The 70,384-nt window shown below is 37.7% G+C and overlaps 7 protein-coding genes across 18 annotated transcripts; 3 read left to right on the forward strand and 4 right to left on the reverse strand.

Annotated features, from left to right (window-relative positions):
• Window positions 1-2,556: 2,556 nt before the first annotated feature.
• Window positions 2,557-4,121, reverse strand: LOC130995803 (uncharacterized). The gene is made up of 2 exons (XM_057921232.1): window positions 2,715-4,121; window positions 2,557-2,628 (listed from the first exon to the last, which is right to left on the reverse strand). Exon 1 carries the CDS (start codon window positions 4,065-4,067, stop codon window positions 2,784-2,786), a length of 1,284 nt encoding a protein of 427 aa, XP_057777215.1. The 5' UTR covers window positions 4,068-4,121; the 3' UTR covers window positions 2,557-2,628; window positions 2,715-2,783.
• Window positions 4,122-4,536: 415 nt separating this feature from the next.
• On the reverse strand, window positions 4,537-6,149 carry LOC130995804 (F-box protein At5g49610-like). The gene has a single exon (XM_057921233.1). The coding sequence runs from the start codon at window positions 6,103-6,105 to the stop codon at window positions 4,717-4,719; it is 1,389 nt and encodes a 462-aa protein (XP_057777216.1). The 5' UTR covers window positions 6,106-6,149; the 3' UTR covers window positions 4,537-4,716.
• Window positions 6,150-11,785: 5,636 nt separating this feature from the next.
• On the forward strand, window positions 11,786-15,024 carry LOC130995831 (uncharacterized). Of its 2 annotated transcripts, none has more exons than XM_057921285.1 (3): window positions 11,786-12,176; window positions 13,376-13,449; window positions 14,651-15,024. In XM_057921285.1, the coding sequence occupies exons 1-3, from the start codon at window positions 11,943-11,945 to the stop codon at window positions 14,727-14,729; spliced, it is 387 nt and encodes a 128-aa protein (XP_057777268.1). In that variant the 5' UTR covers window positions 11,786-11,942; the 3' UTR covers window positions 14,730-15,024. The 2 variants fall into 2 exon arrangements, with proteins under 2 accessions (XP_057777268.1, XP_057777267.1); XM_057921284.1 differs by having other exon boundaries at window positions 11,787-12,176; window positions 14,372-15,024.
• Window positions 15,025-38,158: 23,134 nt separating this feature from the next.
• LOC130995787 (phosphate transporter PHO1 homolog 10-like) lies at window positions 38,159-44,051 on the forward strand. Of its 11 annotated transcripts, none has more exons than XM_057921199.1 (15): window positions 38,159-38,529; window positions 39,455-40,025; window positions 40,427-40,492; window positions 40,599-40,902; window positions 40,992-41,040; window positions 41,186-41,257; window positions 41,400-41,529; window positions 41,681-41,801; window positions 41,942-42,200; window positions 42,281-42,385; window positions 42,473-42,517; window positions 42,605-42,754; window positions 42,923-43,201; window positions 43,276-43,412; window positions 43,795-44,051. In XM_057921199.1, the coding sequence occupies exons 2-15, from the start codon at window positions 39,467-39,469 to the stop codon at window positions 43,919-43,921; spliced, it is 2,403 nt and encodes an 800-aa protein (XP_057777182.1). In that variant the 5' UTR covers window positions 38,159-38,529; window positions 39,455-39,466; the 3' UTR covers window positions 43,922-44,051. The 11 variants fall into 11 exon arrangements, with proteins under 11 accessions (XP_057777182.1, XP_057777185.1, XP_057777184.1 ...); XM_057921202.1 differs by lacking the exon at window positions 40,992-41,040 and adding an exon at window positions 41,105-41,120; XM_057921201.1 differs by having other exon boundaries at window positions 39,459-40,025.
• Window positions 44,052-46,602: 2,551 nt separating this feature from the next.
• Window positions 46,603-53,596, forward strand: LOC130994031 (uncharacterized). The gene is made up of 3 exons (XM_057919069.1): window positions 46,603-46,737; window positions 48,795-50,285; window positions 53,501-53,596. The coding sequence occupies exons 1-2, from the start codon at window positions 46,603-46,605 to the stop codon at window positions 49,383-49,385; spliced, it is 726 nt and encodes a 241-aa protein (XP_057775052.1). The 3' UTR covers window positions 49,386-50,285; window positions 53,501-53,596.
• On the reverse strand, window positions 53,272-56,835 carry LOC130995790 (phosphate transporter PHO1 homolog 3-like). The gene is made up of 12 exons (XM_057921212.1): window positions 56,227-56,835; window positions 55,797-56,145; window positions 55,583-55,703; window positions 55,374-55,503; window positions 55,153-55,273; window positions 54,812-55,070; window positions 54,613-54,717; window positions 54,468-54,512; window positions 54,233-54,382; window positions 53,885-54,163; window positions 53,665-53,801; window positions 53,272-53,569 (listed from the first exon to the last, which is right to left on the reverse strand). The coding sequence occupies exons 1-12, from the start codon at window positions 56,807-56,809 to the stop codon at window positions 53,470-53,472; spliced, it is 2,379 nt and encodes a 792-aa protein (XP_057777195.1). The 5' UTR covers window positions 56,810-56,835; the 3' UTR covers window positions 53,272-53,469.
• Window positions 56,836-62,927: 6,092 nt separating this feature from the next.
• Window positions 62,928-67,473, reverse strand: LOC130995789 (phosphate transporter PHO1 homolog 3-like). Its single transcript, XM_057921211.1, has 12 exons — window positions 67,334-67,473; window positions 65,802-66,422; window positions 65,357-65,720; window positions 65,143-65,263; window positions 64,933-65,062; window positions 64,712-64,832; window positions 64,368-64,626; window positions 64,169-64,273; window positions 63,887-64,081; window positions 63,546-63,824; window positions 63,328-63,464; window positions 62,928-63,249 (listed from the first exon to the last, which is right to left on the reverse strand). The coding sequence occupies exons 2-12, from the start codon at window positions 66,382-66,384 to the stop codon at window positions 63,150-63,152; spliced, it is 2,394 nt and encodes a 797-aa protein (XP_057777194.1). The 5' UTR covers window positions 66,385-66,422; window positions 67,334-67,473; the 3' UTR covers window positions 62,928-63,149.
• Between the last annotated feature and the right edge of the window lie 2,911 nt (window positions 67,474-70,384).

Consider the following 70,384-nt stretch of genomic DNA (forward strand, 5'->3'; position numbering starts at 1 on the left):
ATTATGCATTATTATGCATTCCTCTTTCAATTTAATCTCACGATTTGGCAATCCTGAACACTTGATCGTGTCGAGATATTCAACCAAGAATACATGTTCATCGAGCTCAATTTGTCAATCTTCTTTGCAAATGTTGTTTGAACTTAGATAAACCATTTCTTTGATAGACATTAGAGACATGATGTAATCATTTATCGTATCAATAATCTCATTAATTAGTGGGAGCCAAGATAGCTCTATTCTTAAACATTTTTGTATCAAATGCATTATAAATTACGTTATGGATATAAATAAATTTTTCTTGATTTTTGGAATATTAATATAATGATTTTTAGGTATTTCATAGTTTTGAGATGTTTTTTTTATATATGGAAACTGATTAAAATTTAGAAAAAGAAAAATAATGAATGAGAATTGAGGAAAATTAGAATGAAGTGATTATACGACGTTATATAGGATAGAATTTATTTTGTTATCAAAGTCATACTCCCTCCGTCCACGAAATGAGTACCCATTTGTGGATGGCACGGGTTTTAAGAAATGTATGGAGTGTAGTGTGAATAGTTTAAGGGTCCCACTTTTTGAGTGTATTAATTAAAGAGATGTGTGGGGTACATTTGCCAAAAAGGGAAATGGGTACTCATTTCGTGGACGGAGGGAGTATATATTAAAGTAAATCATGTACGTTTTAAATTGAAATTGCAAAGTTGGATATCATAAAGTATAATATTACAATAATCATTACAACCTCAAAATTACAAGCACTTATGTATTTTCTATTTTTCGTGTAAGGATATAAATAAAATTTTATTGATCAGTGGAATATTAGTATAATGTTTTTTAGATATATAATGATATTTAGATATTTAATAGTTTTTGGATATGAAAATTGATTAAAAATTAAAAAAAATTAGAATGAATGAAAATTGAGGAAAATTAGAATGGAGTGATTATACGACACCATGTAGGATAGAATTTTTTTGTTGAAATATTTATATAATGATTTTTTAGATATTTAGTTTTTAAATATATCACGACTTTTGATTTTTAATGGTTTTTATATATAGAAATTGATTAAAATTTAGAAAGAAACAAGAATGAACGAGAATTGAGGAAAATTAGAATGGAGTGATTATACGATGCCACGTAAAATAAGATTTATTTTGCTTTAATATATATATATATATATATATATATATATATATATATATATATAGGGGAGGGCTATTCAGAAAACTCCTCTTAGACTATAAACTATAAACTAATTAAAATGTATGAATTATATGTAGAACACTTATGAATCCGTTGTGTAAATGTATGAATTACGAAAATTAAATTTTTTGCTACCTATGAGATTCGAACTCAGGACCATGAATTATTCCAACAAGGTGATGAATTAACCGTAGATCTTGATGATCCAAGGGCTGAAAATAGTTTCTATTTTATAGTCTAACTTTGATTTTTATTTTAGCATTCCCCTATATATATATATATATATATATATATATATATATATATATATAGGGTAGGGCTAGAATAAAAACACTCTTAAGTGTATAAAATATAAATGATTTTCAGCCCTTAGATCATCAAGATCTACGGTTGATTCGTAACCCTGTTGGATGAATTCGTGGTCCTGGGTTCGAATCCCAAAGGTAGCAAAAAATTATTTTTCACAATTCGTAACCATGTTTGATGAATTCGTAACTCTGTTGGATAAAATTCGTACATTAAAAAATGTTTATATTTATATTTTAAGAAGTGTTTTTACCGTAGCCCTCCCCTATATATATATATATATATATATATATATATATATATATATAGAGAGAGAGAGAGAGAGAGAGAGAGAGAGAGAGAGATTAAAAATTTAAAAAATAAGAATGAATGAGAATTGAGAAAAATTAGAATGGAGTGATTATACGATACCATGTAGGATAAAATTTATTTTGTTGAAATATTTATATAATGATTTTTTAGATATTTAGTTTTTAAATATATCACGACTTTTAGATTTTTAATAGTTTTTAGTTATACAAATTGATTAAAATTTAGAAAAAAATAAGAATGAATGAGAATTGAGGAAAATTAGAATGAAGTGATTATACGATGCCACGTAGAATAGGATTTATTTTGCTTATATATATATATATATATATATATATATGTATATATATGTGTGTGTGTGTGTGTGTATTAAAAATTAAAAAAAATAAGAATGAATGAGAATTGAGGAAAATTAGAATGGAGTGATTATTCGACGCCACGTAGGATATAATTTATTTTTTTGAAATATTTATATAACGATTTTTTAGATATTTAGTTTTTAAATATATCACAATTTTTAGATTTTTAATGTTTTTAGATATAGAAATTGATTAAAATTTAGAAAAAAACAACAATGAATGAGAATTGAGAAAAATTAGAATGAAGTGATTATACGATGCCACGTAGGATAAGATTTGTTTTGGTTTAATATATATAATAATAATATAGATTTTCTACAAATCCCCCCGAAACTTCAAAACATTGAATGACATAAAAAAAAGTAGAAGCTTTCACCAAAGCATATTTGTCCGATTTACTATATAAAATAAAGCCTTCATAGGGATTTGAAGGCATAACAACCTGAAAAATGAATGATGACAAAAAACCAATAAGAAATAGGCATCATCTCTCCGAATCACACGAAATTGAAATTCCATCAAGGGCACCTGATTTTCTTAGCTTTGCCAGTACACATTCCCTCATGATTGAAGAGAAAAAGAAACATCAAACATGAATCACAAAATGAATCCAGTCCATCTCTGAAACTTGTCGAGTTGAGTCCCTTGAGACACGGCCAATCCAATCCCAGTCTTCCCACCTCTGCCAACCCCTGTGTAATACAGTCTCCATTGCTCTGCCTCTCCATCCATCTGAACCAAGCATGGTGATCCAACACCCTCACTGTCCCACCCACCACCACCGCACTCCTCCTCGATTACAGGGCCCTCTCCCACCCTCCTCCACTCTTTCAATCCATCCAAAGACTCTGCCACCCCAATGCTCCGCCTCTCCCCACCAACGCCTTCATACACCATCACGTACTTGCCGTCTCTCCTGTCCCTCAAGACGTGGGGATTGAGCACCCCGCCCTCGTCAAACGCCCCATTGGGGCCCGCACTCAGTATCCTCCCCAGCTTCATCCACCTCATCCCATCCCTTGATCGCGCAATGCCTACTGCATAGCGCCCTGTCTCCACATCAAAGGAGTGGTAGTACATTCTGAGATCTCCGCTGCCATGGAACACCACTTGTGGTGAGGCGATGAAGGTGGAATCCCACTCGCCTTTGGCCCCCACGTCGAGCAATGCTCCACTGTGATGCTCCCCCTCGATCCGAGCCCAGTGCCTCCCATCCTGGCTCATGGCCAAACCGGGCAACGACTTGGGCGAATCGGTGGAGCAGAATCCGGTGTAGTAGAGCCAGTAAACGGCGCTGTTAGTTCTGACTTTAGCGCTGGACATCACCACCACCTCACAAGGCCTAACGCCGTGCGTGTCAAACGCCCACCAATCTTTACTGTTACTCATGACCAACCCCACATCGGCATTTGATCGAACACCTTCTGCGCCTCTCTCCCAGTGGATCCCGTTGCTCGACGCCGCTAATCCCACCGAATCCAGCTCGCTGCACCGGCCGTGATACCACATGTACCACCGCTCCTCTTCGTCGCCGAGGTATCTTTTCACCACGGGCGAGCCGATCTCGAGATTGTCCCACGAGTTCTTGACGCCCAAATCGAAGATCAAACCCCTCGAAAACGATGAACTTGAAGAAAGTTGCAGGCTAGGAATGGGAGCGGATTTTGATTGGATGGTTGAGTTCGGGTGCGAATCGGAAGTCGGGTTGGTTTCGTCTGTGGCTTCTTGATTGTTGGTGTTTGGTTTTGTGGAGCAGAAGAGGGTAATCTTTTTGGGGCTGCAAGAAGTGAAATTGAGGAATTGGGTTTTTTTGGGGGGCAATTTTGCGGTTAAGGTGGTTAAGTTAGTTGGTATGTGATGAGATGCTGCTGTGGCTTCCATGGCTGCAGCAAAGAGTTAGGTGCGTGAAGAGATAGATTGGTGGAAAATGCAGGATCAGTTTGTACTCTTCTAGTTTCCAACACCAATGGCATATTGACACGTGTAAAACCATTCTACTTTTGTTGACAATACGCTTAGTACTACTCTTGAACTATCTCCATTTGTATTATAAAGGGTAATTGATGTATGAACTTTACTCATTTTTTAATTTTTAACATGAACTTTAAATCCTAATTATAAATATATACCATAGTAGTTTGCTTTGTGGTACCCAGCGGCCTAGCTATCGCCTATCAGTGAATATACAGATTATAAATTCTGCAACATCGCCTCATTTTTTATTGATTGTATGAAGCAAAGAATCCCGCAGTTACCCTTCTTTAGCAGATAAAGCAGAATAAAATTGTGTAAAGATAAAGCAAATTAAAGAAGATGGTACACAGAATCTTTATCACAAAAACTCAAGTAATGAAGTAATTAAAAGAATGAATGTTGCTTATTAGAGAAGAATAAACATCTTCCAAGAAGGAAAAACAAAATAAATTATTATAAATTGAAAAACAAAAAATACCCAGGCTTCCATGAAAACTTTGCCACAGTTTTCTTTTTGATGGGCAGTTCCATTTCTGGCAGGTCATTTTATTAATGTTTATTTGAGTGGGGCAGGAATGCGATTGTAGCACAAGGGCAGGAAGAGGGGATGGATCTCCCAGGAGGAAATGATAGTAGCAGGCTTAAAGATGGCAAAGTTATCGTCAAACCAGCCTTTGTTGGTATCAAAGGTGAAGATAGAGCCGAGATGCCAGAAATAGATGACGACGTGTTGAGTATGTGGATGCATTGCTATAGGATGCACAGCGCTAGTGGTGGAAAGCAAATCCCCGACAACCCCCTCCATCTCCCTCTCTCCTCCGCTTGCATGCAACCTCCACTTCCCCTCGCCATACTCCCACAGCTTCCAACTCGGGAGGCTCTTATCCACCTCCAGACAGATCCCGTGGCTCTCGAAGTAGTAGAGCTTCCCACACGACGTCCCCACCACCGAGTTCATCCCCCTCACGTGGTACACCTCGCAGGGCGTCTGGATGAGGCGGCACCGATGCGCCACGGGATCGTACACGAAGATGTTGGACATCCGGTTGCACACCCAGTGAAGAGCTCCTTCGTAAAGCACGCCTACCCTCGAGCAATCGAACCTCACCGCGTCCAGCTCGAACTCGCACTCCGGCGGCTCCAACCACCTGCAGCGCCCCTCGTCGGATGAGAATATCTGGATGCGCGTGTGCCTGTTGTCGTAATCCCTCATTACTATTCTCACCACGATGTAGCTCCGCACTGCGCCCTTCTCGTCCGTGTACGCGATCAGCCCTGCTTTCGGGCTGGCCGCCGCTCCTTTCCCCTTTCCCATCGGGAGGCGCACGCGCTGCCCGGTGAAAGGATTCGCCACCTCGTGACCGTGCTCGGATTCGTAGAGGATGAGGTCGTTGGCGGTGGACGCCACCTTCATGCCTGTAGATGGAGGCCGGGGGAATGCGGAGCTCAGTTTTTCCAGGTTTCTGTCCGCGCACACGAAAGATGTGGCTGACTCGAAGTTCTGGAGTTGGAAGATGAACATCAACGGCGGCGCGCGCGGAATCAAATGGGATTTGAACGACGCGTCGGAGGTCAACCACAGCCACTTCTTTGAAACGCATTTGAACTTGTACACTGATTTCACCGGGAGTTTCATCAGGATCTCCGTCACTATGTCGTCGGGAAGTTCGATATTCGTCTCCATGGTTTTTTTTTTTTTCTGAGATGGTGATGAAGGAAGATGATCGTTTTCAGACAAACTATTCAGAAACACTGCTGCAATCGACGTGATCTTGTGTTTGTGGTTTGCTGTGGTATTTGTAATAATATTGAGAGAGAGGCTAGGATTCCTGCACAGAATTCGGATTTTCAGTTTTGAGATCTGATTGTGTATGCTTTGTAAAAGTATTCTAGATTTTAGAGAAAAAGAAGCAGGTCTAACCGGATGCAGCGGTTGACGGAGCATTTATCTGTGATTAAAATAGGGGAATTCAAACGTTTTAATTGAGGCGGCCGTTTGGATGAATACTTTTTTTTTTTTTTTATAAATTAATAATTACATTAATAAATTTAAAGATTTTTGACTAGGCATTAACCACTTTTATCATTTGACCAATATGAGCACATAATTTAGGGAATTCTATTCATATTTAAGTTGTGAAAGATAGATTTCAAGGTTATAATATTTTAGAAATTTTATTAGTTCCAACTCAATCTTTAAAATTTATCAATCTTCTCGTAATATCTGAAATTAATAAATTGTTGTCCAAACTTTTTAACTTGTAGTAATTGATTTCATCATTGAAGCTTTCTCTAAACTTGTTTAGCGCCCGTACGATGCACGAGAGATATTATTTTTAAAAAATAAAAATCACAATAAAGCAATTTTTATATTTAAAATTTTATTATTTATTAATGATATAAGTATTGATTTTTTTTAATTGTATACAATATATGGGTTGAAACAACTATTGCTCATTCTTTGAAATAAGAAATATCGTGGATGTTGTTCTAGTATGGCGGGTAAGTGCTTGAAACGATATTTCTTGTTGAATCTATAGATCAAATGTAATTGGTATAAATATTTCAAAAAAAAAAAAGAATTTTAATGGAGTAACGGAGATTATGTGAGAAATGATCATATTTCATGTTGTAATGTAATTCATTATTCTTACATATATATAATTAATGGACAAAGAATATATTTGGAGGAATAATTTACTATACTACAATATTTGTATTTGTAAACTAATTACCATAAACAAAATATATACATAAATCATAAATCTACATTTTCTATACATACACTACATAGTACAATATAATTATAAACTATCTATATTAATATATTAAATGTAATAAATCATAAAAAATAAGTTCATTTATATGTACATACATATGTTATGTATTACATTATATACATATACATATATATAATCGACTATTAATATGTGAATAAATTAGTCAATATTGACATATTTGTGATATCAACTAATTATCATATTTAATGCTTTGATTTGTTAATTTCCGTTGCTGGTGTTATTAGTCTAACTGATCAATCTTAGGATAGTCAGTAAGATTCATAACACTTACCTGATTTAAAAGTCTAGACTGAAGCCTAACGTAGATTATCAGTTAAAGCTTTGTGCCTAACTGAAATCAAAATCCTGAAGTCATTTCAGTATCAGTCTACATCCCTGTTTTAACTGAAACATACTTTGACTGTTGAACTCAGTCTAAATCTTTCAGTATTAGTTGATACTTCTTCAGTTATATAAAAGATTTTCAAAAAATAGTCTACTGGTGTATTCCCTCCCCCCCCTCCCATACACCAGTTTAGTGACCCTCCGGGACCCAACAACAACAGAACCTACCAATTGTACTCAATATATAATACTCCATCCGTCCACGAAATAAACTCCTACTTGCCCTTAAATATTTGTCTATGAAATAAACTACTACTCTGCTTTTTGGACAATTATACCCTCCCTTACTTTTAAAATTACTACACTTTTACCTATTGGCCCACTTTATTCGACCATTACTTATGTAATTAGTCTCCCCTAAACTAATTATTATTATTATTATTATTATTGCTATTGTTGTTGTTGTTGTTATTATTATTATTATTATTAATTATTATTATTATTATTATTGTTGTTGTTGTTGTTATCAAATAGCTAGTGAAAGGTTAGTAAAAGACTAAAAGTAATCACAATACATAAACACTACCCTTTTAATCTTTTACACCATATTTACAATACCTTTTTCAGCTTTCTTAGTCTTCGTGTCGAACCCCAACTGAGAGTTTATTTCATGGACGGAGAGAGTAATCCATATGTCCACGATATCGTTTTCACTTTGCGAACGACACAAATTTTAAGAAAATGTTGAATAGTAGTTTACAGTAATGAGTATTATTGTGAGTGGAGTTTGGGTTCCACTATTATTGTGAGTGAAGGTTGGTGGACCCTACTACTATAAATGGAAGTGAAATGTTATTGTGAACATACCAAAATGACAAAAGTGAAAACGATATCGTGGACATAGAGAGTAGTATTGGTGTGTAACCTTTTGAAATTAAATCAAAAATTATTTTAAATTACGATTTAAATTATTTTACTTCTTTTGTCCATAATGTCATTACCATTTTGTGGATAGTACAAATTTTAAGAAAGTTGTGGAAGTAGTTGATAATAATGAGTATTATGGTGAGTAGAGTTTGGTTCCACTATAAAGTTAAGAAAAAAAAAAGGTTAAGAAAATAAAGTGTTATGTGGACCCTATTGTTATAAATAGAAGTGACAAGGATATTATGAAGACCAAAATGACAAAAGTGGTAATAATTTTATGGACGGAGGGAGTATTATTGTTGTACAATGTAATTATCTTTATATAAATTATACTTCCACCATCTCACTTCAAGTGTCCTATTTTTCCCGGCACGGTTATTTAAGAAAAAGGTTAATTATATTATTAAGTAGTGTGGTGTAGACTTGAAAATGTGACGTGGGTCCCAGAGATTCTCACTATTTGAAACTAATTTTTTTTCATAAAAGGAAACATGATATTTGAAGTGGAATAGCCCAAAAGAAAAATAAGACACTTGAAGTGAGACGGAGGGAATAGCGTGGTGTCGGTGGGCATGGTACGTGATCACACCGAAGCCCTCTTTACTGCTTTCTGTACCACCTGTGCTGCCACTTCCAATTTTGAATCTGAGTTATTTGCTTTGCTCGAGGGTATTAGGCTAGTTATTACCTTTTCAGCTTATATTTAGATTGAGATAGATGTTGCGGCGATTGTTTTGCTCATGTTTAATGGGCATCACGGTCATGCTAGTGTCCGACATACTGTTGCCTGAATTCGACAACTTATCCAACATCAGAGGTTCCATTTCACACACATTCACAGCAAGGAAAACCGACCTGCTGGCTTTATGGCGCTGAGAGGGCATCAGGCCCAGGTGTTGTCTATTTTTGATTGTTTTTCTGGTCCACGATATTTTCTAGCTTTGGTCAGGATGGACCAACTTGATTATCATAACTTTAGATTTAGGTTTCATGATGATAGTTAGTTTGTTTTGATTTATTTCTTGTTTGATGATTTTTCCTGTGTTTTCTGGATGTAGTCACTTTTGGGCTACATCTATGTATGTTTCCAGTTCGTTTGATTTTCGTTTTTCCTTGTTAATTCCTCTAGACATTGTCACTTTTGGGCAACATCGTGTATGAGATACTAACTGATGTTTTATTTATAAGTTGGGGTCTGCCTAACCCTTCAACTTCTGTATGTTTTTTTTTTAAAGTGAGACAGGGGGAGTAATTGGTTTAACTTGATGTGATAGAGTTCAAATTATATTAATCCCAACCATATTCGTCAATTAAATGTTAACTTTTTGCTAGAATAATAGAAGTACTATTTTTATTTAAGATTTTGTTTGATGACTTTTTTTAAAAAGGTCGATGTGGATTGAAGATTTTAGAAAAATCAAAAGAAAAAATATGTAAATTTGACTGAGAATATGATGGAGGGATTGATGTGTCATATTTATTGTCAATTAAATATAGACAATATTTATTAATTTTGTATAATTTTTTCCTAGCTAGTCTTCCATAGGATCGGTCTCTATACTATATGAGACCCCGGTTAGATCAATGGGTAGGGGCAGGGTACGGGTCGGGGGGCTTGGCTACAAAAATAAATAAATAAATTAGGGTATAAATTAAGAATTGAATCATGATCTTTGACTTAATATTTTTATTGCATTTTATTAAAGACTTTATTTATAAATTCGTTAATTTTCAAATAAAGTTAATATTTTTAATAATAAAAGTTTTATTTATGAAAAAAAAAATTAATCTTAAGAAAGTATTTGATTTTATGAAAAGTTAATTCAGATTTAAACAAAAATCATCATTTACGGAAAAATGTTTTTATTTACTCAGAAAAATTTTATTTGATTTCATGAAAAGTGTGATTCGGATTTAAAAAGTATTTGCTTTTAAAAAGTCTGTTCATATATTATTTTGATTTATTCATAGAAAGAGGTGGTCTTGGGTACACTCGGGTCTACCGTACAATCGAGTTATATCTTCAATTAAACTTTGACCCGCACTTTGATTTGAACTCATATCCTGATCCAATCCATATAAATAATAGGGTTAATAGCCAGAAAATACACGAACTTTCATCGGAATTGCATATTGCACACGACCTTAAAAAATAGCCCCATAATACACCACCTTTTAATTTAGTCGCAAATTGCACCCGGCGAAATTTCCGACCACAACTATGTTTGACCGGCAATGACGTGGTAATTTTTTTTAAAGACGTGGCATTACGCGTGGCTTTTTTAAACACGGTGGCAAGCCACGCGTATAATACGACGTCGTGGAAAGCCACGCGTATAACACGGTGGTAATTTTTTGGCTATTAACAATTTCATAAAAACAACAAATAAAAATAAAAAATTGAAGAACTCCTCCACCACACTAAAAGGAAACCAACCGCCGCCTGGGCTTCTCCGGCACAACCCAACCACCGCCTGTATCACCGGCACAAACCAACCGCCGCCTGTATCTCAAGCGGTGGCGCCGCCTCCCCATTTTCCCAAACCCTAGATCTGCCGCTCTTCCCTTTTTTGCTCTCTCTCTCTCTCTCTACACAGATGGCCGCTGGGAGGCGCCACCTCCTTCTTCCTCACCGGCGTTTCCACCGTCCTTATTCTTCTTCCTCGACCCTTCCTCGATTTCTTCTTCTTGGTCCACACGTCCTTATTCTTCTTCCTCGATTTCTTACCCGATTTGCGGCGGCAGCGAGGGTGTCTCCGTCCTTTCAAAGTGGCGGCAGCGGGTTTCGGCAAGTCGGATAGCTGCTTCTGCTTTTTGGGAGAGGGCTCGTCGTCTTTCTCATCCAATTCGGCATCATCGTCACCTTCGAGGGTTTGCACATTTGCAGATCTAGGATTTTTTTTTTGTGGTTGAGGATTTGGGGATTTTCATTTTAGTTGGCAAATCTGTGGTGGTGTTGCGGCGGTGATGTTATTTCAGTCGGCGGCGGGGGCGACGAAAATAAACCCTAAACCTCTAGATTTGGAGGTTTTGCAGAGGCGGCGTTGATTGTGGGGGATGAAAGACCGACGGCGTCGATTGCAGAGTCGACGGCAGGAAAACGTGGAAGGAGGAGAGGTGGTGACTTGAATTGGGGCTTTAGGGCTTGGATCCGCTTCGGCCCTTCTTCCGGTGACCTCTGCTTCCGGCGACCTCTGCTTCGGCCCTTCTTCCGGCCCATATGACCTCTTTTTTTTCTTTTTTTTTTAATTTAAAAACGATGTCGTATTACTACCCTCGCCGGTCGTCCACGTCAACAAAATCCGACAGCCACGTCAACACCGATCAAGCTGGTGGTCAACGCATGTGCAATTTGCGACTAAATTAAAAGGTGGTGTATTATGGGGCTATTTTTGAAGGTCGTGTGCAATATACAATTCCGGTGAAAGTTCGTGTATTTTCCGGCTATTAACCCTAAATAATACGGGTCAACTCGATACTCATGTGTACCCAAAATTTTGTGTTCATTAGAAATTATTAATTTGTTCACAAGCATTTTCCATTTATTTACGTTTTATTTTCTTCCCTTTCGATAGTTAGAAGAGAATACGACACCGTTTACATCGTTCCTATCTCACTCTATTCCTCCCACATACCATTCGCTCAAAGCCCTATTTCGGTATTTCCTAAACCCTCCTAATATCTCATCTCCTTTCTATTTCACAAAGCAAACCATTTACAGTCCGTCTCGATGTTAAGATGCGCCGGCAGAAAAGCGGACTCAGCCGTCGGAGGCTTCCGGCTGCTGGTGCACTCATTGGCCCAAGCTGCGCCGTTGGCGACCGCTATCAACCACCATTTCAGTACCACATTGCCGCCGTTTGTTTTGCCGGAAAATCATGACGACAATAATATGGGCTCTCGTTTTCTCGATTCTCCTTTCTTCGGCGGGGCTATGGAATTGATGGCAGTCCCCAAGAGGAAGGTGAATTTGTCTCTAGTATTTTAGAGTTTAGCGTTTAAAGATATACCTGCTTGATTGATTTGATTTTCTTCGTTGAACGTTTTCCATGGATGTTGAGAAAATGAAGATGTTGGCTTTTTCATCATCAATGTTACCATCTCCTTGTGATTTTTCTAACAGATAATTTTCTTCTTGGTGCCTTGATTAGTGATAAATGGTACTAACCTTTTGGAATTATGCTAGCTTTCTTTTGTTTCTCTTGCCCAGTCTAGTTTAGAATGCGATTTAGAACACAAAATGTGAAGTTTTCTGAGCTGTAATGTCAATTTGAGTTGTTGTGCTTTTGTCCTGAATCCTGATTAAGAGGGGTATCAGCTGTATGTGTGCAGATTTATTCTTTGCTTTAGTGAGATAATGACATGATTTGGTTTCTGACTATACATTTCTTTAGGGGGAGTTTACTTTGCATGATTGATAAGATGCATGATTGAGTATTTTTATCCTCAAGAGTAGGATTTCTCCCCTCTCACCCTTTTAATGGGATACGAATCAAGTAAAACTGGCTCAAATAATAGAAATAATCAAGGGCCTTGGATATCCCAAAGTTTCAATCCATTAAAGCAAACAAGGGATTAACATTACTATTTTTATCTATCAAAACTAATCCTCCAAAGTAAACTCCCCCTTAATGTAAATAATATTGCATATGTGCCTCAAATTCAGGCTATAACTAGTGTACTAAAAGTTTGTTGCATTGGAACTTTTGAATGCGTTTTTGAACATTTGGTATGCAGTTGTATTGCAAGTGGTATTAAAACTAGTGTTCCTATTTTTGCTTCTTCTTTCCTTATGTTCTGTGACTTCTGTCCCTTTAACGTGTAAAATAGACTGTGGGACTATCTTGCTCCACAGCTTTGTTGTTTGGATTTCAGCTTCTCTTTTGTTGGTGGGAAGTTCTTATATTTTCAAAATCATTTACAGTTCATGTTCCTCTTGTTTGTTTTTGTTTGTCATCCTATTACATAATGAGATCCGTGGCTTCATCTTTTGTTGCCTTTTTTTGCCTCATTGATCTCAATTTCTGGTCTTCCTTTTTTGTCTTTTTCTTTTTCTTTTTCTTTTTCTTTTTGGCCTTTATGATTGACTGTTGTGCTGTTTGTAACCCTTAACAATGATTTGCTTTACATGCTAAGTACTCAAAAGTGAAATTCTTCTTTCAGATTTCTCCACACAGGAGGGGTATTAGAAACGGACCAAAGGCTTTGAAACCTGTCCCAGTAATAATCAAGTGCAAGTAAGCTGTTTCTTTCCATCATTGCGGTCGTCTATGTTTTCGTGGACTTTTCTTCTTACTGAACTGAAATTCCGTATTCCCAAGGTCAATTATGAATAGTTGAATTCACTTAGTGGCTAGTAGGTTCAAACTAGATACCAATTGCTCTATATTCATATAGTAAGACGATATATTTATTTCTGAATTTGTGAAGTGTCTATTTATGGCTTTATATTTGAGAGGCTATTGAAGGTCTTCGAGTTGCTTACTTGATTATCATTTGTTTTTGTAAGTTTTGATTATTGTTAATTTGGGGTGTTGTGCGATTTTGAATTTGTGGAATTTCGAGCTGAGTTGACTTACTTTAGGTTTTTGGTGAGGTTTATTGAGCTGATCACTACTTCTCTCTCAATCTGCCACTTTTATGTTGCTTTTGTTTTCCACTGTTTTTTGCTTTGTGTTTGATTATATTTGTAAGGTGCAGCATCACAGTACAATTCAGTAAAGCTTACCCCATTATCATTATCATTATCATTAAAGCATCCACAACCCTTGTGTCTTATGTTGGAGCTTAAATGGTGGTCCCCACCTAAGCACCAACCCTCTACAGCCCTTGTTGCTTAGGTTGGTGCTTAAATCTTCATTTCCACAAAATCCCCGATTCTCCACTTCTATTTTAAAATTCCAAATTTTCATTAAAATTAAAATTCAACATTACAATAATTAAAATAAAATATAAGATTTTAAATTATAAATATTACAATAATTAAAAATCAGGTAAAAAAACTAAAAGAATTAAAAAAATAGAATTTTAAAAACTAAAAAAAATCAAATAGACAAACCCAACTCCTGGCCCTTCCAATCCCCCTGCCTTCTTCTTCCCCAAATTTTCATCGCCATTTCTGCGACTCCCAATTTTTTATTTTTTTAATTGCACGTGTAGCGCACGATTCGCCCAAAACTCGCCCTTTGACCTGTTGCTCCAGTCGCATCAAGGCGGTGCTCCAGCGCGAGGGGGATCACAACTGTGCTTAGAGCACCAGCTGTGGATGCTCTTAAGATGAAACAGCTGTTGTTTAGACCAATAATAGAGCTTGCGGAGCATTCTCTCACAACCCTAATTTCCATTCCAGTGTCATTTGTCAGATGATTCGGGTGTGTACCACCATTTATCCTCTATATATTGCTTCCTCGTTGCTATTGAACATTAAAATCTTGGCAGGGTATGCGGCCGTGTTAAGCTACCTCACTTCTTTTGTTGCGGTGGGATCAAGCCAAATCCTGAACAAAATAACAATTAGAACTGCCTTATGTGTTCTTGATCTGTTGATTACTTACTGGCTGCATGAATCAAAGTTTATGCAAGAGGAAATCTGATCTACTGAGCAGGTTATCGCTTAGATTTGGCTGTCATCATTTTTATCAATTGGGAGAGATTATGTCTTCTTGCCTGTGATTTCTACTGCTGTTGGTAGACAACTCTGCAGTTGTTGATTAGGATGAGGCTCTGTGCTCAGTGCTGAATAATAATGCTTATGTTAAATTTTGGGCTCTGTGTTCTGATTTATAAAGCGATATTTTCTTGCTGCTGATAAATTTTGGAGGATTATTGTATTTTAATTTTGGTTTTAATTGTTGTATCATGTCGTGTGTGCTATAAACTTATTTACCGAATCAAACGTTATTTGATAGGATGAAATTATATTTGTCTTGTATCGAAAGTATCATAATTAAACGTACGCAAAACTAACCATTTCAAAAAATGGGTAAAATCGTCTAATAATAGTTTTCAAAGAATGATATTTTGGACATGTTATAATTTCACCATTCAAATTAAAAAGCTGTTGGACTACCTAAATATTGGGCGCAGTGTTCTGTAGTCAAACGAATTTTTAAGTTTACATGCAAAATCATAAATTTTTAAAGGGGTTATTTGTGTGTAAATATATAAAATTTTCAGCATTTCTTTAGTTTTTTTATGAATATTATTTTTTGAATTTAAGTATACAAATTTTGTGTTGGTCTGATTTTTTCATAAAACTTACTTTTTACTTAATTGATGTTGACGTATCTGCGGGAGCTGCTAATGTGGAGTAACCGATCAACAGATTTAATTATTTTTTGAGTTATTTGCGTGTAATGTGCGAACTTTTAGTATTTTCTATTTTTTCTCGTAAACTTCATTTTTTTTCATGGAATTCGTTTTCCCTATTTTTTTTACACGATTATAAAAATTGAATTAACAAGTTAACCACAACCATTTACATCACAAACTCGTTAAAAAATATGTCATGATAGAATTTTTCGATAACTAAGATTATAACCCTTATTATATACTATGACAACTTTTCAATTTCTTCACAACATATAAAATTGAATTAATATTTTAATTATAACTTATTACAACACAAACTAATTGAGAAATATGAGGAAAATGAATTTTATTGGAAAAAGTGAATTTTATGGGAAAAATTAGAAGATAATTAAGTTCGCGGGAAAAGCTAGATTATGCTGAAAGTTCGTGTATCTTCACACAAATAACCTAAATTCAAATTGACACGTGTATGCCACGTAGACAATAATGTGCCACGTAGAAGCCAAGTCAGTTATAATTCGATCATAATTGTTGGTCGTGCGAAAAATCAAACGAGCACATAATTCATGAATTTTGATTTTTCTAAAAAAAACATGAGAAAAATAAGAAAATGCTGAAATTTCATGTATTTACACACAAATAACTCATTTTTAAATTAGTGCACAAAACTAAAAATTGAACCATAGTTATGAAATTTAGGGTAAATATCATATTAAACCCCGAACTATATCTGTTTTATCAAAAATATCCTGAACTATAAGAAATATCATTTAAAACCTCAAACTAAGTTCATATCTAAAGTATCCCTCATCCATTTTCCAATCCCCGAAATTGTGACGTGGCTTGCTGCATGCCAATGTGTAATTTGTATGCATATTTGCAAAAGACATGGCACAAAATGACGCCGTTTCGTACCATGTTATTTTAAAAAATAAAACGCATGTTGAAATCCAAAACTCTCCTATCAGCCGTAATTTTTCCTTAATTTTTTTTCTTTAAAAATGAATTATTTTAATTCTTAAAGAACCCTAAATAAAGAGAATTCTCAAACTCTCCTATCGGCCAAAAGTATCCCAGCGATGATCTTTTACTAGTTGAACGGTTTGGGTGGTAGTCGAAGGCCGACAACTCCGGCGGCGGACGAGAAGCAGAGAGGCGGGATATTATTAAAGCAATATTTTTGAATTTGAGATATTATTCTTAAAGAAAAAAAATTAAGTAAAAATCACGGCTGATAGGAGAATTTTGGATTCCAGCAGTGATTTTATTATTTTAAATGACATTGTACGAAACGACGTGATTTTGTGCTATGTCATTTAAAAAGGGTTAAAAGCCGTTAAATTCATGTAAAATTTCTATTTTCTGGTTTATATCATGACCCTACAATTTGACTTTAAAATACATCAATTTTTAATTTAGTCGTTTTTTTCCCACAACGAGAACCTCCGGCCAAATTAAAGCCGACGTGTCTCCTATGCGGCAAAATCGAAACCGACATGTCAATTTCTTAGATGAAACGACGTCGTTTCTGTTAAAAATTAAAAACAAATTAACAACCCTAATCTCACACATCACTACCACCAACCTTCTCCCCCCACCCCCGCCCCCAGACATGTTCTTCCCCAACCTTCGCTGCCGCTTCCCCCGCCACCGCCAACCATGCCTTTCACCACCACCAGACATCCCCTTCCCAAACCTCCCGGCGTCCCCCTCTCTCTCTTCACCGTAGATCCTCCCCCAATCTTCCCAGTAGCCATTGCCGAACATCCTCCCCCATCTTCCCAACCACCACCACCACCGCAACAAAAGAAATCGAACCCCAATTCAGAGGGAGGTCGAGAAATTGAGAATCGAATCCCAATTTTTGGAGAAATCGAACCCCCAATTTTTAAAGCTTCATAGTCTGGTGGGGGAGGGCGGCGGAGGAGAAGGGATTGTTGGGGGTAGGCGACAGAGGCCGTCTAGAAAGGCGGCGGATCTGTGGTGGTGGGGAAAGGCGGTGGAGGAAGAGGTGTGGTGGTGGGGGAGGGTAGCGGAGGGAGCTGGAGCTGGAGAAGACGCGGTGGAGGGCGGTGGATCAGTGATGGTGGTCAGGGAAGGCGGTGGAGGGCAGCGGAAGGAGCTGGAAAAGACGCGGGGGCGGGCGGCAGATCTGTGATGGTGGTCGGGGAAGGCGGTGGAGGAAGAAGTGTGGGGGAGGGCAGGTGGAGGAAGGTATCTCTACTGGGTATGTGTGTGTGTGTGTGTGTGTGTGAGAGAGAGAGAGAGAGAGAGAGATAGAGAGAGAGATAGAAAGAGAAGTGTTTATGTGTGTGTGTGTGTGTGTGTGAGAGAGAGAGAGAGATAGAAAGAGAAGTGTTTATGTGTGTGTGTGTGATTTGGATGTTTCAATTGCCACATCGGAATTCCGATTGCTTTGTTGGCAATTTCGGCTGCCACCTTAGATTTATGGGGGTGTATTTATTTAAGATTTTAATAGATTTCTACAGACTGTTAAAATCTAGGTGTGTTCGTTCAAGACTTTTAAAAGTCTATGAAAATCTGGGTGTATTCGTTCAAGACTTTTAAAACTCTATAAAAATCTGGGTCTATTCGTTCAAGACTTTTAAAATTCAATTAAAATTTGGGTGTATTTAAAAATTTATGGATTTTAACATTGGACTGATTTTCATTGATTTCATTCAAAGAATACACATGAACAAATCCGAGCTCGGACCACGAGAATTCAAAAATCTTGAAATGCCAGCGCCGACTGGGATCCAGCGGCCGCGGCTCGAAGAAGCCAGCGCCGACTGGAACCCTGCGGCCGCGGCTAGTAATTTAGTGGAGCAGGTCAGGCCCATCATCATCAATGATTATAAAGAAATTATAATCGGTGGCAGATTTGCTACTTTATCAGATCTAAACATGTAGCAAAGCGGCTGCAACATGCATCAGAAAATTATAAAGAAATGCATGTGGTTGCATGTGGTAGTACTATTTTCAAAGTAACAACAAGAAAGCATATTTACTGCAGACAGGTGATATGTTGAGTCAATTATATAGCTAAATATTTTCTAAGCATGACAAGCATGGAAGCCAGCGATCGTTGGATATTCAAATTTTAACAAGCCAGCGGTCGCTGGGTGCTGAGTCCAGCTCTCGTTCAGAGCCAACGAGCGCTCGGATTTTTGGTTTGAAATCCGTAAAATTCACGTCAAACTCTTGTTCAAATCCGTCAAAAATCTTGTAGACTCCTGTTTAGAATTCCAAAATACTCAAAAAATCTACGTGAAATCCATAGATTTTAAAAATTCAGAGACTTTTAAACTCTACAAAATTCCTGAACGAATACACCCCTTAATTTGGAGAAAATTGTAAATTGTGGACAATTAAGAATAAATTAAAAATTGATGTATTTGAAGTCAAATTTTAGAGTCATGATATAAACCAGAAAATGAAAAGTTCCTAAGGATTTAGCGGCTATTAACCCTTAAAAATATATATACAAATTAAATATTGGCATCCAGCGAACCACGTCACGATTTCAAAAATCGAAAAATAGATGTGAGTTATTTTTTATACGAATTTAATTTGAAATTTTAGATAATATTTCTTATATAGCTGGGGATTTAATATTTTATATTTACCCTTAAACTTACAGGCCACAATTTGTACGCAAAAAAATCATTTTACATATCGGCATATGGTTATGTCATCATAAATTACGGCATTTGCGTCTTAAAATCTGTATGTACGTTGTACAGTTATCTTGTTACACCTTAAAATTTGTATGAATCAGGGGTTGATAAAAATTCAATAATTTGTAAACAATTATTTTAGGAATATAATATATAAGCAATTAATCTTTAATAATAACAAATGCGCTTTCTTATAGATGTGCGAGTCACGATATATTTATTTATTTTTAAAATTTTAAAGTATATAAAAATAATAAAATATCATTATTTATGAGTTAAATTAATTGATAACAAAAAATTGTGTTAATTTAAATACTAATGTTTGATTTAATATTATCAAACGCAATGAGTATTGTATAATAATAATAATGATAATAATAATAATAATATACAATGTAAAGCAAATAATTTAAATCAATCTCATTTTGAGCAAATTAATACTCACACTAATTAAACTATCAATATAACAAAATTAATAGTTATCATTTAATATAATTATTTTGGGCTCTTAAAATTTCAAACTATATTATTATTGTGCCCAAAAATAATCACCTATAACGAAAAACAATAAGAAAATGTAGGAATTTACGTGGTTCGGTCGTACAGATCTACATCCACAGAGGGTTTCTCGGGGTTTTCATTATGCTTTGTGTGTGTTTACATTGCTTGAATAATGAATATATGCCTCTATTTATAGACAAGATACTAAGAAACCTAGTAGGAATAGGACTCTATTTAGTGGTTTTCATTATGCTTTGTGTGTGTTTACATTGTACAAAGTCGGATTGCTTGAATAATGAATATATGCCTCTATTTATAGACAAGATACTAAGAAACCTAGTAGGAATAGGACTCTATTTAGTGTAACAGCCCGACTTCAGACTTGATGACTGTCCCCACAGATCAACACTTGATGACTATCCCCACAGATCAACACTGTAATACCCCGTTCCTTTCTATTAAGTTTAGAATTTCTTTCAAGCTTAATTCCAACAAAAAAAAATATTTTTCAAAAGCTTTTTGTAAAATTTAACCTTATGATTTGGTGCATTGCATATAAATTGAATTATATAAGTATGCGATTATTCTATATATATAATTAGCATTTATTTATATATGATTTAAATTCAAGTCTATATTATATTTTAACTATTATAGTGTGATGAGTTTTAAATATTTTATTCATTTATTTATTTTTATTTTTGGGAGCTGCCACCCCATTCACTCAATCACAGCTTTTTTAAACCCACACTCAGTCTCCGCATACTCCACACTCAATCCCTACAAAATCATACCAAAGTGCAGCACATTCTTACGCCATTATACCACCTAAAAGTTTTACTATTCTCATCTTCCCATTTCACATAGAATAAACTTAAGTGTAGAGCTCCTTCCACCATTTTTCAAGAACACAGCAGACATGGAAATTATCCTCAAGAAGCAGCCTGCTTAAGGATCTTCATCCCTACGAAACATCACAAGGTTTAAACTATATGATTTAAACTACCCAAGATTCATTATGTGAAGAATTCAACTCACCACATCAAGAAAACTCATGCATATATATATATCGAACAAAATGACATTTACAAACTCATGTGCATACAATCTGTTCATATATATATACATATATGTAAAGCATATTTGATAAAAATGGAGTCCTGAACCCTGTTTTGAAAAGAAGAAGAAGAAGAAGAAGAGTCTTGATCCTTGTATTGTTCTGTTGAGTCGAGTCGAGAGGCGGGTGCTGGGGTGTTGGCTGTGTGTAATCGGCAGCGGCGGCGGCTCTCATTGCCTCTCGCCGGACTGATTCTGGGAGGGAGATGAGAGAGAGACTTGAGAAGAGAGAGTGGTGTGCATCAGGGGCGGCGGCGGGCTTTCTGCTGCTACGGCCGCCTGGTTCTGTGAACGGAGAGGGGTCGTCGGCTGGTCACGGCAGCCGGAGCTCGAGAGGGAGAAGGTGAAGGGGACGATTCTGGTGAAGAACCGAGAGAGAGAGAGAGAGAGCCGAGGGTGGCGCGACTTATCGCCGCTGTTCCTCCGGTGAGCTTCCGCGGCGGCGGAACTTCTGGGAGAGGGAGAGGGACTGAGTTCTTGGTGTGTGTGTGTCTTGACCTTTGTTGCGACTCGGAGAGGGAGAAATGAGGGAGCCGAGCACGCGGCGGCGGCCATAGTGGATGTGGCTGTCGCCGGAAAACTTGAAGGAGGCTGCGGCACTTTCAGTGTGAGTATGTGCGCGTCGGGAGGAGAGGAAGCAAGGGCGAGGGAGAGGGAAGTCAGAGGTGGCGGCGACGGCGGCGGCCGGAGGACGGCGCTGCTGACGACCGCCGGAAGAGAAAAGAGGGAGAGAGGGCTAAGCGGCGCAGCCGCTGGGTGCGTGCGTCTGTGTGTGAGAGGCGAGAGACAGGGGAGAGGGGAGTCAGGGGACGGCGGCGTGGTCGGCGGCGGCCACCGCTGCCGGAGACGAAGGAGGGGGAGGGGGTGCGGCGCTGAGTGTGTGAGTGTGTGCGTGTGTTTGTGTGTGTTGTGTGTGTGTGTGAGTGTTTGTTTAAAGAGAAGAGAATGTTTGGGCTTTGCCAAAATTATTTTGGGCCAAAAGATGGGCTGTCAGATTTTTAAAGAAAATGGGCCTTTATTTTTATTTTATTGAATTTTGGACTCTAATTTTATTTAATTATTTGGGCTGAAATATTTTAAAGTGGGGTTGAATTATTTTCAACAAAGAATATGAGTTGTCATTATTTAATTATTGGGCTTGACCTTCTTCAAAAAAAAAATTATTGGGCTTGACCTTTATTTTAAGATATTGGGATTATTTAATTAATATATTTATTTACATAAATCCAATTGATTCATTAATTAGAGCTTATACTTGGGTTTGATTAATTAATTATTTTCGAAAGAACGATTTCATAATATTATATTAATATTATGTGCATATATATAGTATGATTACTGAGCATGAAAGGAATTTGCATTGAATATTTTGCAAATAAAGATGTTTATGGTTTAATTGGTTTTATCTATAAAATCAATTATCAAGAAAAGTGGAGTAAGAATATTGTTGGTGTTCTTAATTCGAGAATTTAGTTTTCAATATTAAATTTTGAAAATCCGGCTAAGTGAATCATAGGATGTTAAACACTTTCACTATGACTTAAGATTAGATTCAAGAGACCTATTAAGAATAAATTTCTTGTAGGCTTTGAGGATCAGGAGGATTAGCACCGCTTTCCCGTGACAGGTTTACTATTAAACTACAGGCTATGCCTATTCAGGTGGGCTTTCTTTTACATACAATATATCTTGAGTTATATAAGCTCTGATATTTCATGAAAATTATCTGTTTATCCAATATAAATGTTTTTATGTGCGTTCTGTGTTGTTTAAGGCTCGCTTAAGCATCGATCGAGATTCTCATTTGGTCTAACACGTTAAATGAGGATTGTGTACACAAAGGTTAGTGGCTCGATGGGTTGATCGCCATCGTGCACTAACAGATTAAAAGCATTTATAAAGATGGGTGCTTGCCTGGATGTGTTCCGAAGCACAGTTAAGGTTATTGATGATGACTGGGTGCGTCCCGAGATCAATAACAGATTTTTGAATCTGACTGGGTGTGTCCCGAGATCAGTGAATTGGGGAAAGAAAGCGAGTAACAATCGAACGTACATGGCGGGTCACTTAATGAGAAAAGTTTTATCATGCTTAGAAGTGGATTTATGTTTTAAAACCTTCTGAGTTATGATTGTGATATTGGATAAACCACTTTGATTATTTCATAAATATTTCAGAAACTCATGCCCACTGAGTACATTATTATTCAGCCCAAATTCTTTTCAAATATTTTCAGGTTGATCGGTTGGTGCAGACGGGGCTGAGCTGAGGCTAGGTACCACAATGTCTTTTGCTTTCGCTAATGACTAGCTTGTCATTTTGTCTCTTAAATTTCCTAAACTGAGAATTTCTATTATGTGGTACAATATTGTCTCGTTGGACTCTTAATCCATATTTCTACGAATGAAGCTATCATTGATTATGATCAGAGTCGCGAAACTAAACTTATGTGATCCTGAGTTTGATTATTGTCATTTGATTGGCCTCTCTCGATGCCTTTCATTTTTTCTCCTTTCATTTTATCTTTTTAGATTATGAATACCCTATTTAACAGGTAAATTGTCAAGTTTATTCAGCTTAACTAAGTTCTCCTATTGTTATTTTCTTTTTCCTATTTCTTTTACTTTGGAGAAGTCGGGTTACAAACACGAGTCTTTTCTAGCGTTTTTTATCCTCACTCGCACGTTTCCCGAGAAACTTCCCAGGAGGTCACCCATCCTGGAATTGCTCCAAGACAAGCACGCTTAACCTTGGAGTTTCTTCTATGTGGGCAACAGAAAAGAAGATGCATCTTGTTGATATAAGTAGCACCTATCCAATAATTTAAGCTATCCTCGAATATGCAGTCCCATACCTGCATATTCTCAGAATCCCTTTCGTTCGGGTGTGTTCCGGTTCATTCCTGTGCCCCTCCGCTTGGAAGTCTTAATCGGAGCCGCTCTTTGTTCGTGCCTCTTTTGCACCGGCGATCACTCCGCACTTCGTCCCCGGGCGTCACATTTAGACTTAGAATAGAACTATAATTCTCCATATTTATCCCCATGCCTTCGTGTTGATCTTCTTCTTTATTGGATATTTGATAGGCTTCGAGATAGCTCCAAATCTCGAAAATTAGGACTGTATATTTTTGTCCTCACCAATTATTACCAAAACTAATTTAAAAATTAGGAAAATATGAATAATATTAAAATAAAAATATAACAATAAATATTTTTATATAAATAAATAATCCGTATACATAATTGAATAAATTTATATAATATTTTAACTTCTAATTTTAAGATATATAACTAATTTTTTTTACAAACTCATATTAATGCTATTATTGCATTAAAAACTAATCAAATTTTAAAAAATTATATTTAAAATAATTATAATTAAATAATCATGTGAACTTTTTTGAACTTTTCACCAATAAACGAAAACGAAATAAAAAAGGACTATGATATTCAACATTAGAGATAAATGAGAGCGAACAAAAATTAATTTTGATGAGGAGTAATATATGTAGAGCAGAGGAATGCTTTCACCAATGGAATCACGGGAAGCAGCGAGGTAGCTTTCGCCAGAAGAATCATCCTCGACCAGAGGAATCGTACCTTTCAGAGGAATCATCTTCGCCAGAGGAAGCATACCCGCCAGAGGAGCCGTCCTCGCCAGAGGAATCACACTCGCCAGAGAAATCACACTCGCCAGAGGAGCCACCTTCGCCAGAGGAACCACTTTCGCCAGAGAAGCCGCCTTTGCCAGAGGAATCACCAGAAGCGCGGGGAAATCTCTCGCGTAAAGGCGAATTTACCATCATACCCTCGACCACGCAAGGCGCATGCTCGGACGCTGATTTTACTATTTTGCCCTCCTATGTAATCTATAAATAAGCCCTGAGCTCGTGCTTTGTAACCTACGTTATCTCTAATTCTCAAGACAGCAACAGTTTTCTCTTGTGTTATAGCATTCCAATTACGTCTTTGTTCTTCTCCGATCGATCAAACTAGGTATAATCTACGTCATTTACTACTGTCTAGTTTAGGTGTTGGTTCCTTGTTTCACCAACTGGCGTCGTCTGTGGGAAGTAACTGAGCTAGGATGTGAGTCTCCGTTCGCCGGCGCATGCAGATCCGAAATTATGTTCAGATTTGCGTGCGCAGGCACCGATCGGGCCGATAATTCGGTCACCCAAATGAATTCGAGTCGATTATCACGTTTTTCGGGTTGATTTGCCTTTAAGCTTCTGCGATCTGTGTTTATTTATGATTTTCGGGTGCATGGGGAAAGGTGGTGAAAGTCGTAAATCGTGAATTGGGAGGATTTGTGTTTATTTACCGATTGATCGGTTTAATTGTATGCGAACGAAGGGTTTCTTCGTAGAACTGGGGTTTTTCTTACAGATCTGATGTTTATGCCGGTGAATTGTGGGATAGTACTCTGTTTTTGGTTGTGTTGAGTTTTTGCTATTGATTTACGGGTTTTGCACAAATGATATGTTGATTAATACCTTGTTCCTGTTATCCTGGGTTTTTGCTGTTGATTTACGGGTTTTGCATCGGTAATATGTTGATTAACACTCTGTTTTTGTTATGCTGGGTTTGTGCTGTTGATTTACAGCTGTTTTTCATTTAAGGGTGATAATTATCGGTGTTTTCCATGTTTTTACGGCTAAATCTTCGTTTTATACCTTGTTTAACACGTTATGTTAATAATCTGGCTGATTGCTGTGATGATTTTGCCGTTTTTGGATGTTGTGGTTATTTTACTGCACGATCGTGATAGTTTTGGGCCGTGATGTTCGTTTTTCCTGCATATTTCTCTTTCTCTATCATTTCTGACGCATTTCGCTAACGAATTTCGTGGTTGATGTTTTGTTTATATCCGTCTTTGGGTTTTCTTACGAGTTCAAAGGGGAATTTCTCGGTTGTTGCTCTGCCATTCGTGCTCTGTTATTTCAATCAGTGCATTGGGTTTATTTCCCAGTACACAGGGATGTCTTGAGGGGGAATTTTTTAACGGCCTCCGCGCCGGTGTTCGGGATTTCATATTTCGGCAATTTCACTCAGTAAAGGAGGATCTACTCATTTGTCGTCTGGATTTCTTCTCACTTTGTTTATGTGTAGGTACCATGGGATCTTCTGATGCTCACCGCACCTTGGAAAAGGAGTTCGACTCCGCTGCCCTCACCACTGAGATGCCTACTTCACTGTTTAACGGCCTGCAGGGCAGCACCGCCTTTACCACGCCGCCGGGTTTTCATGCTATCTCGGCCACCCCGCTAGCAGGACAGAATGGCAACTTCCAGAGACTTGCTCTGGTGACACCGGGTTCAGATACGCCAGGCTTGGCCCCCACGTCTGGTGGGGGGCAGTTCAACTTTGGGTTGACGGAGCAGATGATGGCCCTACTCCAATATTCGGCCGTGCGGCAGGCACTGGGGAATCCTCTGCTGACCACCGTTCCCGTTATAGCTCCTCTAGTAGGAGCGACCAATCCGCAGGGCACTGAGGCCCCACCTCCCGCTGCGCTGGAGGCAAACAATCCGATAATCAACAAACAGGCTGTGGCACCTGGGAAAATACAGAAACTACCCGCTGAGAGGGCACTGGAGAGAAGGCCAGAGGGGAGCCGGGTTAGGCTCAATAGCGTTGTCAGGAAGGAGAGGATCGACGAGCCTGATAGTCAATCCATCTCTCCCGTGTTCGAGGAGGAGAGGCTGAGGGAGAAAACGCGGCTGAAAGACCAAGTGTCGCAACTGAAACACCAGCTCCAGGATCTGGAAGAATCACTGAGGGAGGAATCCCAGAGGGACGATAGAGGGCAGAGGTCAGAAAAATAAGACAGAGCAGGGAAGTCGTATCGGTCAGAGAGATCCCATCGTTCAGAGAAATCACGTTACATAGAAAGGTCAGATGGACGGGAGTTGGAGTACTCCTCTGGCAGACCAGGGCACAAGGGTTACAAGCGCCACCATGCTCACAACTCCCTGAAGGAAAGACGGGAACATGGGAGGTACAAGGAGGATAAAAGGGTCAAGACGTCAAGGTTCCACCCCATCAATAACCGCAGTCCGTTCTCCGACGACATTCTGGCGGATACTTTGCCCAGAAGCTACAAACCTATTTCGCTAGACTACGATGGTACCACTGATCCAGAGGTACATCTCAACCGATTCGAGGGACTGGTTACTCTACACATGTATACAGAGGGCATCAAATGCCGCATATTCTCCACCACGTTGACCGGCCCCGCTCAGCTGTGGTTTCGGACGCTTGCCCCAAATTCCATCCATTCGTTTGAGGACTTACGAGTACGTTTTCTGAGACAGTTCGCGAGCTCGCGAAGGGTTGGGAAATCAGCCATCTCGCTGATGGACATTAAACAAGATCAGAACGAAACTTTGCGGGAATATACTGCCAGGTTCAATCTCGCCGCTCTGGAAGTGCCAGAGGCGGAATCCCAAATCAAGAATTGTGCCTATGTCAGAGGGCTAAAGCCAGGGCTCTTCTTTGATGAGCTGCAAATCAGACCGACTAGGGACTTCGACGATATCATGTCTAGACTACCGGGATACTTACAGTTGGAGGATGCCAGGATGGCAAGGAAAGCTGAAAACGACAAACACAAGGCTAAAAAAGCCGAGGAAACACCAGAGAGGCAGCAACACCAGGATAGGACCCCTTTCAGAGGATTACCCCCGAGGGTACCTCCCACCCAGGCAGAGGGACCACACCGCCAATAACGCATTGTGAATGAAGTTACTCGTTTCGACGAGTACACCCCTTTGAACAAGACATCGGATGAGATCTTCCATCTGATCAAGAATCAACCATTTTTCAAGGCGCCTGGGACTTACCGAGATGGGCAGCCCCAACAGGGACCTAACAACAAACTATGCGAGTATCACAATGCCTATGGGCATTTTACCAAATATTGCGGGCATTTGAAGCATCAGTTGGAGCTTTTGGTGCGGACAGGTAACCTGGATCAATTTATAGTCCGAAGGAACGAAACCCAAGCACAGAGGCCAGAACAGAGGCATGTTACTTAGATGACACGACAATTTGTAGACCGAATACTCTTTTTCCCCACAGGGGTTTTAACGAGGTTCGGGGCCATGATATCAATAAAATTGGATACATGGTTCTAGGGAATTCCCTGGTGTTGTCGAGTTCATTTTTTATTATCGTTTTTTCAAATTGCATATTTTACTTAACATGTTCATGCAGAGGCATTGCACATGTCACCAGAGGGGGGAGTAGGGTGTATACCCGTAGTCCCCAATTTACAAATTCAAAATTGCTTCTGAGCAAGTTAAGGGAAAAGCAGAGGAATCATTGCTATTGTAAACCGCGAAAGTTGGTTGCACCCCCAGGGTCTTCCATGCTCCGCGCAGAGAAATGGAACGCGGAATTGCTTCTTAGCAAGTCAAAGGAAAAATAAACAACCAGGGGCACCGCTCGAACAAAGGGAAGAGCAGAGGAATCAGACTGCCACCAGAGCAGATGAATCATGCTGCCACCAGAGTAGAGGGATCATGCTGCCACCAGAGCAGAGGGTTACACTTAACCGTAAGCCACGAAAGTTGGTTGCACCCCCCCGGTCTTCCATGCTCCGTGCAGGGTACTATTTCTGTTCAACCGTAAGCCACGAAAGTTGGTTGCACCCCCCGGGTCCTCCATGCTCCGTGCAAGGTATTATTTTTGTTCAACCGTAAGCCACGAAAGTTGGTTGCACCCCTCGGGTCCTCCATGCTCCGTGCAGGGTATTATATCTGTTCAACCGTAAGCCATGAAAGTTGGTTGCACCCCCCGGGTCCTCCATGCTCCGTGCAGGGTACTATTTCTGTTCAACCGTAAGCCACGAAAGTTGGTTGCACCCCTCGGGTCTTCCATGCTCCGTGCAGGGTATTATTTCTGTTCAACCGTAAGCCACGAAAGTTGGTTGCACCCCCCGGGTCTTCCATGCTCCGTGCAGGATATTATTCATGTTCAACCGTAAGTCACGAAAGTTGGTTGCACCCCCCGGGTCTTCCATGCTCCGTGCAGGGTACTATTTCTGTTCAACCGTAAGCCACGAAAGTTGGTTGCACCCCCCGGGTCTTCCATGCTCCGTGCAGGGTATTATTCATGTTCAACCGTAAGCCACGAAAGTTGGTTGCACCCCCCGGGTCTTCCATGCTCCGTGCAGGGTATTATTTCTGTTTAATCGTAAGCCGCGAAAGTTGGTTTCACCCCTCCGGGTCCTCCATGCTCCGCGCAGAGTGTGCAAGCTTGGATGGGGAGCAGCGAAGGAATGCTTGGATGGGAAGCAGCAAAGGAATGCTTGGATGGGAAGCAGCAGCGAAATCCTCGCCAGAGGAGTCAGCGAAAATCCTCGCCAGAGGAGTCAACGAAATCCTCGCCAGAGGAGGCAGCGAAAATCCTCGCCAGAGGAGGCAGCGAAATCCTCGCCAGAGGAGTCAGCGAAAATCCTCGCCAGAGGAGTCAGCGAAATCTTCGCCACAGGAGTCAGCGAAATCCTCGCCAGAGGAGTCAGCGAAATCCTCGCCAGAGGAGTCAGCGAAAATCCTCGCCAGAGGAGTCAGCGAAATCCTCGCCAGATGAGTCAGCAAAATCCTCGCCAGAGGAGTCAACGAAATCCCCGCCAGATGATTTAGCGAAATCCTCGAAACAGGAGTCAGAGAAACCCCAGGGAGGAAGATCAGAGAAACGCTTGGAACAAGCACAGCGGGCCAAACCAAAGACGTGTCCAGCAGAAGAATCACAAAGACTTCAACAAAAACAGAAAATCATACCATACTTTACAAAAACATACATCATAATGGGAAATCCGGGAATGCAAGCTCAACATCAACAAACAATAAAATGACATAAAGCACGAAAGAAAGCAGGACCAGCACAGAAATCTAAAGGCGAAACAAGCGGTGAAGAAATTTCATTCACAAATGCCAGAAAAGCAGACTATACATCAAAAGCCACAGATAGGTATTAAGTTTTTACAAATTAAAAAGTTACAAGAATGTTCGTCAAGACAGAAGGGAGATCAGGGCCATCAAGAGGGCGGAGCGGAGGAGTCTTGAGCAGGAGTAGAAGAGATTGGAGCAGAGACGACAGCTGTAGAGACCTGGCCAGAAGAGGCTCCCTCTGTAAACGCCGGCAACGGGCCAGTATCTTTCACCTTAGGAAGACAGGTTTCCACATCCAGCAGCTTCACAGCTTCTTGCACATATGATGTTTCATCTCTGTACAGGGCAAAAAGTTGATCCACCACGGAGGAAGAGGAAGTAGAATCTTCGAAGGCTGAGGCCGCCAGACCAGAGGGCAGGGGAGGCTCCATACTATATTGGGAAAATACCCGGGTGCTGCTACCAGTTGGATCCCGAAGCTGGTTCACGAAGCCCACCAGGGAAGCAGTGAAGGCAGGCATGTACATCGGAGCAGCAGGCAATGAGTCAGACCCGACCCCAAAGGCAAAATAGGGAAGGGCCTTCTCCAGTACCGGATACCACCACTCCGGCTTCTTCGGGGAATCCTCAGTGATCCCCATCAGCTTGTTCACGTCCTCATCCTTGATGTTCTCCATCAAAGCCGGCAGGTTCAGGGCAGCAATTTGCTCCGGGGCCGCCCCCGCCATCTCCAACGCCTTTGTGGCTGATTGTTTTATCACATAGGCGAAGAGGGACCCGAAGCCCTCCAGATAGTCTGGAGTTTGCTTGAAGGCCGCCAGGGTGCCCTCCAACATCATCCCCAGGAAGTGCTGGCCTTGTGGAGACAAGAAATACTCGAGACGCTGGTCCCGTGCCCCCAAGACGTAAGCACGGTTCTGAGCCTCTACACATGTTTTCCTCCAGCCGCGCCTGGCCTCCTTATAGTCATCCTCGTACCTCACCTTGAATCTGGCAAGGCTTTCATGACTTTCCTTTGTCACCCTCGCCAGTTCAGAAGCTAGGGACGACTTCTCCACCTCTAGCTCAGCATTGCGAGCTTGCAGGGTCGCAACTTCCGCCTCAGCTTTGCTAAGACGCTCCACTACGCCGGCGACATCATCGTCACGCTTAGCCACCTCCGCCTGTTCCTTTTCTCTCTCTTTCTCCAATGCATCATAATCTCGGATGCACTGGATGGCCCCCCAGAGTCGGGACTCCACCTGCAAGAAGTAAAGCGAGTAATATCAGACCAGAGAAATAACTTTTGCTAGAGGAATGGTTTTAGTCAGAGAAATGGCTTTTCGCCAGAAAAATCAAGAGGTTAGTAATTTAATCTTTAAATGAAAATACAAAGTGCAGGATACCTGAAGAGCCAACTGGGCAAGATGGCTGGTCAGAGTCTCTCGTTTCAAGTTCTCCACCACCTCCTTGTCCTTCGGATGGACACGGGCAGATAGGGCTTCAACAAACTACTGCCCCGATAGACGCGCAATCGGACCAGGAATGGCCACCTCTGGCTCCTCAGCGGGAGGGGCTACAACCTTGCCTTTGCCCTTTTTGCTAGCAGAGGAGAGAGCCCCCGAGCCACCAGCAGATTTCTTCGCTGGTTCCACGGACTTGCCGGCCCTCTTTAGGCCCTCTTGTTTTTCCTTCTCGCCCACAGAGATCAGAGAGCCCCTTTTCCTCTTTTTTGAGAGCCCGGAAGTGGCGATCTCTGGGACCGAGTCGGGAGAGGGAACGTCATCAGTAATGTCCACAACAAGGACATCTTCTTCACCAGTACCGGATACTCCACCAGTACAGAACGTCTGCGTCTATGAATAAGGCCACCGACATCAACCTCCGGATCCTCCGAGCTGAATGTGCGCAGGACCTCCTTTTTCTTCCCCTTACCAGGGCGAGAGCCTTGGGAAGGGGTGTCCATCCCAGGAGTCTCTGTCACCAGGTGAGAGGTGTCCACCTCGGGCCTGGTTGGTTGTTCTAAAGGGCCTATACGGGAGTCAGAGCCTCCCGAGCCACATCCCCCACTGCGGGTGGGGGAAGAAGCGGCAGCCAGATCTAGCCCGCACTTGGTCCTCCAAGCCATGTCTGCAAATAAAAAATTCTACACTATCAGAATCAGGGTAACAAAAGTCAATATATTTTCTAACACATATTTTTTACCTATTGATGCCAGTGGATACAGGGGAAATAAGCCATTGGCTGCCAAAGCCGAATTATTTTCGGCAAGAGATCTACATTCTAAGGGTCAGGCGTTGTTTATGGCATTGAGTCGAGCTATAACCCCCAGGTCAAATGCGAAAGGGGTATCCAGAGAGGCTGGTTTGTAGGTGGTTCGTAGGCTATGCCATTCTAGCACCAGGGCGCCGTGGTCGCGCCAGGAGCCAATAAGGGTGCGCACGTAACAATATTGGTTTAAAAAACCTTTGTCAAAAGAATTTAGAGAAGAAAGGAAGGTAGTAGGATATTTCTGAAGACCAGCAAAGCTATACAGGGGACTGCCCTGCATACGGAGAGACTGGGTCTGAAAGAACAATTTGGCGGTATCCCCAACACCGTGGGCTCGGCATAGAATGTGGAAGGCATATAACCTCCGGATGGCAGAGGGGGTGATTTGATAGAAAGGGATGCGATAATGGTTGCAAACCTCAACCAAGAGAGCAGGGGGAGGAAGCCTTAGGCCAGCATCTATCTGGGCTTTCCAAATGGCCGCTGTTTTAGGATCGCGCAATCTCTCAGGGGGCATTGAGGCTTTGGAGAAGGCTAGGAATTTTAGGCCTTCGGGACGACGACACTTGTTTCCATCTCCGCGACACCAAGGCGAGATTCGGGAACAGGCTTAGGAGGTTGGGGTGCTTTTTTAGTTATCTTTTTAGGCTTGGAGGGACTTGGAGTAGCCTGAGAATCGTATGAGGCGGAGGGGGAAGGAAGGTCTACGGGATCCTGGGGCTGGGGAGAGGAAGACGAAGAACCTTGAGGAGAGGGAGAGGGCGACCGCGAGGGTTGGGGAACGGAAGTGGAGGCCATTGTCGGAATTTTCAAAGCCTAGGGTTTCTAACACGCTCAATCAGAGCACCAACAATTATACAACTACGCTACAACTAATTACAAATATCGGGAGAGGGGGATACGCGAGTTACCTAAGTCAAAGAAAGATCGACTGTAAATACCGGAACGGAAAGGTCGCAAGAAATACGCCGAAACAGGGAGAGGATCGCCGGAAATCGCAGACGAAGGAATTCGGAAAAACTGAAGAAGATGAATAGTGGAAAGAAAAAATTCAAAACTGAATATGTAACGTACGCGGGCAGCTACCAGTATACGGGATGAACTGACACGTGGCCCTAAAAAAGCAATCAAGGGTCGAGGATTTTTGCGGGGAGGCGAAAGGACGCGAAGGCTGAAAAAGTAACTTCGGGATACGGAAAAAGCACTGTAGAAGTGGCGGGCATTTAATGCGGGTGACGTCATCCACGCGGGCGAATCCTCTGACTAGTTACACCATTCCAGAGCGAACTAGTCAGACCAGAGGGGGGGAGTAGCAAAAATTCCAAAGAGAAATTTACAGGGCTTACCTTAGCTTTCTTACAATATTAGAACTTTTATGTCTTCATGATTTGCAAGGGATCAAGGAAAACAGCACAGCGCTGGTTTTAACATTACTTCGCTGGTTGAACACGAAGAATACCCGGTTCAACCAGACTAGAGGGGGGAGTAGTTGATGAGGAGTAATATATGTAGATAGGGGTGTCTAAACGGGGCGGGTCGGGTACCCTACCCGATATTTGCGGGTACCCGACCTCGATTTTTGTGCAATTATCATACCCGATACCCGACCCGACATTGCCGTCGGGTACCCTAATACCCGATGCGGGTACCCGACGCGGGTATTAGGGTACCCGCATACCCGCATTTCGATGAACTTTGCGATTTTTTTTCCTTTTTATACTAATGCATTTGATTCTGTCCTTTTTATCTTAACAATGCGGCCATGCTTCTGAATTCTGATTTACATATTTCATATTTGTAATAGCATCAAAGAGAGACAAAAATCGAAATTGTTTTACATAATTGTTTCAGCATAATTATTACGTCTTTGATGCTCTACATCAAAAAGATACAAAAATTCATCCAAGTCAGACTACTAGTTATACATTATTTCAACAAGTAATAGAACATGAACTGAAAAAAATATATTAAAATATTAAGATAATAAAATATTATTAAATTATATAAAATATTAAGAGAAGCAGCGGGTATTTCTGGGTAGGAGCATAGGAGGATTTAGGAATAGGATTTTGAATTTTGTTTTTGGATATTAAGATAATAATATATAAAATATTAAAAATATATATTAATTAAATATGGGATGGGTATTCGGGTTACCCGATACCCGACGGGTATACCCGATACCCGCATTTTTTGGAATTTCAATACCCGATCCCGACCCGCACCCGTAAAAAGCGGGTATCGGGTACCCGAAACTCGCACGGGTTTCGGGACCGGGTCGGGTATACCCGATACCCGTATCCCGTTTTAACACCCCTATATGTAGAGCAGAGGAATGCTTTCACCAATGGAATCACGGGAAGCAGCGAGGTAGCTTTCGCCAGAAGAATCATCCTCAACCAGAGGAATCGTACCTTTCAGAGGAATCATCCTCGCCAGAGGAAGCATACCCGCCAGAGGAATCACACTCGCCAGAGAAATCACACTCGCCAGAGGAGCCACCTTCGCCAGAGGAACCACTTTCGCCAGAGAAGCCGCCTTTGCCAGAGGAATCACCAGAAGCGCGGGGAAATCTCCCGCGTAAAGGCGAATTTACCATCATACCCTCGACCACGCAAGGCGCATGCTCGGACGCTGATTTTACTATTTTGCCCTCCTATGTAATCTATAAATAAGCCCTGAGCTCGTGCTTTGTAACCTACGTTATCTCTAATTCTCAAGACAACAACAGTTTTCTCTTGTGTTCTAGCATTTCAATTGCGTCTTTGTTCTTCTCCGATCGATCAAACTAGGTATAATCTATGTCGTTTACTACTGTCTAGTTTAGGTGTTGGTTCCTTGTTTCACCAAATTTTAACACTTTAAACGATCATAACTTTTTCATTTTAAATTTATTTTTTATAATTACATCGAATTAATGATCTTCTCATATTTTTTTAATTTACCATCCATATTAACTATTTTTTTCATGAATTGAAGTTGACAATTTTTTGAAATAATTAAGATAAAAAATAAAAAGAAAAAATAAGGGAGAAAATTTGGTAGGAAAAATTGAGAAAAAATATTATGGTAAAAAAACTCCTCTTTTATATTATACTAGAACGTCCATTCGTGCGATGCACGACGAACATCGCAATTAAATGACATATTTAAATAATAAAAACATATTCAACAAAATTAAAATATAAATAAATAAAAAATATATTTTAATAATAAAATAAAATAATTCATATCAATTATTCAATAAAATCTTGAATTTAAAACGTATATTTTCAACTTTGTATAAAGTATAATGATAATTATAGTTATTAAATAAATTTAAATTATTTGATAATGAAAAGAAAAAAATTAAAGAAAAAAATTTAAATAAAATGAAGAGAAAAATGGTGAAAAAATTAGTGAAATAAGAGAGAAAAATGAAGGGAAAAAACTCATCTTTTATATATTATACAGATATAGATATAGATATAGATATAGATATAGATATAGATGTGAAAGTTACAAATTCTAGTAACTACTACAATGAACTCTATTGATAACAATAGTTCTTGACCTGATGGGGTTTTCTAAGCTCATATAATATTTACCTAGTGCGTCCGCCCGTGCAATGCATGATGAGTATCGAAATTGAACGATAATTTTAATAAATTAATTAGTATTTATGAATTCATATAAATGATAATTAAAATCAGTTGTGTATCATATAGATATATCAAGATGTACGTACCAACTATTTGCATGCAATTTACTATATTTTTTTGAATGAATATTCAAATCATATTTATTTAATTATTTTGTTTAAATAGAAAATTAAAAAAATAAAGTTCATTTAGCCTTCGGGACGTCCAATGGATGAACACCCTTTAATTGTTAGAGGCTTAATCTTTATTGTCCACTTTCTCCCAACTAATATATAAGGTCAAGTTCAATAGAGAATTATCTTTTTCGAGAGAATGAACAAATCTATACATTTTACGAATACATCAACATAACTAATGAGCAAACGTATTTAGTAAAAGTAGAGTAAAACTCGCCACCATCAGGATTCGAACCCAGGGCAAAATGATGTTCATGCAGTACATTGATTTGTTCATCAAAATTATAAATATATTCGTTTTTGTTTCACGAATTCTCTATTTTCTAAATATTTAGCATTATTTGTTGAACCGAAAAGTAAATGTTGAAAAAAGGGGGAAACAATCTCATCCATTGATCATGGTCCATAATTAAGATTAAATCGTGTGTCCAGATTTTTATGAACATATCAATAATTGTGATGAACATGTCAATAATTTTTTATGAACGGACGTATTTCTTGAAAATCTCGCACTTCAAGATTCGAACCGCAATTGTTCAATAAAATTATTGGTATGTTCATAAAAAATTATTGACATGTTCAATATTTCTAAATTTCGCACAAAAATTAATTTCTCCATATAATATATAGTTCAATGGAATATATATAGTTCAATGGAAACCACTCCCCTATATAGAGAATGAAGATCAAATCAGAGCCATTGATCTCACCAAAATCAATGAATCAGATTCATCCGAATTCTTCAAGTTTTTAGGAAATCTCGTAAATTCCTCATTTTCCAATTCTGGGAACCAACGAACATTATTATGAACTTACGAACATAAGTATGTTTATTTGTATGTTCATTTGTTTTTATACGAACATATCGACGAACATTAGTATGTTCATTTGTTTTTTATACGAACGCATCGGCGAACATTAGTATGTTCGTAAGTTCATAATAATGTTCGTTGGTTCCCAGAATTGGAAAATGAGGAATTTACGGGATTTCCTAAACTTGAAAAATTCGGATTAATCTGATTCATTGATTTTGGTGAGATCAATGCCTCTGATTTGGTCTTTATTCTCTATGGGAAGTGGTCTCCATTGAAGCTGACCCTATATATATATATATATATATATATATATATATATATTATAGACACACTCACACAATAAATCAAAATCTTAAAGTATATTCCCTCCGTCCACGAAAAAACTTCATAGGAGGGAGTGGCACAAGTTTTAAAAATATGTTGTTGAGTGTATTAAGAGTGGAGAAAAAATTATTGAGTGTATTGAGAATGGTGAAAAAGTATTACTCCCTTCCGTCCACAATTTAAAGCCCTACTTGCTCTTAATTTTTTGTCCACAAATTAGAGTCATATTTTGCTTTTTGTACTTTTTTACTTTTCTTCTTTTTTCTATATTCACTATCCTTTGTCACTAACAATAGTTCTATTGGTGACGGTGAGTCATGAGCGAATACGTGTCAAGCAACTTGAATAAACATAATAACAATTATCTTATATGCATTTAAATTTTAATTTGCAATATTTTACCGATAGCAATTTTTATTAGCGGTTAGTGGAAAAAGGGGGTTAACATGAGACATTTTTCGTTCACTTTTCAAATACAATATAGATGGTTTTAGTAAATTTAAATTATATGCTACTATAAAATTACATAATTATTCTACCGAAAAATCAAAGACAATTTTTATTTTTTCCAAAAGAGAGCAAAGAGAAAATCATTTAGTTAAAAACTTATAATTTCTATATATATTTTTAAATCTTAAATCTATTTTCTACATTTTAATTGATTTTTAATTAGAGAAAAATATTGAAAATCTCGTCGTAATCGAAACTACACAATTTTTGGATGAAAGAAAAGAAAATAGATAAATAAAGAAATAAAAGAAATTGTATAAACTGAAAAGTAATATATTGATATAGATTTATATTGCATATATTTTTTTATTAATGAAAAATATTCAATATACATCTCAAATTAAAAATCATGATAAAATCTTTAATTTAAAATAAAAATGATGAAAAATAGATTTTAAAAAATAAGATATAATTATTTAATAAAAAAAATTTAAATTCTCTCTCATCTTTCCTCTCACTTTTCTCTACTTATCTTCTATTTTCTCTCCTTTTTTCTCTCTCATTTTTCTTTGATCTCCTATTTATTCTCTCTTGTAATTTCATTTCTTTCCTCAACCTTTTTAATATTTAATACATTACCCTCAGTTGGTATTACAATTGTAAGAATACCATTAACTTGACGGATTTTTTTTTAATAAAAAAATTGTGTTTTTCATATATAAAATAAATAGATGTTACATTTAGTCCAAATTAATTAAAGCAATATTTAAAGATTGAATGATATAGAAAACGAAAGAATTCATCTAAAAAAAACGAAAGTGATGAAGATGAGATTAGGCAGGGCCTGTACAATTTACGAAGCTCTGGAGATAAAAGCTTCATCCTCTAAAAATGCATTTTGTCTGTTAGCCTAAAGTAGTGGCGCCACTGCTGACCACTGAAGCGATACGTGTTAGCAAATGGTGGGAAGATCGGTATTATAACATTTAACAATCGAATCGCCATTCATCCCATGCTTCCCAATCCACCATAAAGCAACACGCAACAATTCATAGCATCGCGGTGATCTCTCTGCTGCTGATCCTTCGACATGCATTGTTCACCGGGAAACACGCCCAAATCTCTCCACGTCTCTCCATTGAACAATCAATTTTAAGGTATTTCATTATTTTGTTTTCGTGTTGGCTTATTAACTTCTCTCTCGATGTATATTGTGTTTTTGGCGGCAATGCTGATTGTTATCTGGGGAATTTTGATTATTTTGCGATTGATTGTTGCTTAGGTTTTTAGATTATTTGATATAATTAGTGGTTTTTCTCATGTGTTGTACCTATTATGCAATGTCAGTTGCAGGTAGTTACAGTAATTACATATACTGTGAGTATGTGTGTAATGTGGATAAATAAATCGAAATAGACTCAATAGATGGTATATATGTTCTCGACCAGTGTATATGAAGGTGATGCACCATCTTAAAGTTTGACACATATTTTCTCATCATTTTTGTTCTTCTATATAGATTGTTGGAGTTGAATTTGATTTTAGCAACTGAAAATATAGACTTGATATGGGTTGTCAAGTGGTGATGAAGGTTTATTGATTTTTTTTCTCTTTTACTTGTAGTGTCTTTAATTAAAAGTCCTAGATATTTTAGTAGAATTCTCCAGTCATGTAAAATAAAATATGTTTTGGCCAAATATGGGTGTTAGTTTAAGGCATGCAGGTATATATAGGAGCATAAGATTGTTATAGATGTTATCTTTATCGTTCTAAATTACTAAATGAACTGATCAATTGTGTTATTGAATTTATTTTGTGATTAGTTGAAAACCTTCTCTTTTTGCACTGACTAAATCATTCTTCAGGTAGATTATTCTGAAGCTTCTAGAAAGTATATGCATAATGTATGAGCAAGTATTCTACATTTCACATAGTACATTTTTATGGTTCCACGTTCCTTGATAATCTAATTGCTTGTGCAAAATCGATTTACTTGCTTACTAATGTAGTCGACCATGATTTAGCATTGGTGCAGCTATAATGGACAAAGTGTAACTAATTAAAAGTATCTCTGTTTTGAAGATAGATGCAACTATGAAATTTGGGAAAGAATTCAAGAAACAAAAGGTGTCGGAGTGGACAGAGGCATATGTCGACTACAACGGACTCAAACACATATTACATGGGATTCGCAGTTTTAGGCAGAACAATCCAAATCTAGCAAGAGCTTCTTCGAAAAGATTATCACTCAAGAACTTCAACAGTTCGAGTCTACATGAAAGCAATATCGACAACCATGATGATATTGAGAACCAAGTAATAGTTGTTCATACTGTGCATCAAGAGAATTCCAGAAAGTTGTATAACACCAGATTGATTGTGTCACCTACAGAAGGAGAAGGTAATGAGAGAATTTTTTTCAAAAAACTCGATGATGAGCTCAACATGACGAACAACTTTTATAAGGATAAGGTGGAAGAAATGATCAGGGAAGCTGCTTTACTAAAGAAACAAATGGAGACATTGGTTGCGCTAAGGATCAAAGTAACGAATCCTAGCTCTCATGGATTGGTTTCACTGAAGTCCGTTTCTACGGAGATCAACAATTTGGAGCCATCAAAGATTATACCTCCAGGAAAAGCTGAGATTTTTGGTCGGTGATACAACCAGCGAAATAGATGAATCACTTTCAGTATTCATCTCCCTATTTCTTTGTGGTCACTTGATCTTAGTTATACACCACTTTTTGCTTCAGCTGCTTTAGTTGTATGAACAAAATAAAATCGATTGATAAAAATAGTCAGGTGATTAGGCTAATCTAATAACTACGCATAGACGATATCTTCATTAAGTGTTTGCATTCTAGAAATCATGCTACTTCTCATGTGTAATGTGAAATAGTAAATATATTGACTTGTTATGCACCATCATTCTGACATTTCTAGGGAAGCCTATTGTTTCTAATCAGTCCTTTATCATGTGGTTAATTTGTTCACTTTTATTCTTTACGGTAAATATCATTCTATAATGATGCATTTCAGTTTATATATGCAGGGCAAGTGGATAGGAAGGCGGGAGTTGAAATGAGTTGTAGAAGTCAGCAACAGCCTGGCTCTTCTGGTGGTGATGCAGTTCTGATCTTTACACCTAATTTGCTCAGTTTTTGATTGAATACCTTGATATTTTTCTTTAGTTTTTTTAAATAAAGTACTATAATCTATGATAGGTGTGGACTTGAGTTTTCAAGAGCGGCACTCTGATAGTCATCCTGTGGTTGATGTCCTTCATAGAAATAATTCAACAAATGGGGAAATCACAGATGAATATGAAACGTCTAATTTAGAAATTCTTGATCGCATAAAGATTTCCAATACATACGATAGTCCAATGTCGACTATTAGAGGAGTCTTCACTGACACCAGAGAAAAAGGTCTGAGTTACAACAAGGAAGAACTGAAGGAAGTCGAAGAAAGATTGAAGATTGCATTTATTGAGTTTTATCAAAAGCTTTGTCTTCTAAAGCATTACAGGTAGATTTTGATGTTCAAAGACAGTATTATTTTTTTCCTTCTAAAAATTTCTGTTTCTCTTATGATGTATTTGTTGAATGAACAAGCAGTTTCATGAACATGTGCGCCTTTTCGAAGATTCTCAAGAAATATGATAAGGTTACATAACTGCTGATCTATATCCTTTCTATGTTATGGTGGTGCAATCTTCTATTTTAAACAGAAGAGAGGCGGGCAAGGTATCCGTGGCTTTCTGGGTCCTTGAGTATCTGTAGCGTTCTAGTTACTTATTGCTTCCATGCAGATAACGTCAAGGTTTGTTGCAAGATCATACATGAAAATCGTGGATGACTCTTATATTGGAAGCTCTGATGAGGTGTGTCTGCTTTTTAGCTTGTTCTTCATTCTTTTCAGAAAGTCCAATAATTTATTTTACATATTTAGACATTATAACAGATATATTCCGCTTCTTGTGAAACTAGTGATGATTTTTTAAAGTGTTGCTCCTATAATCCCAGGTCACAAATCTCATGGAAAGAGTTGAGGCAGTCTTCATTAAGAATTTCTTGAACTCCAACCGTCAGGAAGGAATGAAACTACTTAGGCCTATTCGGAAGATAGAGAGGCATCGGATAACTTTTTGTTCCGGTAAGTTAATCAACCAACGTTGGACTTTGAAATTATTATGCAGCTGAAAGCTAGAAGTATTATGCATGTCTATCTATGAAGCCCATTGCTGTATCTTGTCTATCTATGAAGCCCGTTGCTGTATTTATCTTCTAATTATTTGTGGTTCCAGGTTTCTTTTCTGGTTGTACAGTCGCCCTGATAGTTGCTGTTATTCTACTTATCGAAGATAGAAAACTGATGCAGATAAAGAGTGCAACCTTATACATAGAAATTATCTTCCCTCTCTACGGGTGGGTATAAATATACCACAAGCATAAATTCATCATTGTCTACTCTTATGATCTTAATGAAACTAAATTCAGTCTGCAGTTTAGCTTTTTCTACCTGCTTCCTTACTATGATACTGATGCCCGATTTAAACTTATTGCAGCTTCTTTACGTTTACAGTGCTCCACATGCTTGTATATGCTGCAAACATGTATTTTTGGAGGCGTTACAAAATCAACTATCCGTTCATATTTGGGTTTAGGCAGGGGACGGAGTTAGGCTACCGAGAAGTGTTTCTACTTAGCAGTGTTCTTGGCGTGATGGCTCTTGCTACTTTCCTAGTACACATGCACATAAAGATGGACTCAGAAACTCAACATTACGAAACATATATTGAACTTCTCCCATTGGGCTTAATCATTGTGAGAAATGAAAATTTATATTATATACTAAAGTTTGTTGTGCTACTCCATGTGTGTTCTAATTATCTGCTTCTGTTTAGGTTGTTCTAGCAATTACATTTTGCCCCTTCAATTTCATGTATCGTTCAAGTCGTTTCTACCTGATAAAGTGTGTGTTTCGTTGTGTTTGTGCTCCTCTTTATAAGGTGAGCTCAACACGGACAGGTTCTGTCAATGCGCATAGCTTTATAGTTTTCAGTTAGTTGCTGATTTGGTAATCCATTTATTTGTAGGTTACACTCCCCGACTTTTTCTTGGCAGACCAACTCACTAGCCAGGTTTCATGTTTTACTGATATTCGATGGTTGTAATTTCTATTCCGTAGGTATCTCTGTGAGCAGTTTTTGTGATCTGTTTAACCGCAGGTACAGGCTATAAGGAACTTTGAGTATTACATATGTTTCTACGGTGGTAGACAATTAACTCGGAGGTTGAAAAGATGCAGCAACAATGAAGTCTATAATGTTTTCTATTTTGTCCTTGCAGTTGTACCATATTGGTTTCGCTTTCTTCAGGTTCAGAGCTCTGTTTTCTCTTTATCTAGGTTTCTTTTCCATAATACCCTTTTTGAATGTGTGATTGAACAACGGTCGTTGCTTATGATTAACTCAGTTTCCTTTCTTTTGTTCCAATTAATGCACATGGCGAAGTAGAACTGAGGCTTCATTTATCCATCATTGCAGTGTGTGCGGAGGTTGTTTGAAGAGAGAGATTCTGTTCATGGATACAATGGTCTGAGGTATTTCACGACGATTGTTGCTGTTGTAATTAGGACAGCGTTTGAATTCAGAAAGAAAATAGCATGGAAAGTGTTGGCCTTGTTGAGCTCGGCAGTTGCTGCTATAGCCAACACATACTGGGATATTGTTGTCGACTGGGGGCTTCTGCAGAGGCGGTCGAAGAACCTGTTCCTGAGAGATAAACTCATAGTCCCACATAAAAACGTCTACTTCGTGGCTATGGTAAACACGAAAATGTGTTTCTTTTCCTATGTTTCTTATACCTTTTGATTCACATCTTTTTGATTCTATCACAGGTTTTGGATATTCTTCTCAGATTTGCTTGGCTGCAACTTGTCTTGATTCTAGATGTGCATTCGCTACATGGGAAGACAGTGTCGACAATATTTTCTTGCCTAGAAATTCTTCGACGCGGGTTGTGGAACTTCTTCAGGTAATTTAGCCTCTCCATGTACAATAAGCCCACGTTTGATTGGGTGTTTTTAGAGGTTGGAAAGGAATTCAATTAATTTAATCAAATACTTGTTGTTTGGATTGAGTAATGAGTTAACCATTACCATTACTTGACCCAATCACCCAATTTGTTACCCCTCAAAATAGATGGGAAACAAAAGAAAGGGAATCTCTTACTAATGATTCATTTCCATTGTTTAACCAAACACTCAATAAAAGTAATGGTTATTGTTACCATTCCACTCCTTTATTTGATTCCATTCCCTTTCCATTCCTCTACTTGAACCAAACGAGCACTAAATCTACGTAGTATTTTGGTAGTTTTTTCATATGTTAAAGGAAGTTTAGTTTGAATTTTTCAGGTTGGAGAATGAGCACTTGAATAATGTAGGGAAATTCCGAGCATTCAAGTCAGTGCCACTCCCTTTTACTTACTATGAAGACAAGGATGATAATGATGGCAACGAAAGAGATGAAAAAGACGAATAGAGTTTACCTACAAAGAATTTTGAACACCTCTTCCTTTTCTTTTTTTTCTGCGGTTTAGATTGTTGTATAACCAGAATATGATGAGTTCCTCCTGAAAGAGTTTTCTAATAAAATGCACTTGTTTAATACAGTACATCTATTCAAAGTGTTATCATACATATATTTTTCAAACATATCATTTTGTAAGTTACGTATATCTATGAGCGATTGAGTTTTATCAAAGTTTGTAAGAGCATTGGCATCGCTCTACTCAAGTAGGGCGATGCAGGCCTTGGTTACTCGAGGGCTACTCGAGACGTCGAGTATCACCCGTTCACCTCTATTTCAGGCGCGTGTTTTACATGCGCTTAATTAAAAAAAAATGATTTTAATTCAAACGGTTAGTAGTCGATTTTCAATTTCCTTTTTTTTTAATAGCCAACGACTATTTTAGCCGTTTGAAAATTTATTGTTTTTTTTTTTTTCCTATCTATAAATGCCCCTAACTCCTTCATTCACACAACAACAATTCTACTCCTTCAAGTTCCTCAAATTTCTCTTTCAATATTTTTTTCTTTTTTCTTCAAAAAATGGCGGAACCCCATCACGATTCTTCGTCTGATTCATCCGACGGTGTAGCTCAAGCGATCATAGATGAGATAGAGTTGTAGAAACAATTGCTTGTTCAAATCTACACTCAACTGGCGCCGGAGCCAGGACGTGTTAAACGTCCCCGGTCTTACGTCCACCGTGATCGTGAGGAGGCCCATTTACATCTTATGGAAGACTACTTCAACGACAATCCGACGTACGGGCCTACATTTTTTTAACGTTATTTTCGAATGCAGAAGGAGATGTTCTTGCGCATCGTCGAGGCTATTCAAGGTGAATATACTTACTTCCAGATGACCACTGATGCAATAGGTCGGGACTCTCTCTCCTTTGCAGAAATGCACGGCGGCTATCCACCAATTAGCCACCGGTGTCAATGCGGATACTTTCGACGAGTATCTCAAAGTCGCTGACTCGACCGGGCGTCTATGCCTCAAGAAGTTCTGCAAGGCTGTCATCCGGGCTTTCGGAGTCCATTATCTGCGCCGTCCAACGTCGGAGGACATAACACACCTTACTCAGATGCACGAGGCGCGACACGGATTTCTCGGAATGCTCGGGAGTCTTGATTGTATGCATTGGGGGTGGAAGAATTGCCTAAAGGCGTGACACAACGCATATACACGCGGTGATCAAGGAGAGCCAACCTTGTTCTGGAGGCCGTTGCATCCCACGATCTGTGGATTTGATATGCCTTCTTCGGTGTCACTGGTTCGAACAACGACATCAACGTTCTCAACCAATCGCCTCTCTTCGCAGACGTGTTGGATGGAACGGCGGCGCCCGTGATCTTTGAGGTCAACCGGCGCTACTACCAGATGGGCTACTACTTGTGCGACGACATATATCCGGAGTGGCGTTGCTTCATCAAGAGTCCACCGATGGCGATCAATCCAAAAGAGGCGAGGTTCAAGAAGATGCAAGAATTAGCACGGAAGGATGTCGAACGTGCCTTTGGAGTCCTTCAAGCTAGGTGGGGAATCATTCGAAGTCCGGCGCGTAATTGGTATGTGGAGCACCTCAAGGACATCATGATGTGTTGCATCATTCTCCACAACATGATTGTGGAGCACGAAGGTGAATGAGCTACCAATTAGAGAGATGACGACGCAGGACACAGGACGTCTAGCAGTAACTCTACGGAGAGTGATCGAGTAACCCCGGTTTCCTTCGAGGAATATGTGCAAAGAGATACTATTATCCGAGATAGGTAGATGCATGCTATAATCCAACATGATTTGATGGAGAATGTTTGGGCATGTTTCGGATCTCTAGGGCCGGAATAGTTATTTTTAGGATTTATTTTTATTTCATTAAGTTTTATGTAATTTTTAGGATTTCAAAATTAATGCAATTTAAATTTGAAGTAAATTGTGTTATTTAAATTTATGCAATTAAATTTAAATGAAAAATAGAAAAATCAAAACTAAAAAAATCAAGTAGGCTATCAAGTAGTCTCAATTAGGGATGGCAATGGGCCGGATCTGGACCGGATCTCGTCAATACCAGATCCAGATCCGTTTTAATCTATCAGATCCAGATCCGGATCCAAATCCACGGATCTGAAAATTTTGGATCCAGATCCAGATCCGTCAGATCCGCGGGTCCGCGGGTCCAGATCCATGGATCTACTATTTTCGAGTAAATCCAAGTCAAAACCATAATCCAGATTAACTCCAAGTCAGATGCAATTAACTCCAAGCAATTTCAGTCATAAACAATAATCAGAATCAAAATCAGATGCATATTTTCAATTAGATGCAATTAACACCAAGTCATAATCAAATAATGGACATAAATCTAACAAATCATATTCTGAACATCTAAATCTAACAAGTCAGATGCATGTTTTGGAAAATAATGGACATAAATCTAACAAATTCGACATAATGGACTGAATCAAAATCAAAATCAGTCATAAAAATTCAAATCTAACAAATTTGACATAAATATAAACATCTGGTGGAGTGTTCTGAACGCCGGACGGTGGAGGGAGGCAGACGTCGAACGCTGGAAGGAGGCAGACGTCGGACGGTGGAGTTGGCGCCAGAAGATGGCGGCAAAGTTGGCTGAAAAAAGAGTCGGAAGAGATGGGAATTATCGGTGGTGAGATGGGATTTGGCTCCGGACAGTGGCGCAAGACGGTGGAGAGGGCTGGAGTCTGGAGTTGGCGCCGGATGGAGAAATCAGAGATGGGATTTGGGAAGAGGGAGGCGCCGCTCAATGTAGGAGAAATTTAGGGTTAGTTCTAATTCTAGTGTATTATTTATAATTTTTGATATATTTAATATTATTAATAAAATAAATATAAAATATAAAATATATATATTAAATAAAATGGATCCACGGGCCGGATCTGGGTCGGATCCGGATCTGAAATTTTCAGATCCAGATCCAGATCCGTTTTAAGAATTGAGATCCAGATCCGGATCCAGATCCGTCGGGTCCAAAATATTCAGATCCAGACCCTAAAAAACGGATCTGGATCCACGGATCTGGACCGGGTCCAAGATCCACTGCCATCTCTAGTCTCAATGTGGCCTCCTTACTCATTGTGGTCCCCTCCTATCAAGTAGGCTATCAAGTAAGACCAATGTTGATGCTCTAAGTAACGATATAGAAGATGTACGAATAGTACAATCTCATTTACCAGATTTTTCAAGATTACCTTATTTATTCATCAAGATACCATCTCATATTTATGTCACTTTCAGATCCATATTTTTATGGTGCTTTCAGATACTATCTCACTACTTTCATGTTGTTAGATGTGCCGATAAAAATGAAAGGGTTATTAACGTATAATTATATTAACTTTGAACAAATTTTGATTTTAACGTAAACTTTAAAAAGTGACAAATAATAGACGAACTTTTACATTGTTTTAAATTTATCATGAAGTAAATTTTTTTCTAAATTAAAACTGACGTAACATTGACGTGGCAAATTGAAACTAAAGTGACAATCTAAACATTATTATTATTATTATTATTATTATTATTATTATTATTATTATTATTATTATTATTATTATTATTATTATTATTATTATTATTATTATTATTATTATTATTATTATTATTATTATCTCCCACTCTCAAATCTCAACTCTCTCTTTCTCAACAAAATATTTTCTTCTTCCTCACAGATTCGGTGAGAATCGTCACTAGAACACCACCTCTACCAAGAAGAAGATGGGTTATGTTGAGAGAGAGAGAGAGAGAGAATCGAGATTTGAGAATAAGGGAATTTAAAACTAATTTTGATTTTTTTAATCAATACACGCCGAAAGCCAAAGATATAACATATGGTGTGCGTTTGCTTAACGATAAAGTAATTAATGTATGAGGTCAAATGTCTTGATTTCGAGTTTATCGTAGCACGAAAGGAATTCCTTTGAGGTCCGTATCTGGAAACTCCTTTCTCATGGTATCTTCAAGTTTGTAGAGATATCCCACCCTAAACCCATTGCCCACTTTCCAGCATTGCACCACGAGCTCTTTCAGGGACACCAGGGATCCCCTCTTCTTTTGAAGACCAACTATGACGAGTTTTGTCTGTTTTGTTGACCCTCCCGCTATCAATTTCGTTACTACCTGTTACAATACCTTATAACACAATAGTCTCACAATATTTTCGTGATTCGAGCTCTTTCAAGTCCTAATGGAGGCAAAAGGATGCCGCAATTTGAGAATTAATAATTCTAGCTTAACATAAAACATATTCACGTATGTCATAGTCGACAAATTTTGAATATATTCAATTCAGAAGTACCAGTTAAGCCTTAAATTATAGAATTCGGTAGTTAAGCCTGGAAGGGATGGCTCACCTTGTTGCGTAGAGCTCATGCTTCAAATCAATTGCCGTGAATCCAGTTCCTTCTTCATCCTAAGGTCGTGGTTGTCTTTTAAAAATATTTTCGGGATCATAAAAGTAATTTCAGCCTTGTTTTGACAAAGGCTACCAAACAACTACAACATGTTTGTAACTCACATACCGAACACACTTTTCATAATATCAAACTCATATTACCTTTGAAGTATATCCTCCCTTATCTATCTTGATATATTATGATGTACTAATCAAACATTGTCTTGTTCTAATTATAATAATTTTATAAAAATTATACTAACACTATTTCTATAGATTAGACTTTTATTTTAGTTAAAATAATTTTATTAAAATGCATGACATGAGATTCACAATGATATGAGATTTTTTTTTTTTGGAAGGAGAGGGTATTGAAAAGGGTAGGGGTTTAACAAGAGGTTTTAGCTTTTAACACCACGCCTTCACACAAGCGAACCCCACCTCCTGTCCGGCCGCCAGCGCCGCCAGTTCTTCCATGTCTCCCTCAAACTCCACTAAACCCTACCGACCCGAATCGACTCAGCAACGGCAGAGCTCGGAACCAAGAACCCCAATCCAGGAAACCCCCGATCCACCAACAGACATAAAGACTGCCGGAATTCATGAAAAGGAGGCCGTTTTCGAGAAAGACGCGGAAGAACCGATGAACGACGGCGATGAAGAGGGTGAATGTGGGTTTTGCTTATTTATGAAAGGGGGTGGATGTAAAGAGACATTTGTGGAGTGGGAGAAGTGTATCGAGGAAGCAGAGAAGAAGGAAGATGATGTAGTGCAAATGTGTTTTCAGGCGACTACATTTTTAAAGAAGTGCATGGAGGCGCATTCCGATTACTATGCTCCGATTTTGCAGGCGGAGAAGTCTCTCGAGGAGGAGGCGGTCAAGCAGTTGGAGGAGGAGAAGGAAAAGTTGAGTGGTGAAGGAGTCGGCGTCGCCGTCGGCGGCCGCCAAGAATCGGAGAAGAAGGAAGCTTTGGGTGGTAATGATTCAAAGAAGCAATCTTGATTGATTTTGGTGGGACTTTGGTGATTGATCTTCTTCGTTTATTTGGTTGCTGAATTTTGTCAGGATTCAGAATATATATATATATATATATATATATATATTTATTTGAATAATGAGATAGGATATTGAGCCGACCCCTACAAGAATGGGCTTTTGATGAATTAATTACATTGGGCATTGAAAGTAAAATTTATCAGTGCATATTGCATCACTGTTGTTTAACTCGTGGGATCAATTTATTTTGAAGATGTTTACAGTCTGTTTATATAGTTTATTATGTGCTGCCTTGCTAAATTGATATGTTGCCTCTCTGCATAGACAAGGAGCTTGGAAGCCTAAAACGAATTGATATGTATGTTTGAGAGTTGCTTGGCTGGAGATGAATGTGGAATACTATTATACTTTATATCCATGAGGATTTTGGAGTTGTAGAACTCTTGTCTGAGCTTCTCAATAGCAAAGGTTTCTTGGATAAGTTTGGAAATTTACAAGTTCTATTCCCTTTAGACGGAATATCCACAGGCACTTCCATAAGGGGTTCATGCTTTTATAATCCGTAAAGGAGATACCGTGTTCCTTCTAGATTTCTAGTTCTTGAATTGCTTACTTTTCTGCATATAAGAAATTTTTGGATCACTGCAAGAGCAAGAAGGACAGAGCGATCTAAAGTCAGACGAGTATTCAGTTATCAAAGAATGTGTCTTTCACATATCTAATTTTCTTCCTTGTATCATGTGGTGTTGACTCTGTTGAGCTTTCTACTCTATTTTCCTGTCTCTTGGTAGGAAGAGTCGTCTCTTGGTAGGCAGATTCTCGTCATGTCAATGCATGTGATTTTGAGGAACAGCTACTTCATAGTGAGATCTTGAATGCTGCAGGGAAATACAAGCGAACTGCGAGGTATTCTTTGACAATCTTTATCTTTGTCGTTATGGTCTTTGCTGTGATTGTTCATAGTCATACTGTAATAAAGTTTGGCAGATGTGAAGTTAAGAATGGGTCTGTTTTTTGAATCTGAAGAATTGTTGAATGTTGATAATGCTGAACACCATTGAATATTATGCAAAAAGACTTTTCAATATGTGAATTCTGATGTATTTACTATTTACAATTAGGAATGTGTCAAAGAAATCAAGGATAATTTATGATGCAGGTGAAAAGTAGTCTCCTTCACTGATTCTGTATGTCTAGGTTCTTCATTTGAATCTATTTCTGGCTTTACGTTCTTACATGATCTGTTTTTGTAGACACTAATTTTTGGCCATTATCATGGTTCATTATGTTCATGCAAACACTCAAGTTGAGGTCATGATTATGGTGTTTTCTTCTGTTAAGCTTCTAGAGATACATTGGACAAAGCATGATGTGGTGTTCTTTTAGTTTCCGACTCATCTTCAACTAGATGTGATTTTGCATAATCTGGGACCTCCTGTGTTATAAATGAACAGAGGAAAATTTTGATGTTTACTTCGTTACCCTTTGGAGACGGATATCCATAGGAGAGTTTTATATCCCAAAAGGAGGTACCGTGTCCCTTCAACGTCTTTAGAACGTGTTTGGCTAAGCTTATTTTTAAGAACTTATAGTTTTTCAAGAGCTTATAAGTTGTTAAAGTGTTTGAATAATAGAACTTATAAGCTAGAAAGATATTATTTTGCTAGAGAGAGAAAATATTTGTTAGAGAGAGAAAATCGAAAAGATATGAATGGTATATAATGAAAATAACAAATTATAGTTGAATAATATTTGTAAAATAATTGTTGTATACAAGATTATGAAAAATTAAGTTGGGATAGAATAACTTATTTTTTAGGGAGTTTCTAAGTTTTTGGAGCTTATTTTTAGAGTTTATAAGTTGTTTAGAAGCTTATTTTGTCAAACACTTTTAAAGAACTTATAAACTTCAAAACAACTTATAAGCTTTTTAAAAAGCTTATAAGCTCAGCCAAACACCTCTTAGTTTCTTGAACTACTTATTTTTCTACTTACATTTATGTGTAGATGACCTGATGTTGATACAACATCACACTTTGTGGAAGATTGCAATTAACATTTATGTGTAGATGTTGATACCTAGTACTGCATTAATGTGTAGGTGTTGATACAACAACATTCCTATTTTCCTTTTGCATTGCAATTAAAATGAAGTAGCAGACTTTGTGGAAGATATCCTTGATCATGTGATACATTTAAGAATTGAGCTTATCTTCCTCTTAAAAGGCTTTTTAAGGGAAGAGGGTTGTCTAAACTAATATATTGAGGCGGCGTTTGCTTTGAGTAATAAGGGCATAATTGATAAAATAATTCAACTTAATCAAGTATTTGGTTTGCCAAATTTGTCCCGTGATGGATAATTCGACTCTACTCTAATCATTCCAGCGGACAATTATTTATCACTCCAAAGTTGGGTGGACCATTCATCAAGCTAAACGCCCTTGACAGGACAATATAATGTTTACCAAGTCAAGGTGGATTTTCAATATGCTAAGACAGTAAAATCTTGAATGATGCAGGGAAATAATTCCAAGTGATCTGATGCAGGGAAGTAAACCATTTAATATTATTTAAAAGGGGTAATTGCCTGTAAATCCCTAACGTTTACACGGAATTGGTTTTTGCACCTTTTTTTATTTTTCTTCTTTTAAATACCTAACCTTTAGTTTTTGTCTCAAATTTGTCCGGCGACCGGATTTTTCTTACGCCGGCGCCGGAAATGCCACTGTGGCAGTCGGAATCGACGAGGTGGCAGCCGGAATTGACACCTAAACATAATTTTTACATGTGGCAAAAAAATAAAATTAAAAAATTTCCAAATCATCATCATCTTCCTCAAACCCTTATCCCTCTTCCCCCAACTCACAGCCGCCTCCCCTGCCAGCACCACCGGCGCCGTCCCTTCGCCGCCCTCTTCCATCCCCCAACCCGCCGCCGCCACCACCACCACCGGCGTCTGCATCATTAAAAAGTAATCCCGTCCCTTCAATGGAAAATTCATCTCTCAAGCCCGTCCCCCTACTAACCTCCTCGCCTCCTCCACCGTGCAGAAGTAATCCACCACCGCCTCAGACTGAACCGGCTTGCCTGCTCGCAAGCGTGAACAACGAACCACCACCACCACCAAATTTCGTCAGCCCTTTCCACCACCACCACCAAATTCTGTCATCAAATTCGCAGCAAACACCAATTCTGTCATCAAATTCGCAGCAAACACAAATTTCGTCAGCCTTCCCAACCACCACCACCACCACTCACAGCCGCCTCTCATGCCTTCAACCCTACTAGATCCAACGGATCGCACCTGAAATTGAATCGCTGATTAAATTCTAGATCCGTGAAATTGATCGATCCATGGGTGAGCGCCTCCATCTGTAGTAGAGAAGTTGGGAGATGGGGCAACGTTGGGCTGCAGCGGAGGGTGGGAAAAGGGGAGGGAGCGGCGGTGGGTGGGGGAGCTTCTTGATCTGGAGATGGATCAGGCGAAGGACGGCGGCGGGTGGAGCTTGATCGAGATCTGGAGCTTCTTCCGTTGCTCCAGGCGGTAGAACGTTGGTGGTGGTGGCTGCGGGTGGCGGCGCCGGCGGTGGTGGAGGTGGCAGGGGGCGGCGCTGGGTGGGGAGAGGGAGAGTTAGGGTTTGGGGTGAGGGAAATGACGATTGGGGGGAAGGGGGTTGATTTTCCTTTTTTTTTTTCTTTTTTTTTAATTTTTATTTCCACATGTATTTTTTATTTCATTTTTTTAAAGATTTTTTTGCCACATGTAAAAAATGAGCCAAGTGGAGAATTCCGGCTGCCACCTCGTCGATTCCGACTGCCACAGTGGCATTTCCGGCGCCGACGTAAGAAAAAACCGGTCGCCGGATAAATTTGAGACAAAAACTAAAGGTTAGGTATTTAAAAGAAGAAAAATAAAAAAAGGTGCAAAAACCAATTCCGTGTAAACGTTAGGGATTTACAGGCAATTACCCCTATTTAAAAAGAAATCACAATATAGTTTGGAAATGCGGAAAAGATCAAAGAAAATGACTACAATTTATAATGTTCAGTTTTATTCTTATCCTCTTCACAAATCTGTGCAGCTGCATTTCTACTCATCTTTATCTTCATCTTCATTGTAGTTGAAAGGTAATGGCACTGATTTGAAAGCTCGGAATTTGCCAACGTTGTTGAGATGTTCGTTCTCCAGCCTGCACATCAAACAGATTCCATTACATCTAACTCGAGCTACCAAATATTTTTTCTGAAGACCGAGATGACAACTTTGGCATCAGGCATTAATCACCTGAAGAAGTTCCACAAACCGCGACGAAGGATTTCTAGAGAAGCCACGAGCGCAGCCATCATCTGTCTATGCAGTGAGAAAATGGTGAATCTCATCACGGTCTGCATCCATGCTAATCTCAGCAACGCATTCAAAATCTGCAGGGAAACAGACAACCTTAACTGTCAAATTCATAGCACCAAAAATCTGCTTCTCTCTCTGGAAAAACTCATCTTCTTACAATGGCTACAAAGTAGACACTTTTGTGTGGGACAAGCAGCTTGTCTCTCAACCATCTGTTCTTGGACTTGCGTTGAAACAGCCCCCAATCTACAACGATGTCCCAATACGTGCTGAGGATCATCGCGATGATTGAGGTGATCCAAGCTATGATCTTCCAGGCAGGGCCTTCGTTGAGGGTGTAGGCTGTTCTTGCGCACACTGCAATGATTGTCAATAGATATTTCAAGCCGTTGTAGCCTTGGTGAGGGTCTCTCTCATCGTAGACGCGACGCAGACACTGCACGAAATCAATATGAGTTTTGCTGCTGCATCATCAACTATTGTGCTTTGAGATTTTATTAAGCACCTGCAGGAGGCGCCACATGTATGGCAGTCCAGCGATGATGAAGGAAAAAGTGTTGAAAACGTCGTTGGATTTGCAGTTGTTTCGCCTGTGTTTGTAGTCTCCCCAACCGTAGTAGCAAATGTAGAACTCTAGACTCCTTAAAGCTTGAACCTGCAACAACATTTCTACCACACTTATTTCCCTCTCTAGCATACAGATTCTTGAGAGAGAGAGAGAGAGAGAATGGAGGTCGAACCTGGCTTGTTAGCTGGTCTGCGAGGAAGAAATCTGGCAGTGTAACCTTCAAGAAATAGACACATATATGTATGTAAGAAATAAGAATAGTGTGTGACTTGGTTTAATCAAACACAAAATTTCATGTTTATGAAATGTTTTTTCACCTTATAGAGAGGAGCTAAGAGGCAGTGGAAGATGCAGACGAGCAGAAAATAGCGACTCGAACGGTACAAGATATTGAAAGGGCACAGAATAATCACAATCACAAGCTGCACAAAAATACGAATGAAAAATTTGATCTTCAACATATGCATATTTCACAACATGACTTGGATTTAAAAAGCTTATCATTAATATAATTACCGCTACTAATCCAAGAGGAAGGAGCTCTGTAATGGGTTTGTAGTCTGCTGTGATTGGATCCATTTCCATGTCAAGATTAGCAAGAACACTAGCTAGAGCCAACACACTCAAACTGAATCCAAGAAGCAGAACCTCTCTGTATCCTAGTTCTGTTCCTTCCTTAAATCCAAATATGAAGGAGTAATTCACTCGATACCGCCTCCAGAAGTATACGTTTGCAGCATACATCATCATGTGAAGAACGATGAACCCGAATAAACTGACAAAAGTTGATTCAAGTTAGTTAAATGTTTGTTTAAATTTCAAGAAATGGAGAGATGGACAAGGGCTTTTTTTTTTACCTGTAGAGCGGAAACATGGTCTCCATGTATAGCACTCTCCCCTGTTTGTCAAGTATATGACGCGCTCGAATGATCAGAATTAGTGCTATTATAAGAGCAGTGGTGCAGCCAAACAGAAATCCTGCAGGTCACAGACATTTTCTTGCATGTTAGGAACAAACATCCCATGATTCTTTTCACTAAAAATTGAGCTGCAGACATAAACGTAGATTGTCTTTTACCCATGGAGAATGTGATTCTATGTGTTTCCCTTTTTCTCTTAGGCCTCAAGATGTTCATTCCTTTGCTGCGGTTAGAGTTGGAGAAATGCTTGATGAACATGGCTTCTACCCTTTCCATCAGCTTGCTCACCTATACTAACATAATAAGCTTATTCCAGTTGCAATTTTGACATCTTTACACAACAAACGAATTTTTGAATGATTTCTACCTCATCAGAGCTGCCCAGATAGGAATTATCAACCATTTTCATGTAAGATTTTGATGCATTTCTTGAAGCAACCTTATCATATTTCTTCATGATCTTTGAGAATGCCATAATATTGAGAAAACTGTTGCAATTACACAAACAGTATGTAAATACATCACAAAAGATAATAATCCTAAGAAATAAATAATTAAATTTAGCTAGAATTTCTATATACCTGTAGCTTTTGAGAAGCCTCAGCTTCTGATAAAATCCAACAAAAGCCCTCTTAAGCTGATCTTCTGCTTTCTTCAAATTATCCTTCGTGAACTTCAAATCTGCCTGGTTAGGAAGCTTGAGGAATTCTTTGATTGTCGAACGAGGTGTTTCATGACTCGTGTTAAACGTCACACGTTTAAGAATCTCCAAAGGCGCTGGCCTCTTGGCTTTGATCTCATTCTGCTTCAGTTCTTGAATCCTTGCATTCACTGCCTTCATCTCAACATTTCCTTGTTTCCTATCGGCCTCTGATTCTTGGCTGCTCAATGTTGAACTTTCTTCATCTATAACAGCCAGTGGAATCCTTCCTGCATCATCAAAACACGCAATCATTACTACTCAGCTCTCACATCAAACCACACACGCATAAGAATTAGCACAAAACTAACTGCTTGCTTTCATTGCAGATGGAGTGTTGGCAAGCAAAGCATCTCGAGAAGCTGCAGTATCTGAGGCAAGCTGAGTGGTCTCCTCCACACTATTAGTCCAGCCTTCTGGGCGCTCCACCTTCACACGAAAGGCGATCAACGCCTCCATTTGCTTGTTCAACACAGCAGCCTCCTTCATCACCTCATCAACTTTCAACCTATAGAACTTCAACACCTTATTGAATTCAGCATCCAGCCTCTTGAAATAGACGAGTTCATGTTGCCCTCCGTCGTCTGCAGCCATCAGAAACATCGTCTCTGATCGCTCCTCGCCATCTCGGCTCACGTGCTGCACGAGAATGGGTTGATGTTCTATGTCAGCTGCAGCAGCCTGATGAGCTCTTGGAGAGTTCACCCTCTGTGTTAGCCCACTGAAGGCTCTGTACAGAGTGTTGCTTCGCCTAGGATCGGCCAGCTTGGCCGGTCTGTTTATTTGCTTGAAAACTTGGATTTCTTTTACAAGACTTTTCAAGAATTTATAATCTGTATAGGCTTCTTGCCATTCTGGCACCATTTGTGAAGCAAATTCTTTACCATACTTCATGGTTTTTTTGTTTTGGGGCGTGACAGATTTACTTAGCTAGACAATGGAGGATATATATACATAGGAGAAAGTTAAATTAAATATTGAGATTAAGAATATTCAAATTCAGGTGGTCTCAGTGGATATTAGATAGACACACATTAGGTAAAAAGGAGATTCCATGCTGAAAAATTCAACATATATAGCAGAAAAGTAAAAGGGAAAAACTTAAAATACATACTTATGCAGGAAGCCCACTTTCATAAAAATGTATAATTTCTACTTAAATTGATTAAATTATCCCTAATATTTCAATTACAATGACATTTGTAAGACAAAATCTTACATATTTTATGTTATATATAAAGGTGGACTATCATGAAAATACTTTTAAATGTATAAAATAGTATAAATCCCGTTCATTAGATCATAGTAAATTAATGGCTCATATCAAATTATATGGAGATCCGAAATTTGTAACTGTTTCCGTTGCAATTCATACATTTTTTTTATTACGAATTGAAAGTACTTTTATTACGAATTATATTATATGCACGAATTTGAAGTTCTTTTGTTACGAATTATGTTCTGATTAAGCAAATTTCAAGCCACAAGATCAACCAAGATCTAATGGACATGATTTGTTTCTATTTTATACAGTTAAAAGTGTTCTTATTTTAGCTCACCCCTATAAGGGTTGATTATAGTGAAAATCGTAATTTAAAATGAGAATTGATAACACTGCCCTGGAGTGTAAAGTTACCGCATTCGCTATACAATTAAATGCATTCGAAAAAAATGACAAAAATTAAAAATTTCGCTCCCTTCAGGATTCGAACCCAAATGGAGTATCCATTCATCAAAATGATGCATCTACTGTTGATATTCATAATCCAAGGATTGGGGATGGTTCTCCATTCTCATTTTAAATCCCGGTTCTCATTTGAACCTCTATATATATATATATATATATATATATATATATATATATATATAGAGGAGGGCTAAAATAAAAACACTTCTTAAAATATAAAATATAAACAATTTTCAGCCCTTAGATCATCAAGATCTACGGTTGATTCGTAACCCTGTTGGATAAATTCGTGGTCTTGGGTTCGAATCCCAAATGTAACAAAAAATTATTTTTCACAATTCGTAACCATGTTGGATAAAATTCATACATTAAAAAACGTTTATATTTATATTTTAAGAAGTGTTTTCACTGTAGCCCTCCCCTATATATATATATATATATATATATATATATATATATGGGGATGGGGGTTAGGATAAAAACAGCTCTTAAAATATAAATTGCGAACCAGCTAAAATGTATGATATCTATGTAGAACTTGTATAAATTCGTTGTGTAAATGTATGAATTGCGAAAAATAAAATTTTCGTTACCTATGAGATTCAAACTCAGGACCATAAATTCATCTAACAAGGTGATGAATCAATCATAGATCTTGAAGATCCAATGACTAAAAATGGTTCCTATTTTATATTTTAATAGGTATTTTTATTTTAGCTCGCTCCTATATATGTATATATATCTATATAGGGATGAGTTATACTGAGAATGTTATCTTTCGTGAGAACTGAAAATGAGTGCATAAATCAGTATATAGTGTTACATAAGCTGTAGTATAATGCTGCATAATTTTTTTTTGCCTAGGTTCGAATCCTGTAGGGAGCGAAAATTTTATCTAATTAATTGAACTTCGTTATGTAGTCATTACAAGCAGCTTATGCAAATTACAATCATCTTATGTAACATATATATTGACTTATGCAATCATTCTTCATTCTCAACACATTTGTCCATTCTCATTTGATTTTCTCCATCTATATATAGGGGGCCGCTCCAATGAGACCCCCTAATTTTAGTGAGATCTAGGGCACCATCTGGTGCGTTTATTTTATCAATCCTATTACTGATATTGTATCTGGAGGGTGATTTTTTTTTCGCAGGGTTCGAATCCTGGAGGGAGCAGAATATTTTAAATTTTGTTATTCATCAGTATATAGTGCATTGTTCATCAGTATATACGGCCCTATTCATCAGTTTATATGTCTTATTCATTACGAAATTTTTAAATTTTATTTTTCATCAGTATATACATCTTGTTCATTAGATAAACATTTTGTTCATTAGTATTATATGTGCTATTCATTGTACTCATGTTACACGAAAAATAGAGGGTCTCACTGGAGCGCGCCCCTATATATATATATATATATATATATATATATATATATATATAGGGTTAGATTTCATTGAGAAGTTAAATATTTTGTAAAATTGCAAAATATTCAACCTATCAATAATTTTGATTAATGGGTCAATAATTTTTATGAACAAATATTTTGGTTTGGGGTTCGAATCCTGGAGTGACGTGATTTTCAACAATAACGTCTGTCCATCAAATTATTAATTTGTTCAATATTTTATAATTTTATAAAATATTTAATTTTTTAATAGAACCTTTCATTATATATAAGAGGAGAAAATTAAATAAAAAATATATATATATTTTTTGAAATTAGTTAAATAAAATATTTAGATGAAGAATTTTCAAATTCAGGTGGTCTTTGTGGATATTAGAAAGACCCAGACACTGTAGGTAGAAATGAGATTCCACGCTGAATAATTCAGCATATATAGCAGAAAAGTAAAAGGAAATTTTTTTAAAAACATACTTATTTTCATAAAAACGTACAATTTCTACTTAATTCAATTATAGTGACACTTGTAAGACAAAATCTTACATATTTTATGCTTTTCTTATAAGAAAAATTCAGCATATATAGCAGAAAAGTAAATGGGAAAATTTTTAAATTCTTACATATTTTAGACAGAAAGAGAAAATTGGGGCTATCAATAGAATCACCCTAGGTAGACAGTAGACACAGTCAGAGTAGCTAGAAATGAAATTCCACGCTGAATTTTTTCAGCATATATAGCAGAAAAGTAAAAGGGAAAAATTTTAAGTACATACTTATGCAGGAAGCCCACTTTCATAAAAATGTATAATTTCTACTTAAATTGATTAAATTATAATGTTTCAATTATAATTACACTTGTAAGACAAAATCTCACATATTTTGTACTTTTATAAATCAAACCAAAGCGCGAGCCTTATTATTATTATTATTATTATTATTATTATTATTATTATTATTATTATTATTATTATTATTATTATTATTATTATTATTATTATTTCTACAAATCATCTGACGATGTATACTTAGAAACCTAGAATTAAAATCTTAAATCCTAGCCTGATTCACTCATTCTCGTCATTCGTCCATCCTTGAGTAAGTTACAAGTCGTTGCCCTTACTTCTTGATTTTTTGCTAGATAATCTCTCCGTCCCAAACGAAATGTCTTGTTTCCTGTTTCATTTTTTGGCAATACACTCTCTCTATACTTAATATTTAAATAATTCCACCAACATACTTTATCTACTTTATACACATTTCTTAATCTACGTGCCGAAAAGAAATAGGACATTTCGTTTGGGACGGATGGAGTAATATTTTGCATCTTTAAGTGATACTATTGTCATCTTAGTGTTAGAGGCACATCAACTCATTTAATTCATGTTTTATAATAGATCTTCATGCGTTCCGACATTTTTAATCAGATTAAACCGAATCAATACAAATATGTGATTTGATTTGATTTGATTTTGATACTAATAAAATTTTATTTAATTTATTAAAATTATAAAATTTTGCTTTATAATTTAGTTTGAATTTAGTACCAATCTACACCAATGCAAACAGCGATACCCTACTTGTAAGCCATTAATTGAGACATTGAATCCACTTTTTTTCGAATTATGAAGATTTCAATACTTAGGGCCAATGCATTATTAATTTCATGGTACTTCAATCACGAGGTAGCCGCCTCAAAATACCTCGGCTGGGAAATGAAATTTAATTGCGGAAAATCAAATTGTTAATTTATTTTCAATTATTATCTTAGTTCGACCGACGTATAGTAAAGCATCTGATACATTATTTAAATTTAAAAATTAAAATAAAGGTTTCAATTTAATACAGACTCTAATGAGAATTGATGGGTCAGTACAATATGCAATAATTATGTTGTGGTTATTTATTTTTCTTACACTTGTATAAGAAATGTATAGAAATTTTCATAAAAATCAAGCCAAATCATCAACATCTAAAAATATATTTTTTCACTTTAATTAGAATAAATTTTTACATATTTTTATAAAATATGCACTATCAAATACGAGTATTTTTACATATTAATACAAAATAAAAGGCAAAGGACATAAGGCTTGCACCGTTTGGGGTTGGGAAAAGGGTATTGGGTTTAGGGTGAAATTTATGAGCTGGTCTTAGGTACAATCGGTTGTACCGTACAATCAGATTATATTTTGATCCGCATTTTGACTAGAACTCGCATCCTGATTCGAACTGTGTAAATGACACTATAACATTGTAAATGACACTATGTATAATTAACACTATTCAGTTATACAAATGACACTAAACATGTAAATGATACTATTCTGTTATACAAATAACACTGCCTAAAATTGACACTATTTGGTTATACAAATGACACTATAATATTTTAAAATATCATAGTGTTATCTGTATAACCGAATAATGTCAATTATAGTCAGTGTCATTTGTATAACTGAATAGTGTCAATTATAGGCCGTGTTATTTGTATAACTAAATAGTGTCATTTACACGATTTGAGCTAGAGAATGAGAATTCGGATCAAGATGTGGGTTAGGGTGCAACTCGATTATATGATACAACCGGATGTACCCAAATTTTTGTGAAAATTTATTGAGATGGACTCTTTTTGCCAGGAGAATGACGTCCCTTTATAGGATGAAGTGAAAAAAAAATCCAATTGAAAATTTCATATTGCGTGATCCTTAATATAATACTAGCATTTGCATCCCGTGCAATGCATGGGAAAATATTTTTTATTTTTATATTTATATAAAAATTAATACTAATTCAATTATCATACTATTAAAAAATAAAAAATAATTTACAATTATAAAATTTGATATTATGAAAAGCAAAAAAAAGTTTTTAAAAAAATACTAATAAAAAAGAATAAAATACATTTTTTTTTCAAAAAGATGAGAGAGGGGAGAGAAATTTATAAAATTTAAACAAATTTAATTTGTACATTTTAAATCAAATTTTTACATAAAATATATCAAATTAAAGCTCATATCGTGGTCTTTAATTTGATATGCATATTAAATATTTTATAATTAATTGAATTTCACAATTTTGGAAAGTAAAACAACAAATAAGAAGTTAAAGAAATGGAAAATAAAAATAAAAATATAATTTAAACATAAACCTTCAATTTTATTATAACTACAAAATTGTCACTCAATTTTGAAATTGGAAACTGTCTTTTTAATATAGTATAGATATTAAAAAATTAAATTTTTAAATGAATAAAAATTGGAGAATGTCTTTAAAAAATGTTGGAAATTTGAGGACATACAATATAATTAATCCTCCATTAGTTCACTCCAAAGTAAAATTCGCTTTAAGCTAGGAATATAATGTTAGAAATAAATAGACAGAAATTAATTTTGATGTTTACTTCGTTACTTCTCGAGAAGCCACTGACGGTGTCTTAGAGCATCCACAACAGATCTCTCAAAATTTTACTCCTAAAGTCTTCCCTAAATTATTTTTAACCTCTATTTTATAATTGCACACAACAGCTCTCCTATTTTTCATTATCTATTTTATAAATTTATAATTAGATTTAAGGGGGTGTAAATTTTTTTGTGGCCCAACTTAATATAGGTGATATGTTAGATAATCATTTTATCTCACTTTTTATTATTTTAGCTCAAATTTAAAGTTAGGATTATTTTTGAGAGATCTGCTGGATATGCTCTAATACTAAACCGAAGGCAGATACCGATCATACCGTATCCCATAAACATTTTTAGTTTCTAGAATTGCTAATTAATTTATGTACTTATAAGAAATGTAAGGGTCGAATTTATAAGCTAGAGAAAAAATTGAAAAGAGATAGATTTACCGGGTATGTGATGGAAATAACAAACCATAATTGAATAATATTTGTAAATGGTATATGATATAAATAGCAAACCATGATTAATTTCCATTATCTATCTCAAATTTTGTCACCAAGTATTGTTTCACATTTTTGTATCTTTGAATTTATGGTATTCTTTCACATTTAAGTGAATTTGACGATTACAAATGTGTAAAAAAATTAAAGAATATGGCTCTAGTCTATGACGCAGGTGACTTGACATTGTATTTGAAAATTGTGTGTCATCAGCTTCAATTCTTTCTACTACTCATCTTTATCTTCATCTTCATCGTAGTTGAACGGTAATGGCACTGATTTGAAAGCTCGAAATTTGCCAACGTTGTTGAGGTGTTCATTCTCCAGCCTGCACATATATCCAACAAATTCCATTACACATAATTCATATATCAAGTTATGTAGCATCTAGCTAGGTTGTAACAACCTGAAGAAGTTCCAGAGTCCGCGACGAAGGATTTCTAGAGAAGCCACGAGCGCAACCATGGTCTGCCTATGCAGTGAGAAAACGGTGATATTCATCACAGTCTGCATCCATGCTAATCTCAGCAACACATTCAAAATCTGCAGTAGCCATTTAATTTAATTATATATTAAAAACTTTGCTTCTAGAAAAGAAAAACTGATGTTATGTTATGTTCTTACAATGGCTGCAAAGTAGACACTTGTGTGTGGGACAAGCAGCTTGTCTCTCAACCATCTGTTCTTGGATTTGCGTTGAAACAGCCCCCAATCCATGACGATGTCCCAATACGTGCTGATGATGGTGGCGATGATTGAGGTGATCCAGGCTACCATCTTCCAGGTAGGCCCTTTGTTGAGGGTGTAGGCTGTTCTTGCGCACACTGCAATGATTGTCGACAGATATTTCAAGCCGTTGTAGCCTTGATGAATGTCTCTCTCATCACTGAGGCGTCGCAGACACTGCACAAAATCAACATGAGTTTTGCAACTATTTTTGCTTTGATTTATTTGATTTTATGCACCTGCAGGAGACGCCATATGTATGGCACGGCAGCGATGATGAAGGAGAAGGTGTTGAAAACGTCGTTGGATTTGCAGTTGTTTTGCCTGCGTTTGTAGTCTCCCCAACCGTAGTAGCAAGTGTAGAACTCTAGACTCCTCAGAGCTTGAACCTGGCTTGTTAGCTGGTCTGCTAGGAAGAAATCTGGCAATGTAACCTTCAAGAAATATATATGTAAGAATAGTGTTTAACTTGGTCTAATCAATCACAAAATATCATGTTCATCAAGTCTTGTGTTTTTCACCTTATAGAGAGGAGCTAAGAGGCAGTGGAAGATGCAGACGAGCAGAAAATAGCGACTCGAACGGTACAAGATGTTGAAAGGGCACAGCATAATCATAATCACAAGCTGCACAAAAATAAGAATGAAAATTTTGATCTTCAACATATGCATATTTCACAACATAACTTGGATTAAAAAAGCTTTCCATTAATATAATTACCGCTACTAATCCAAGAGGAAGGAGCTCTGTAATGGGTTTGTAGTCTGCTGTGATTGGATCCATTTCCATGTCAAGATTAGCAAGAACACTAGCTAGAGCCAACACACTCAAACTGAATCCAAGAAGCAGAACCTCTCTGTATCCTAGTTCTGTTCCTTCCTTAAATCCAAATATGAAGGAGTAATTCACTCGATACCGCCTCCAGAAGTATATGTTCACAGCATACATCATCATGTGAAGAACGATGAACCCGAATAAACTGTGACAGAAGTTGATTCAAGTTAGTGAAAAGTTTGTATTAATGTCAAGAAAGTGGGGAGATGGAGTAGGGCTTATTTTTTTACCTGTAGAGGGGAAACATGGTTTCCATGTAGATCACTCTCCCTTGTTTGTCAAGTATATTACGCGCTCGAATGATCAAAACTAGTGCTATTATAAGAGCAATGGTGCATCCAAACAGAAATCCTGCAGGTCACAGACATTTTCTTGCATGTTAGGAACAAACATCCCATTATTCTTTTCACTAAAAATTGAGCTGCAGACATAAACGTAGATTGTCTTTTACCCATGGAGAATGTGATTCTATGTGTTTCCCTTTTTCTCTTAGGCCTCAAGATGTTCATTCCTTTGCTGCGGTTAGAGTTGGAGAAATGCTTGATGAACATGGCTTCTACCCTTTCCATCAGTTTGCTCACCTATACTAACATAATAAGCTTATTCCAGTTGCAATTTTTGACATCTTTACACAACAAACGAATTTTTGAATGATTTCTACCTCATCAGAGCTGCCCAGATAGGAATTATCAACCATTTTCATGTAAGATTTTGATGCATTTCTTGAAGCAACCTTATCATATTTCTTCATGATCTTTGAGAATGCCATAATATTGAGAAAACTGTTGCAGTTACACAAACAGTAAGTAAATAAATCACAAAAGATAATAATCTTAAGAAAGAAATAAATAAATCTAGCTAGAACCTCTATATACCTGTAGCTTTTGAGAAGTCTGAGCTTCTGATAAAATCCAACAAAAGCCATCTTAAGCTGATCTTCTGCTTTCTTCAAATTATCCTTAGTGAACTTCAAATCTGCTTGGTTAGGAAGATTGAGGAATCCTTTGATTGTCGAACGAGGAGTTTCTTGAGCCGTGTTAAACTTGACACGTTTAAGAATCTCCAAAGGCGCCGGCCTCTTGGCTTTGATATCATTCTGCTTCAGTTCTTGAATCCTTGCATTCACTGGTCTCATTGTCTCATTATTGCCATCTTTCCTGTCCCCCTGCGATTCATCAGACTGCCCCTGGCTGCCCGGCATCGAACCTTCTTCATCAATAACAGCCATTGGAACTCTTCCTGCATCATCAAAACACCCAATCATTAGCTCTCTCAACTTGACACACTCAAAAAAAGAGAATTAAGTAGTAGAAAACTGACTGCTTGCTTTGACTGCAGAGGGCGTGTTGGCAAACAATGCAGCTGAAGAAGCTGCAGCATCAGAGGCAAGTTGAGTGGTCTCCTCCACACTAGTAGTCCAGCCTTGCGGGTGCTCCACCTTGACACGAAAGGCGATCAACGCCTCCATTTGCTTGTTCAACACAGCAGCCTCCTTCATCACCTCATCAACTTTCAACCTATAAAACTTGAGCACCTTATTGAACTCATCATCCAGCCTCTTGAAATAGACCAGCTCATACTCCCCTCCGTCGTCTGCAGCCATCAGAAACATCGTCTCTGAACGCTCCTCGCCATCTCGCCTCACGCTCTGCACCAGAATGGCTTGATTCTCTATGTCAGCTGCAGCAGCCTGATGAGCTCTTGGAGAGTTCACCCTCTGTGTTAGCCCACTGAAGGCTCTGTACAGAGTGTGGCTTCGCCTCGGACCAGCCGCCTTCTCCGCTCTCGTTCTTTGCTTGAATATTTCGATTTCTTTTACAAGAGTTTTCAAGTACTCATAATCTGTGTATGCTTCTTGCCATTCTGGCACCATTTGTGAGGCAAATTCCTTACCAAACTTCATGGTTTTTTTTTTTTTGGGTGACAGATTTTCTTAGCTAGCTAATGGAGGAGGAGAATGCAAATGCTCAGTGCAGTATATATAAGAGAAGAAATATTAAATATTTAGATGAAGAATTTTCAAATTCAGGAGGTGTTTGGGAACATTCTGATGAGATGGACACAGTAGCTTGAAAATAAATGAAACTCAACGCTGTAATCCAGCATATATATATAGTAGAAAAATGAAAGGCATGCAGAATGTAATAATTAATGATATAATATACCGACAAAAGAGTAAAATTATCACAACGCAGAAATAGTTTGACCCCTGCACTGATTATAATTGAATCCACCCATTGTCGTCTAAACACAACATAGTTTATATACTTTTAACTTTGTCAGAATTCTCCTCAAAAAAAAAAAAAAAAATAAAATAAAATAAAATAAAAACTTTGTCAGAATTTTGAAAGTGACAGAGTTGTTGAGCAGTTGTCGTTTTCCTTATCCACTTGTTTAATGAATGTTCAGCACCAAAACTAGTATTTTCACAGTGGTCAAGATTGCTGGTTTTGGTGTCTCTGACTTCGTAAAGCTGTTATTTAATATATATAAATCTGTGATTTAAGTCCACTAATGATCGATTAGAAAAGCAAGAATTTAACATTTCAAACTATTTTGTGGGCTTCTTTTGCCTAATTCAACTAGCATAATTGTCAAATTTGGGAAACCCTTTTAATAATTCAAAGACATGCATTGCTTCTATATATTAATTCTACGTATAAATTGATTTAAAACTTGAAAAGAAGATAATAAAATGAGAAAGTATTCCAAAAGGAAATAATTTTCAAATCATTGAATGAATGCACTGTAAAAAAGCTGCTATAGGGAAAAACCACGTACGAATTATGTTCATGAATATGCAATTAATACGTGTATAAGTTTGTATATATCCATGCACATATAAAATTGACCTTAATCATGCATGGTTGTGTTGTGCAGGGCATGCAGACACAGATCCTTTTGGATTTCTTCGGAGAGACGTCCAAAAGGCAGACGAGGTCTAGGGTTCTTCCCCGTCCCACCCCCTCAAAGGAAAAAATAATTTATCAACTCTCTTCTTATAAATTCAATAAAAACTCTAATTATAGAATAACTAACTATAATCGAAAACCATTAACAATATAGAAAAACACACACACACATACATATATACCTGAAATTTAATATATTAAAACTTAGAGTTTGCCAAAAAAAAATGAAATATAAGGAAGAAACAGCTAAATGCAACCATGAGAGACAGAACTCATTTCCTAGTTCTTGGCCTTTTTGCCACGATACAAATAAATTTATTTCACTTTCGTAACATTGTAACATGTGATAATGACATTTTTTTTATTTAGGTAAGAGAGAGCGGTGAGATTTGAACTCTATACTCACTTATTACAGGCAATTAAAACAAGGGTTCGCACGCTTAGATGTCCCTTAGGAACTGTAAGGATATTTCTTAAACACGGAAAAAAGGTTGGTAAGATTGAGATAAACCCTTTCTCAAAAAAGATTGAGATAAACCCTAATTAAAAATATAAGGCAGCTTGCCTCGAGGAAAGTCCCATGCAACAACAAAAAGTTTCGATATGAAGCGTTACTACCTGCAAAATAGGGGTCACTTGTTTGAATATAATAGAAAATTCACACGTACATAAAACACATATATATGTGTCATGTGTGTGGGTGTGCAGCCACCTTTGATCAAAAGATATTGATTGATTTAAGAGAAAAAAAAAGTATATATATATACAGGGGCCTCGAAAGCATTTTCTTTTTCGAAAAGCTCAAAACCATCTTTGAAAGTCAAATCATAGTAATAACTTAAGCTAATTAATTGGAAAAAGTTGGTAGTACGTGGCTGGACGTGTTTCTATGTGTTGCACGCCCATTTATACGTATATACGAGCGGATTAATGTGACTTAGTATTGCGCGAAGAAGCTTCTGTGCTATGTAACGTAATACACGTAATTGTAAACTTTTTACTACTCCATCCGTCCCAACGAAAGCGGTGCGCTTTTTTCGACACGAAATTTAAAGAGAATAAAATTATAATATAAAAGTGTGTAAAGATGTGTGGAGCCATATTGTTTGTAATGTAAAATTATCACCAAAAAAAAATACACCACTTTTGTTGGGACGACTCAAAAAGAAATACGCACCACTTTCGTTGGAACGGATGAAGTACTATTTAATTTCTTCATTTAATAGTTGCCAAAAAAAATCCTTTTTCTAATACAATATGGGTGCATTTATTTTGATGGATAAATCTATCATGAGAAAATTAGGGATAACAAAAATTTATGTTTATAAATATCTCATTTTTTTTTTATATTTTATACAAAAGAGAAGTTCATCATTTTTCCCTCCGTCCCTCAAACATTTTCTTCACTTTTCATTTTGGTCCGTCCCTAAAACATCTTTCCAATCTACTTTTGAAAATAATTTCACTCACTAATAATCTTCACTTTTTGTGGGATCCATTCTCCATTTATTTAATACATAATAAATTTTTGTTAAAATTTATGTTACCCTCCCTTAGGATCGATGTTTGAGAGATGAAGGAGGTAGTATTTAGGAATGTTGTTTAATTTTGACCTACATGATACAATTGAAAATCTGAGGCAGTAGTTGAAAGATTTCAGGTCTTTAATTTCTTCTTTTTTGCCCATTGGGGGTGGGGTGGGGGGGTGGGGTGTTTAGCATTATCGAAGGGTTTTTCCATCACACAAGAAGTTCTATAACGTAAATCTTATTTGAATTTTTTTATTAATGAAATGTAAATCTTATTTGCTGTTGACATGGATTATGTATATGTTAAAATTCAAGACCAGTATTACTAGCTCAACAAGAGGACAAACGATTATGATAGATATACAAGGAACCAACTAAATGCTACATATTCACTAAATTAATTAATTTACAAACATAAATATGTAAATTGTATATGCTGTGCATCGAGAACATAATCAATCAAGTTAATTGGGTGGGTGGGTGTGTGGAGAGAGAGGTGAGTTCACTAAAAATTTCAATAATAACATAAATAATATGAGGCTTAGTAGCTATTATGTGTGCTATAAAAATTAGTGACATTTGATAATGTAGATAATTTTTTTTTTTAGAATTTCAAGATGTATCTAATATATAATCAAATAAGTAATTTGCACGTAGACAAGACCTCTACACCATACAAATGTGAAAAAACAATCGCACACAGGCGGAACCACTACCCACACAAGAGTGAGAACACTACCCACACAAAAGTGGAAAAACTACTCGCACACAGGCGGGATTGAACCTGAGACCTCTCACAAAGGAGAGTCTTTGGGTGCTTCAACTTTGCCACTAAAGTAATGTCTCATTGGCATGTAGATAATCACGACTCCCTCCATCTCATTTATAATGACACACTTTTCTTTTTGGGCTGTCCTATTATTCATGGCACGTTTCCTTTTTGGGAAAAATAAGGGGTGGATTAAGCATTAAAATACTCCCTAATTACTCTTAAATAAATCATAACTCTACTCTCTCTCTCTCTCTCTCCTCCCCCCTACCAGTCGCCGCCTGCCTCCCTTCTCTCTTCAAACACCACCGCCCGTCGCCTCCACCGCCCTCGCGCCCCCCCACCACCCGGTCTCACCCGCGTTACCGAAGGAGGGCTGCGCCGCCGACAAGAAGAAGAGGCGCGCCGTTCATCTTCTCCTTCATCCCGCGTCGTCCTTCCACGTCGTCCACGTCCGCCGTCCATCTTCTCCTTCTTCCAACGCGTCGCCCTCCTCTAGGGCTCCAATTTGTGGAGTTGTGGATTTGAGAGGAGGCCGTGGATTTGGGAATATAGGGCTCCGATTTGGGGATCTAATTTCGAAACTTGTTTGGAATTAATTTCGATCTGGTTTCTGAAACATTTGTTTGGTTTCTTCGATTTGGTTTCTGAAAAATTTGTTTGGTTTCTTCTATTTCTTCGATTTGGTTTCTA

This window comes from Salvia miltiorrhiza, chromosome 7, assembly GCF_028751815.1.
Source record: "Salvia miltiorrhiza cultivar Shanhuang (shh) chromosome 7, IMPLAD_Smil_shh, whole genome shotgun sequence".
In the NCBI taxonomy this organism is placed as follows: domain Eukaryota; kingdom Viridiplantae; phylum Streptophyta; class Magnoliopsida; order Lamiales; family Lamiaceae; genus Salvia; species Salvia miltiorrhiza.

Excerpts from the sequence above, each read along its gene's own strand:
- LOC130995831 (XM_057921284.1), top strand. The coding sequence starts at position 11,943 with ATGTTAAGATGCGCCGGCAGAAAAGCGGACTCAGCCGTCGGAGGCTTC. Across the intron at positions 12,177-13,375 it reads TGGCAGTCCCCAAGAGGAAG|ATTTCTCCACACAGGAGGGG; the intron begins GTGAATTTGTCT and ends TTCTTCTTTCAG. Across the intron at positions 13,450-14,371 it reads CCAGTAATAATCAAGTGCAA|CGCACGATTCGCCCAAAACT; the intron begins GTAAGCTGTTTC and ends TTGCACGTGTAG.
- LOC130995790 (XM_057921212.1), bottom strand. The coding sequence starts at position 56,809 with ATGAAGTATGGTAAAGAATTTGCTTCACAAATGGTGCCAGAATGGCAA. Across the intron at positions 54,164-54,232 it reads ACATGTGGCGCCTCCTGCAG|TGTCTGCGTCGCGTCTACGA; the intron begins GTGCTTAATAAA and ends GATTTCGTGCAG. Across the intron at positions 53,570-53,664 it reads GGTTTGTGGAACTTCTTCAG|GCTGGAGAACGAACATCTCA; the intron begins GTGATTAATGCC and ends TTTGATGTGCAG.
- LOC130995789 (XM_057921211.1), bottom strand. The coding sequence starts at position 66,384 with ATGAAGTTTGGTAAGGAATTTGCCTCACAAATGGTGCCAGAATGGCAA. Across the intron at positions 65,721-65,801 it reads CTCTGCAGTCAAAGCAAGCA|GAAGAGTTCCAATGGCTGTT; the intron begins GTCAGTTTTCTA and ends TTGATGATGCAG. Across the intron at positions 64,082-64,168 it reads TCTTAGCTCCTCTCTATAAG|GTTACATTGCCAGATTTCTT; the intron begins GTGAAAAACACA and ends TATTTCTTGAAG.
- LOC130995803 (XM_057921232.1), bottom strand. The coding sequence starts at position 4,067 with ATGGAAGCCACAGCAGCATCTCATCACATACCAACTAACTTAACCACC.
- LOC130995787 (XM_057921199.1), top strand. The coding sequence starts at position 39,467 with ATGAAATTTGGGAAAGAATTCAAGAAACAAAAGGTGTCGGAGTGGACA. Across the intron at positions 41,802-41,941 it reads ATTATCTTCCCTCTCTACGG|CTTCTTTACGTTTACAGTGC; the intron begins GTGGGTATAAAT and ends AACTTATTGCAG. Across the intron at positions 42,755-42,922 it reads ATTGGTTTCGCTTTCTTCAG|TGTGTGCGGAGGTTGTTTGA; the intron begins GTTCAGAGCTCT and ends CCATCATTGCAG.
- LOC130995804 (XM_057921233.1), bottom strand. The coding sequence starts at position 6,105 with ATGCTCCGTCAACCGCTGCATCCGGTTAGACCTGCTTCTTTTTCTCTA.
- LOC130994031 (XM_057919069.1), top strand. The coding sequence starts at position 46,603 with ATGGGAATTATCGGTGGTGAGATGGGATTTGGCTCCGGACAGTGGCGC. Across the intron at positions 46,738-48,794 it reads AGAGGGAGGCGCCGCTCAAT|CACCACGCCTTCACACAAGC; the intron begins GTAGGAGAAATT and ends TTTAGCTTTTAA.